This window comes from Panthera pardus, unplaced genomic scaffold (assembly GCF_024362965.1).
Source record: "Panthera pardus isolate Hobbes unplaced genomic scaffold, ASM2436296v1 HiC_scaffold_10, whole genome shotgun sequence".
Classification (NCBI taxonomy): Eukaryota; Metazoa; Chordata; class Mammalia; order Carnivora; family Felidae; genus Panthera; species Panthera pardus.
The window spans coordinates 80157631-80229719 of NW_026526655.1; the positions used below are offsets into that span (position 1 = coordinate 80157631).

General features: G+C 39.4%; 1 protein-coding gene across 1 annotated transcript; it reads left to right on the forward strand.

Moving 5' to 3' along the window:
• Positions 1 to 8654: 8654 nt before the first annotated feature.
• RND3 (Rho family GTPase 3) lies at positions 8655 to 28522 on the forward strand. Its single transcript, XM_019455912.2, has 5 exons — positions 8655 to 9045; positions 9528 to 9615; positions 21634 to 21743; positions 24912 to 25046; positions 26489 to 28522. The coding sequence occupies exons 1-5, from the start codon at positions 8896 to 8898 to the stop codon at positions 26738 to 26740; spliced, it is 735 nt and encodes a 244-aa protein (XP_019311457.1). The 5' UTR covers positions 8655 to 8895; the 3' UTR covers positions 26741 to 28522.
• Positions 28523 to 72089: the final 43567 nt, after the last annotated feature.

Here is a 72089-nt window from a genome sequence, read left to right on the forward strand (position 1 = left end):
CATGACTGAGAAAGGGTTTCATTGCAAGGAAGCGCATTTCAGTTTCTTACGGCAGCTTTTCCGCAGAGGTTTTAAGATCAGACAAGGAAGTGCAACGCATCACTGAATTGAAACTGCCTCTGTTCCAGGAGGTGAACAGAACCATTCATTTGCACTTAATTGAAACAGTAATTTTATTGGGCTTTTTAAAACAATTTAAGGACCATTTATATTTGCAAGATGTAAGCAAAATTTTGCTCTCCAAACTGTAACTTCATTGTTTTTACTCCTGTGTAATTTTAGGAAACGTAAAGATCATGCTTGTAGCCCAGATTTCCTTTGGAGGTAGGGTTTGTAGTCTAATGGTCTGTTTACGTTTTAATACAAACTGATTTTCCTCATAGTAATGAAAACCCATGGGGGCCTATGTGTGTGGGAATAGTGGATATCAGGGGCCTGGAATTATCCTAACAATTTGCCCCTCCTTTGTAAAACACTTCTGTTACACTTGCACCCAGACAGTTGGGGGTAGTACAGAATGAATTTTCATGATTAGAGTTGCTGGTCCTAGAGTCTTCTATTCATTCACCTGAGACTGTTTAAGGGCCCCATGGTAAGTTCGCTCAGCATCCTTTAAGAGGTCTTACAGACCACAAAGTGCCCCAGTGAGTTCCAGAAAACTGCAAAGTCTTCTGATAGTCTTTTCTCCAATTCTTTTGACCTGACTTTCCAGTACCTCTGACTGAGAAGCAGAGGCCAGGTCGCACTCAACAAGGCTACTGAAAATACAAACTGAGAACTCTGGGGAGAAATAAAACTATGAATTTATATATATGGAGAGCACCATTTGGGAAAAATTTCTAAGATGTATTAATTGGGCAATAGCTGTTAGCTTTTTTGGAAAATGAATCAAAGTTGAATGACTTCCATTGTACATTATAATAAATAAGCCTCTCTTTAGTATGCTAATCTTAGCCTTTCTTTCTAATTCATGCTTTTTAATAAAAATAAATACCCTTATTTTTTTCTTTCACATCATGCCAAAATCTCTGATGTACTATAAAATTTGGTTTCCAAGGTCTGTTTTAATTGTATATGAGCTGCCATAAATGCCCTGGTGCCAACATGTTAACTGCCTTAGTGACCTTGTCTAACATGAAGCTAGATTCTCTAAGTGGGACTGGATGACATGGGGGACACCTAAGAGCAGTCATTTGACTGATTCCATAGCACTGCTGGGACAATGTGGAAGCACCAGGAGGCATATTCAGAGGCTGCATGGAGGTTATAAGCCAGAACCATGCGTACTGGCATAAATCCTCAGTAAATATTTATTAAGATCAATGGCTATATACAGTGTGCTGATGGTAGCTTTTTGCTCTGAGCTAAAATTAAGAGGAATTGTATAATTGATGTATTATGACCTCCTCTTTGCTTTTAAAGCACAAGACAGGTTTTTTTCCCATATAACTTACACATCTTGCTGGTTACCAGACATTGCATCATAACACTTACACATTCATTTAACCTAAGGCCAGTCTGTAGTGGTTTGGTGACAGTAATGTGACCTACAGAAACATCTTGGATAAGGGCCAGGATCAGAATGTGGTGAGTCATCTGACCTCTACTTAGGTGGCCAGTTTTAAGGCGCTAACAGTTAGTTCATAATCACGTCCAACAACACTCAATAAGAGCTAGCATTATGAAAAGCAGTGCCTTTCAGAGAGGGTTCCTTGGAGGTTGGAGTGGAGAAGGAGGGTACAGAGGACCCTCAAGTCTAGAAGATGTTTATAGAAGACAAGATTCTTGCTGGCTGGGGATAAAAGAGTAATTTTCTTCTCCCTCATATACGTTTTCAAAAATTAGTGGTTGCAAGACCTTATCTGGACCTGCATTATCTTGGATATTCTTGAGTACCATTTTGAGCCTTTGGGCTATATTCCAGAATGCTCTTTTACCTTAAATAGGCATCCTCCAAAGGAAAGATGAGATTTTAATTTACAGCCAGATATAAAGAAAACTTAACTGAAAGCATCTTTTAGGATAACACATAAACTATTTTGACTAACTAAAAAGAAAAAATAATAATTTTGCTCCCAATTCGGCAACAAAAAAGAAGAAGGAACTGATATTGTCATATTGTCTATGGTCTTTAACAGGGAAGCCATAAGCTCTTTGGTAAGTGCTACCCTTCCAGCAGAGAATATGATCTAAAGTACTGAATCTGGTCTGCTACAGGCAAATCAGTAATGTCAAAAAAGAAATGTTCCCCCTCTAAAATCTGGTTTAGAGCAACGATTCTTAAATTTTAGGTCTGGAATCACTAGTGATCCACTAGTGATAAGTCTTGCGCATGCATCATGCATGCTTCAAGTTTAAAAATAACTCATCTAAGGCACTCAATTTTTAAATAAATATTATAGACAGAGTACAAGACCTAGACACCCCTTTGTAGGCTTACCATCAAAATTATTGCAGTTTGACTTCTAATTCTGGAGATAGTTTCCCAGAGAACATCTGTGGGCTTTTTTTCTTGGTTGGTTGGTTTTACTTATGAAAGTAGTAGCCCTCTGCCCAATCATACATGGAAAGCTACTAGTCTAAAACATAATATATGCAATTTAAGGTTAAAAGCATTAAAGTCTACTGTCTTTGTCTTTGCCTAAGTTAATGAACCCTTTCAATTCAACCTAGCCAATCATTTTCTGTTTCTTCACACTGAGCTCAGGAATAATAAAACAGTGGCTCCTGGGTGTTTTTAAGTTTGATCTAACAATCCCTGCTTTTTCTTTAAATAAATAGTAACCTCAACTTGTTTTTGAGCATTTCATCATAAGGGAAAGAATTTCCACAAAGGATTTTTCCAGAAACTTGACAGGACATCTATAACTCCATCTTTTAAGTCCTGGATTCAAATATTGAATGCTACTTGACCATGCATTGAGCCATAAGTAACTCCGGTTTGTAAATCTCATCAGATTAGCAATGTGGCTCTGGCAGTCTCTGAAAGATGGACTGATCTGTGCTCAGTAGTAATCTTTGCTTTTCTTTGACTACTCCCAGAATACTGAAAAAGGTATATGTTTTGAATGTACTATATGCTCTTAAAAGAAAACAAGTTATGAAGCACTCATTTAAAATTTTTTTCCTAAAAGTTTCCTTAAATATTTTTTCATATTGCACTGACAAACTGATATAAAGTATATACTGATGTTTAGTATATTAAGTAATCAATGAGCCTTATAATCCTGTATGTGTTGATCTTTTTGTTTCCCCTAGGAAATACTGAACAATAAAGAAATGCCATTGGGAATCAAAGACACTGAAGTTTGGAAGGGGCACTTGGGAAGAGTTATGGGTGCCCTGTAATATCCACCACCAAAATTATGTGGTCCTGGTCTCCGAAGAATGCAACAAATCCTTTGTCAAATATGCTATAAACAGAGGGAAGGATGATCAGTTGGGCAATCACTTATTATTCAACATTCATACAGCTGTGTCATTTCCTGTTGGCTAAAGGGTGAGAGCTCAGTCTACACAGCAGCAGTAAATCATATTAGCAGTCAGCATTAATGAGGAAAAACAAGACCAAATTCTGCAACTTGACTGGAGTACTCTCACCAAACAGACTACACAGCTTCCTGCAATGCCCTTGACCGGGCAATCAGCCATAATTTTAAAAGGAAATAAAGAAAAAGATTGCCTTCCAAGAGAACAAATTCTTCCCAGATAACAAGTTCAATTCACTGAATTTTGTGAACCTTCTTTCCTCAATTCCTCTTTCCAAAAAAAAAAAAAAAAAAAGCCTTATATTTTGTTGATGTTACATAAGGGCAGCTGAGTGACTGTCCCAAAGAGACAACTGTGGAAGTGGCACCCTTCAGAACAGTGTAGTACATCCTGCCCTTATTTTTATATTGAACTTCATGTTTTTGAAGCTATTGCATCCCCAGCATTTTATTAAATTCTCAAAGAGAATGCCCATGGCTCATGTCCCTATTTTCTGACATGACGTCTAGGAAGGCATCCTGCATGTTTTCTTGTTTTTTGTATCATCCCTCTGCTCCATTGATGATGCCTTTGAGAGACCTGTGCTTTTTCCTCAAGGTGGACTTGCTCCTTCAAACACTTCTGCTGGAATCTGCAGAGAGGCAGCAACCATGAATAAACAATTAGGAGCAGGCCTTCCATTATTCCACCATGAGCTGATACTCTATAAATGCCCTGAACCTGAAAAGGGGGGTGTCTGTAGTGTGTTTCTAAAGAAGAATGTTTGAAAGTACAGGGCATGTGATTTTCTAAGCAGCCTTATTTTACATCTTGAAGGAGGCAGATGTCATCATCCTCTTGCAAGGATGAAACTGAGGGAAATAATTCAGTCAATATTTGCTCAAGGTCAGACAGTGCATTAGCATAACCTGGACCAAAACCCAAATTTCCTCACTTGTTGTCCAGTGCTCACATCAAGAACACGGAGTTATTGCTTATCATTTGATGCCAACCCTAGATGGCTGTTCTCTGTCAGTTAACCTCCTCTCCAGGCCTGGAACCAACCCTGTTTGTGTCAGATAAAATGTAGTTTCTGTGGGAGGAGTGGCTTCCCCCTAGTAAATAAAGGGTTAACCACAAAGCAAAGAATTCTTTAGCTCAGACCTCTTAGGGCAATTGAATGTTGAATACACATGGTTTATTAACCAATGTATATTGAGGTGTTTGCTATTTTTTCTCTTCTCTTGAGCTTAGGGGGTTAAGTAGAGAAAGTAGAAAGTAATAGGAAGACAAACAGGAAGAATAAGAAAAAGCAGGACATTAAGTAATGTATGATCCCTAGATGGGGTTTCACATCTTCCAAATGATTGTTTTCTTAAGAAAAAGATTTTCAGGGGTGCCTGCATGGCTCAGTCGGTTGACCATCCGACTTCGGCTCAGGGCATGATCTCGCAGTTCGTGGGTTCCAGCCCCACATCAGGCTCTGTGCTGACAGCTTGGAGCCTGGAGTCTGCTTCGAATTCTATGTCTCCCTCTCTCTCTGCCCCTCCCCCACTCATGCTCTCTCTCTCTCTCTCTCTCTCTCTCTGTCAAAAATAAACATTTAAAAAAATTTTTTAAAAAAAGAAAAAACTTTCATTGCAGTCTAAAATTTTAGTCTTTTCTAGGTATCGTTTAGAGCTGAAAAACTCATTGAAGATGAGAAGTTACATCGGAGTTTCACAGTGAAGTGCCAGGTGCAGACCTAAACCTGGAGTCATTCATTCATTCATTCATTCTTTCAAATAATCATGTCATTACCATGCTTCAAGCCCTCCTATATCTGACTACATAATACCTTTAGAATAAAATCCGACTTCTATCATTACATCTCCATTCTTTTTTTTTTTAATTTTTTAATGTTTATTTTTTTAGAGTGTGTGCAAGGTAGGGAAGAGCAGAAAGAGATGGAGACACAGTATCCAAAGCAGGCTCCAGGCTCTGAGCTGTCACCACAGCTCATGAACTGAGCTGTGAGATCACGACCTGAACCGAAGTTGGACGCTCAACTGACTGAGCCACCCAGACTCCAAGGCCCAATTGTTTGTTTAGTTCTTGCCTGCTCTCCTCTGCTCTGCTACCTATTTTCTCCCTCCTTCAGGGACCCCAATCCTTCTGGCCCTCCTTCTGTTCCTCATACCCGCCCAACTCTGCCTGTGTGTGACCTGTTCACTCTCTGTTCCCTTGCCTTCCAGTAGACCGTTTCATTGCTGATTTGCTCTCATCATCGAAGACTCAACCTCCTTAGAGAGGCATTGCCAGGCCACTGGGTCTAATCCCTATCTACTATAGTTTAACATGCCGTCCTGTTTTTTCTTCAAAGAGCTTAGCACATGCATTCTTATTTATGTACTTGCTTCCTTATTTATTGTCTGTCTCTGGTTTGGAATGTGCACTCTGTAAGAGCAGCAAACAGGCCTGACTTGTTTACTGTTATTTACAGCTCCTAGAAATGTGCCTGGAATATAGCAGGTGCTTAATAAATATTTGTTGAACTAAATACTAAATGAATTTTTTTAAATATTGAATATCTATTACACACTCAGCACTAGATATCCCAAGAAGTAAAGCAAAGAGTTCTTGCTCTAATGAGATTCAGAGACTGGTAACTTCAGGCAGTTGGTTTTCTACTCTATTACACAGCCATTAAATTTCACTCCGCAACTGGCAGATTCCTGGAGATTCAGGTCACCTGATTTCCAAAAATAGTTATCCACTATGATTTTAGATTATTCACTGGTAAAGTGATTATGCCTCTCATTTTGCCTGGGATAGACCCTGTTTACAGTCTCTGTTCTGACATAATCATTAGTAGTACTCTCTTTTGCTCTCAAAAGTGCCCAGCTTATATGACAAATTACATAGCTATCCTATTCATTGTCAGCCAAAAACTAATACTTCATAATTATTGCTAGTTAGAGTGGTTTAACCACATAGACTACATCAATTCAGTAATGTGGAAGATCAAATCATAGCTCTAGAAAAGGGCAACTTCTTAAGTTAAAAATCTGAGGGAAAAAAAAAGGTGGGGGTGGATCTATTCTCCCAGTTCCAATTAGTGAGTCCACTAATGAGGACAGTATTTCCCAAGATATGTTCAATAATTCTAAGACGTGTAAATAAGAGTTACTTGCAAAATATAAAATAGATTGGAGATTCTTTACTGTGCCAGAAACTATTCTGCAAAATTCGCTTGCATTTCCTCATCATTACTATTAAGATTCCTATTTTACAGACAATGAAATTGAGGCTTAGAGAGGTTGAATAAGGTCACCCAGATACACTTCTTTGTGTCCTCCTGCCCCCAACCACAGTGCCCATTGCTTCTCAAATGAACTAGCAAATAATTTGATAAAAGTTTCCTGTACTGAAGTAGATTTGGGAAAAGCTGGGTTAAACTATGTTAAGTAGGCTACTTTTCCCTAGAACGTTTTAGAGTCTGTAACATGTCAAAGTGCTTGGCTCATCTTCAAGGATTGATATGGGCACAGTGTCTCCACTACTCACTGGGACACAGGACACTTTTTGTGAGGAGCATTAAAGTTCTGCAGAGGAAACTTTGGCCAATGCTGCTTTGGGAACCTGATTAGGGTCAGCTATCCCTTTCTCTGTGGTTTAGCCCAGCATGTATGTAAACACAGACCCACACGCTGGGTCTGAGTCACAGTCTTCCTTTGGGTTAGGGCACCATTTTCTCAGCTCTGAAAGGAAGACAAGACCATCCTTGGACCCATGAGGCTTCATGGTCTTAGCATCCAATACTTATATCCGTGCTTCTAACCCCCTTTCTGTGTGCCTTTTCATTCCCCATACTGAACACTGTGGGTTTTCACCTCACCTTCTCCTTTATAAGCCTAGAAGTCTCCATAGGGGTACCTATGAGATTTTTGGCCAGTGTCCTTACTACAATTTTTTGTGTGGGTGGCGAGGGGAGAGAGAACGTGGGGAAGGGGAAGAGAGAGCGGGAGAGAGCGCACCTTAAGCAGGCTCCACCCCCAGCCCTGAGCCCAATGTGGGGCTCAACCTCATGAGATCATGACCTGAGTGGAAATTAAGAGTCAGAGCGCTTAACCGACTGAGCCACCCAGGTGTCCCTGTCCTTACTAAAATTTAATATTTGAAATCTTTCCATTTGAAGCACAGAAGATGAAGATGAGAAAAGAAGGACCTCTTATAGGGAAAAAAGAACAAATGCAAGGCCATTTTTACTCCTCTTTCAGACTTTTGGGGTGGGTGGGGAGAAGGATGGATGTGAAGAAGAGGTGGGGAGGGAGCTGAAAGTTGTACCTGCATTTTCCAAGTAAGAATATTTGTGTTTTCTGGGTACAGCTGAAGTTGCTTTGATTCTAGGGAGGGGGAGGCTACAGATAGAGGAAATAAAGGCAGGATCAGAACCCCTCCTACCGAATCTCCTCACTGCAAGAGGGGCAAGGGCTGCCTTGTGTGCTTGGGTCCCTAGTGCATTAGGGCTGAGTCTCTAATGGTTTTTGCACTGAGTTATAAGAATCTTCTTTTCTCTGTTTCCACCTCTTCTACCCACACCCCCAGACCTTTGTGCCTTCTCCTGAGTGACTGAAACTGACAGCTTTCAGAAACCAGTGTGTTGCTGTGACCCAGACAAGCCAGTTCCCGCTTCTGAAATAGCCTGGCTTAGCTATTGTTCCATGGCCTATATACGTGATACAAACCATTTCTTTCTAAAAAAAAAAAAAAAAAAAAAAAAACCACTTAACCCTTCCCAACCCAAGATTTGCCTCTTATGTTTTTAAACTATGTTTTAACTTTGGTGAGAAATGTTTTTGCTTTCATCAATGTTCATGAGGCTTATGGAAAGCAGCCATAAGCTACTAAAACGTTTTAAAGAAATCCTACTAAAAATCAATATGCACAGATCCCCATTTCCCATCTCCTTCTGGACTTGTACCCTCCTATCCATCGGCTAAGCAACGCTGGGATCTCGAAGTTGCCATAGACTTAATAGGGAAATAGATCCCGCACGGTCACCCTAGAGGGCGCACTGTTTACATTTTCCGCCTGTAACCAGACGGCGCTTGCTCCCAGGCTCCATAAAAGGGGAGGAGGCGGATCAGTTTCCTTCTCTCATTGAGAAAGAGGATTGGAAGGCCGGGCGTATAAAGCCGCGCAGAGAGCGTGAAACAAAGCAGTCGGATCGGAATTGGACTTGGGAAGCGCGGTGTGGAGTCAGGCATAAAACTTGTTGGAGGGGAGTAACGAGCCTGCTCCTCTAGCCCCTCATCTGCGCTGCGCTTCAGGAGTTCCCACCAGCTTTGCGTTTTATTTTTATATGTTTTTTATATAGAGAGAAATATATATATTTTTTCCTCTTAAGAGACAATTCCTGTTCCAAGAGAAAATAAGGCAAGATCAATGAAGGAGAGAAGAGCCAGCCAGAAATTATCTAGTAAATCTATCATGGATCCTAATCAGAACGTGAAATGCAAGATAGTAGTGGTGGGAGACAGTCAGTGTGGGAAAACTGCGTTGCTGCATGTCTTCGCCAAAGACTGCTTCCCTGAGGTGAGTGTGGCCGGCGGAGGCTTGGAGGAGGGGGTCGGCCCTCGGGAATCCCCCAGTCTTGAGTTGGGCTTCTCCTTGCTTTTCCTCCGTCACCCGATTTTCTTTTTTTAAGCAGTCTTTCTTACAACTTTCCCCCTGGTTAGACTGCCCGGAAAGGGAAAGTGAGCTGGAAGCGTGTAGGGGACGCATCTTCACATTCTATTAGCTTCTGAAACTTGTTCAGTCATGTGTGCGGAACCCTGGGTTGGGAGGTTTGGATCCTCAGGTCTTGGAGAGCAGGGTGGTGCGGGTGGTGAGTCAGGGGTTTCGGAAGGGGTCTGCGTGGTTAGTGTGTGATCTGGTGTGTGCGACATTATATATGTTTTTTTTTTTTTTTAATTGGGGAGTGAGGAAGCGATTTTCGGAGGGTGTTCTGTGGGTGTCGTACATTTTAGATAATCTCTTTGCCCTCTTCCCTTCCTCTGTCCATTTTGTTTGTCCAGAATTACGTCCCTACAGTGTTTGAGAATTACACGGCCAGTTTTGAAATCGACACACAAAGAATAGAATTGAGCCTGTGGGACACTTCGGGTAAGAGAGTCATCGGACCGCGTGGCCTTCAGGGCGGGTTTCCAGCAGCTCCAGGGCGCGCGGCGGGTCTCGCGACCCCGCGCGTGGCTCACTCCCAAGCACACAACCGCGCACCACCAGCGCCCTCGGCGCCCCTGGGTTAACTTTGCCTCTTCCGTGGGATTCCCGCAGTCCCTGCTCGGTGAAAATTTTGTCTCTTCTGGGTGGGGGTGGGGGGCGACAATGGGTAGGGAGGAATGGCAGGGAGGGGAGAGAAGGGCGCTGTGTGCCCGCTGGGTGACCCCGCCGTGGGAACTGCTTGTAGCCAGGTGGCCGGGGAGCGGCTGGGCCCAGGGTGGGGGTGGGGGTGTTATGCCGGAGTCGCCTGTGGGCGGCCAAGGTGGACCGGTACTGGGGAGATGCGTGCGGCGCCTCAGAACTACCTGGCTCGCGACGGGCGCCCCTCCGGGATCTAACCTGATGGTTGTCGGAGAGGCTGGGAGCGCAGCGGTAGTAGTGGGAGGTGGGAGAAAATCCCTGAAGCGACGCAGTTACGTGTGTATTCAGCGCTTGGAGGGATTGTAACGTGAGCGCAAGCAACCGCGGCGCTCGTGACGCCTACTGCCAGGAATGCGCTGGTGGCGCGGGCAGCACCGGGCCCAGCGGTCGCCTGCCCTTGTCTCCCGCTGCCGGCCACCCGCGTAGCCTCGGCGCGAATCTGTAGGTCCGACACCCCCGCTAGCCCCCAGTGATCACGCCGCCGCACGCACCCCCCACCCCCGGCCCTCGCCCTTCCCTCCTGACCCCCGTTGCATCACCCTCTACCAGCCTGTAAGGCCGCGGGCAGCACAATTCGCCTTTGACCTTCCTGTCTAGTTGAATTATTGGCGTCGTGGTAAATTATTTTCAAGGGTCTGGGGTTCAAGGGCGGGTTATCGCCTCCTACGCGCCCACCCACCTACCTGGCGCGCGGTGGTAGAGAGGGCCCGGTACCCCGCGGTGGGGAGGCTCCCAGCGCGTGGCTATTAGGGGTTTGGGCTGGGTCAAGCTTGGTGAGGGCGGGAGGCTCGACCTGGAATCACCGGCTGGCACCGGTTCCCGCCCACCCCCAGCAGTGCTGGGCGGGGGTGAGAGGGAGGAGTACCGTTTCCCAGAAGGGTGACACCTCTGGAGGAGGAGGAGCCACCGGGAAGGCCGTTGACGGTCCCCGCGCTTAGTTCTGGGAGCTTGGGGAGTTGGGCTGCTGCGGGCAAACCGAGCCAAATCCCGGGTGAAACTAGCTTGGAGGCGCGCACAAGTGCCAACACGCAAGCGTTGCGGTCAGGCAGGGAGGCCCCAGAGGTGGGCCTGAGCCCAGCTGGGAGTGGCCTCGTGGAGGTGCTTCTGGACTGTGCGAGCTTCACGCAGCCCTCGGTTTTAACCTCTGGAGGCCCCGAGGGACTCAGGGGATTAAAGAACACGCGGAAGATACCAGACTGACAGGGTCGCCAGAGGCAGTCCGTGCACAAAGGCAAAGGAGAAGTCTCGCACGAGCGCCTCTCACGGCCGGTGCCAGATGCTCCTAGTGTTGCAGTGAGAAGCACTGATTCTGTTACCCCCTGGAGAGGCAGGCTCTTCCTCAAGTTTGGCCAAGGAGAGCAGAACCAGAACCTCACCCTGTACTGTATCGGGGTGTGCACACGGTCTCACAACTATGGGGAAGGTGTTGATAGAATTGCAGTGTTTTCTTATTTCAATAGCTCCTATTATCAGAATTGTTACATAGCCTAGTATTTAATGGGCTCTGATTCCCAGACATCATGATATTTGTTATACCTAGAGTGCAGTACCGCTGGTATGGTACCGGTAATTAGCATCGGTACTTACCCTCCTACAGTCTCTTTGGACCTAATGCATGATAAGAATTCTTTAGTCTTGGGGTCTGTAAATCTGATCTGGTCTTTGATAAAAACCTGTGTTTAGATCTTAGCTACTGGTTACCAGGGCTTTCTGTGTGCAAATCTCTACCTCCCTGAGCCTCATTTCATCATCTGAAAAGATACAGAGCTAGACAATGTGCAGGGTCTCTCCCAGCTGTATACTTCTTGGCCTTAGTATGCCAGACAGGCAAGTCTTTTTGTTTCCCAGGACGTTGGTTGCCTTCAGCTCTTAGTCTCAATGGATCTGGCACCCGTTGCTGGGGTTTTCACCACCTACAAAGCAAGCCAGGTTCTGAACAGAGCCACTGCTTCCTAGTGGAGTTAGGAAGGAGACTCGTTTGGGTAGGGAGGAGGCATGGCTGGGCCTACAGGAATGCGGGTTATGCCTCCCCTGTGTCACGCTCCATGAGTCACAGGACCACCAATGGAGATTTTAGATTAGGCGACCAAAGAGCTAAAGTGACTTTTTTTTTTTTTTTTTTTTTTTTTTTTTTTTTTTTAGGGAAGAAAAGGCACATTGTTTTTTCAAATGCTAGAAAACAAACAAAATGTGGTCAGTTTATAGTTGAGGCTATGCTTCACATGTGCAGATAAATAACACTTCAGATATCCTCAAATATTTAATCCAAACTCAATAGTTTGTACACCCTATGATGATGCTACACATGTAGCACGCCTTGCACACAGTAGTCACCCAGGAAAATCTGTTAAATGAACAAATGAATAATTGTATGCATAGTTTCCAAGGAGATAAGATTCCCTGACGTTCATTACCACTGAATTACCTGTGCGCAAAGAATGGCAACTTTATAAACACTGCCTTTCATCAGATTAAAGATAATCACCTGAAATGAAGTCTGTAATAAAATAATCACTTTTATTTTTATTTAACGTAACAAAAACTATGCATGTTTAACTCAAACATAAAGGTTTGAAAAAACCGTGATTAAGAAAACATCACACTGCAGAATTAGCCAGTAATGAAATCTTAGTTGAAATTTAGATTTATACAAATGGAAAAAAAAGGGACAAGGGTATTATTTAGAATCCTATTATGTCGATGTGAAGTGAAATGTTAACTAAGCATAGCCACCAAGTACTGGTTAAATTCTACGAAATAGATTATTTTCACCTAAAATGGTTTATCATTCACGAGCGAAAGGCATCTAACAAGAGCCACTTCATCAGAGGCTCATCATATCAAATTCCGAAAATTTTTCTACTTCATCTCAAGGTTTTTGTGACAAATTTCCAAACAGGATTATTTTTTGACAAATATTTGACATTTTCTTTGCCCACTAAGACATTTGTTTAGTTCAGGTTGTGAAAATAATTGCATATGCCTGATGCATTCTGATACATTTATTTTTTCCAACTGCTATCAATCAGTTTAACTCTGGAGAGAACATTCAAGCCCAAGACTCTAAAGTCCTAAATGCCAGATTTTTCCCTCCTTCTGGAACTTTGTGAAAGTTAAAGATTAATAGGAAAAATGAGGTATACCTAACTTCTGTTACGTAGAAAGCAGTTCTCTTTGCTGACTTCTGTACTTGGACAGCTTCTCATAAGGGGTCTCCTTCCCCCGCCCAGCAGTCATGGAATTATGCATAGGCAAAAGTGCCAATTTGGGTAGAGGAAAGAACATCAAATGGAATTAGAATATGTGGGACCTCTTTGCACCAAGAGAAGAGAATTCTTTCCCACTTTTTGAGGCACAGTAACTTGACAGTTCTTTCCATTCCCTCACCACCTCTCTCTCTGTCACTTTCTGTCCCTCTCCCTCCCTCCATCCCTTCCTTCTTTCTTCCTTTCCTTACCTACCATGAATAGGCTTTCTGTTAAGCCTTAGAGATGCAGTATTATTATACAGTCCTGCTCCTAAGAGTCATAGAACCCTGGTAGGGCAGGGGGTGGGGAAAAGGAAGCTCTCCCTGCCTAGTGTAGCTAATATTCAACCTATGTTGAGCTAATTTTGTCAGGTTCTTGAACTCAAGTCCACTGTTCCACCTGGTTGCAGTGTATTTCCCTTGTCAGGCATCACTAGTGCTGATACATCCTTTGGATCCTCCTCAGGTAGGAAACACTTTCCCCCTCCCACCCTCAGTGTACACCCCAATTAGAGCAACCACAAATGGCAATTTGCCAGCTGCTTGAAGTTATTCCAGCCCCCCCCCCCCCCCCCGCCTCCCAACGGCCAGGAAACAAAACCTTTTAAATAATGCCACCATAAATTCTCTAAAAGGGGGGATTTTTAAAGGTAGTCTTTGGATGCCGGTCCATCCTTAATTGATTTTAATGAGAAAAATTCCCTTTTCATTGATAAGATGAGTATTTGTGTTAATAGTTGTAGAAATGCTCTGAATGATTCTCAAATTCACTCATTGAGTTTCTGCAAAACACTGGGTAATGGTTTCAACATTTTGAAGTGGTAAGTGAGACCAAAGTAGTTCTAATATCTTGAATGTGAATGTTCTAATATCAGAATGTGCCACATTTGCCAAACACAGAGGCAGTTTGTAGCATGAAGCCAAATGCCTCCTAATAATGGAAACTCAGCCATTTGAGGATCACCATATCTTTTCCTAAGTGATTTGATTGCAGTGTAATTTCAGCACACGCAATTTAGGGAGTAATAATCGTTCATGCCAGCTTTTAACCAATGCACGTTAATGTCCACTTTATTTAAGGCATACTATTACTTATAAACTACTCAATTCAGCTGCTAAAATTCCTCTACAATAACTGTGCCATTGCCTCATGAACACTGTTTTGAATCTTGTCATGATGCAAGCTGCTTTTAGTCCATGAGTGCTAAAGTTAGCACTTCCTGTATTAGTTTTTAGCAGAGTAACAGAAAATATAGTTTTCTTTAATTTTTAGACTTATAGGACAAAGGAAGAAAGAGAAATCTTAATTACTCCTGGCCTGACTTTGAGGACATACTCCTCTACAAACACAAGTCAATGCATATTGTATTTGTACCTTATACATCACATTTGAAAAATGGTCTTTGTGGCAAGCACTGTACTGAGATACTGCTTTACAGAGAAAGAAGTGTTGCAGCAATGTTGGGGATTAGTGTGTATTTACTTCAGAAAAGCAGCTTCAAAATAAATAGTTCATTGGTCCCTTTTCTTGTGATTTGACATGTAAATTAACATAGCAAGACAAGACTTACAGAAATGATTATAAAACCAGTAAATGCTTTTTAGGGTATTCTGTGTGCAGGAATTCTGGTAGAGGCTGTGGGAGCAAGGGAGGGTATATTGCAAAGCAGTTCCTGCCTGCAAGGTAGTAATGGCCTCCTCCTTGGTACTGCAGTCCTTGTTTATAGGAGGGTGAATCTAAAGGTTTGAAAGCTGGATTCACCTCCCAGCAAAAAGATCCAAAGAGTAACTGAGGGCCATGGGGCCAGCCCAAGCCCCCTGACTCATTCTCACTCATTCTCACTGAAGCCCACCACAATTCCATCCTTATCTCTAGAAGTTGACTCAATTCTTAAGAAGTCTTTAACATCCCTCCCACTTGGAAACATGCCTACACTTAAGGGCTATCAGTGAAAACAAGATTCTGAAAGTTGAAGAATTCTCACTTAACTTGACATTGTGAGAGAAAGGGAGAGAGAGAATTTACAAAGAAGCCAAAGAAGCATGAGGACTTGTGATGTGAATATCAAGGGACAAATTGCAGAAAACCAGTTAGATCATAAGGTGGTAATGATCCCTACTAGCTTAGTGTTTCAAAACCAGGCTCAATGCAGTTTTCACACTGAAACTCTGTAAGAGATGTGGATTAAGGCAAAACAGAGAGCTCTGAATTTGTACGGTGATTTCCAATAAGCAATATATAAAACTACATTTGGAGATTTGTCCACCATGTATTTTTAAAAAAAGGGTATAAATTCTCTTTCTAAGTCCTTATCTATCTCTAGACCTATTTTTAAATCTCATTTAGTCTGGTGTGTTCCCCCCCCCCCCCCCCCAATCTTGTTTCTTGCTACGTTGCACATTTCGGTGAGATATCCAGTTTGGTTATTCTGATGCCACCTGAAATAGCCAGATATTTCCTCATTAATCCAGTTCCTGCATGTAGATATGACACCAAGGACCAGTAGTTTCTCCGATTAGCTCATTGGAGAGCTGGTGGCTATGCCTGCTGAACTGGTAGTACCTTAGCCATTTTCTGATGCCCTTTATATTTTTATTTGTTTTTTAAAAATGTTTATTCATTGAAAGAGAGAGCATGCATGCACAGGCATGAGCAGGGGAGGGGCAGAGATAGAGAGGAAAAGAGAGAATCCCAAGCAGGCTCTGCGCTGTCAGCACAGAAACCAACATGGGGCTTGATCTCACTAACTGTGAGATCATGACCCAAGCCTAAATCAAGAGTCTGACACTTAACAGACTGAGCCACCCAGGTGCCCCAGGTGCCCCTGATGCCCTTTAAACATCTTCTCAGTTACTATATATTGGCAACTTTACTCAGAGACACCCATGACAAAACAGAAATTTCATTGACATGGATGGAGGGTAAGCTGCCTCAGAAGTTTTAGCAGGTGTTGTATACATTGGTTTTGAAAAATGAGCCTGATGACATAGCATGTGGCAAGGTGGACTTGCTCATGGGCCTCTCCTCCAAGGAATCACACACTTACGTATAATATAAAACACAAAATCTTCAATCTGTTACAGAATGATAATGTAATTTTTAAAATGCCTGTCTACCCTTATCCCTCAAGTTCTGTGACCTCCCATGGTTCTACTTTACATAAAGTATTTTCATTCTTCTATTTTTTAAGTATCTCAATAAGATTAGGAGTTTAAAGTTTAAGCTAAAGCTTTATGTAAAGCTCAAAAATAGCAATCATTTCTACTTCTTTGACCTCTTCTCTAACTATGTAACTGCATTGTCCCCAGAAATTGAGAACATAGATTGCATTTTTGTAGCAACACAGAAATGCCCTCACATTTTCATAAAATCTGTTCATAATTCCTGTTAATCTGAACCTATAAAGAAATAAAGGAAATAGCCTCTCTGGGAATGTTTGCTGCATTTTTACAGGCATGGCGCTTATCCTTCAGACTCCTTGGGAAAATGAATTCAACAGAGTCTTGTACTGAGCCAGACACGAAAGTTCTGCCCAGACTCACATTCTTGAGATTATTGCTGACTTGAAGCTTTCACTCTGAGTAGAGACGGCATGAGGAAATGGAATCTGGTAATAATTGGGCAGATCATAGAGGCTCGCATGGTAGCTGCTTTCTGGTACAGATGTTCTCTTGCTAGTCACTAAAACTACCAAAAGTTAATATGTTTTCTCTGCCAAAATTATACAACATTCCAAATTTTACTGTTCTTGGTAGGGATTTCTTTTTTGGGGAAGGGGAAGCTTTTCAACTTCAGGTTCAAGGAAAAGAGTATTTCAATTATGAAATATTCAACTAGAAGGGTTTGCAGTTCTCAAGCTCCTGTAAAGCCTCAGCATTTGAACTGGTTTTGCAAAAGGTTCCATAAAGCCTCCCTTTTGGGCATGAATCTTCTGACATATACATTTAAGTATGTGCATATATGGTGTGTTCTATCTTTGTGCAAGGATGACTTAAGCAAGCAGGTATGTGTCTGCAGAATTAGTTTCTGGGTGAGGCATTTGGTGACTATTCTTGGGCTGGAAGTATTGCTGTCACCCAGAATTAATGATCCTGAAGACAAAGATGGTTAGACCTGAAGTTTCAAAAACGTTTTTGGAACTTTGCTGATGTTTGCCAAACTTGAACTCAAGAGAACCCCAAACGTGCACTTATTCCAGTTTACCCAGAGCAAAGCCCTCTGACTATATGGGGTGGGGGGTGGGGGGGCTGGGGGGGGGGAGTGGGCACATTTTACACATGTGGCATGGTTGTTTCTTTACAATATAGAGTTTCCTGGAGTTTTCCTTTTGGTGTTCTGATAGGTGATTAGAAAGGACTTTGGAATGGTGCTGTGTGCTTAAGAGTTTCATGTAGTGTAAGAGACATGCAGCATGTGGAAATTCCCATATACGTGGAGACCATTTCACATGCTGAGAACGAGTTGACAAGCAAAGCTTAGACTAACTGAATTAGGCCTGGGAACATTCCTGGATACTGGAGCACCTACCATATGAACCTCAGTACCTACCATGTAGGGTGGGTCTAGTTCAGTACTTGACTACATAATGATTGGCGCTCTTCTGTGTGCCATGTTCAGTTCTACGCTTACCCTGGAAGCTTTTCACGTGCATCTTTTAAATCTATAGACTTTGTTTGTTTGTTTGTTTTTGTTTTGTTTTGTTTTTTGCTGTTTTTTTTTTTTTTTTTTTTTTTTTTTTTTTTTTTTTTTGGCCGTTTGGCTAGCAGAATGTTTTAAGACTTTCTGGAGGGATATAGGAGTACAAGGCAGATACTGTCCATTTCATCGGCTTGCTTTCTGCTCCTCACTTTCCTGTCACTTCTGCCTTTCAATGTTGCTTGTAACTTCACAGGGGCATTCCTGGAATTCCTCTTCATTTCTCCTTGGCTGGAGAGTTATCCCCGGATGCCAGTGATTACACCCTGACTCTCCAGCTTTGCTTTTCTCACTTCCTTTGTGTAGTAGCATGGGCTTTATAGATAGGGAAGAATTCAAAGTGCTTAAACACAGAGTGAACACTGTCAAATCACACAGGAATTTTTTTTTTTTTTAACTGAAGGTCCTGCTTCGCTGATGAATTGCTAGATTTTTCCCGGTAGAACAATTCTCTTATAATCCTGTGTTGTCTTTTGTCTTTTTTTTTTTCTTTACTACAAAACAATGGAGACAGGTTTTTCTATCCAAAAAAAAGTTCTAACCTTACCCTAGCAAAAATTTAATGAAGAAATGGACTTTCTATTTTTAATGCCAAATCACTCTTGTAGTTCGTGGTTGGACAAATTACACCTCTAAGTACTAAATGTGAGGATCAGTTTTATTACCACCTTTGGACACTTGTTGATCTAAAAGTACCGTTCATTAGCAAAAGTAGTAAGACAGGATCAAAGTGTCGTTCCTAATTGGGTCTTGTTAAAGCTCTTTAAAATCACCCTTCTATTTCATCCAGCAAGGAGCTTTACTTCCCATGAAAACCTTTACACACAAATGTATTTTCATTCAAAATACTAAACCAAATAAAAACAAAAGAGGAAACAAACCTCCATAAGAATTTGTTTTCAGTTGCACACTGTTTCATTTTCAGGCCTGGCCACCGTCTATATTTTGCAGATATATGGGCATACCCACTGAGCACAGAAGGCAGCTCACTTGAAAGTAGTGAGCAAGACTGGGGCTCCTGGGTGGCTCAGTCGGTTGAGCGTCCGAGCTCAGCTCAGGTCATGATCTCACAGTCCGTGAGTTCGAGCCCCGCGGCAGGCTCTGTGCTCACAGCTCAGAGCCTGGAGCCTGCTTTGGATTCTGTGTCTCCCTCTCTCTCTGCCCTTACCCTGCTCATGCTCTGTCTCTCTGTCTCAGAAATAAATAAAAACATTAAAAAAAAAAAAAAGAAAGAAAGAAAGTAGTGAGCAAGAATCTCCAGCCTTGACTGAGGGCTGAAGACAAAGCCAGATCCTCCTTGTGTCCATAAAAATGGGTGGGGGAGGCGAACCCAGGACACAACCGGAGGAAGGAGTATTCTCTGCGGTCACCTGGTGACCTAAATGCTGAAATCATTCCTCTGGAATTTACTGGTAGTCCCGATGTTACTCTATTTTAGCACCTTTGTAATTCTCCAGTTGTCTTTCCTAAAGTTTGTATTTGGGAAAGATGGTCTTTGGGTCTTCCCATTGTTAACACAGAGAACTCTTAGTACAGGGAAATCAGTATACTCTCTGTTACATAGAATACTCTCATCCAGACATAGGTCATGTTCTGAAGGCACCTGGATATGCCTTTCATCCAATTCCAGTTGGCCTGATTGAGGCTGGAAAGTAGCCACAGTGAGATAGTTGTCTTTTGTAATGTGAGTGATTTCCAAGAAAGATCTCTGAGGCCCTGTTAGGGTCCTGGCCATCAGAATTGTCAGACAGCTGTACTCTATGAATTTGGGGTCATGTCATATCTTACTAACTTGGAAGAGCAGAGGAAGTCTTTGTGTATGTGTCTGGTATTTGTATACCACTCTGTAATCTGGAATTTTCTGACTGTGCACTTTGAAAAAGATTTCCTAACTTTATTTACAGAAGCAGCTGAGTCAAAGTCTAACTTTGAACACAGAAATGAGAGAGGTTGAGATTGAACTTCACAAAACAAATACAGAAATAACCATTATACCTAGAAACAGTGATAAGCCATCTCATTTCTGATGCCTCTCAAAAATGTTTAAATTAGTGAGTTGTTTGTGAATTATTCTCTTGACCTTAAATTTCTTCTAGTGGCTGCAAAAGCAGTCACAACTCATTTTCAGAGACAGTGCCGTTCCAGTATGCCTTAATATCCAGTATGCCTTTAAAAGGACTTGATATTTTTTAACTCTAAACCCTTTAAGCTTTTGAAAAATGCCTTTCAGTTGTCAGTCTCTGTAACACCAGAGTCCTGATTCCAGATGTGTGTAGGGAGCTACTGCAGCTTGTGAAAAATTCTGGTTTAGATTTCTTCTTGGTTCCTAGAACGTTCCCTACTTGGTTGCTTGTAGACACAGCTGTCCTGGAGTTGTCACTGTCCATCCCGAAAGCAGCTGTTGAAAAGGCCACAGAGTTCCTGGGGTTGCATAGTGAATGCCAGATGCACCCTAACCACAGTAACTTCTAGGTCTCAAGAGCAGCCTCCTGAAGAATGTTGTTTTGATAGAATTGTAAAAGATTATTTTAAAAGCTTCTTTATAGTCTTTCTCTCCTCCTGACTTTGACTACCGAGGTTTTGATTTATCAGGGGACAATATGTCATGTTTTTCTGCTAGAAACGGAGAGTGATGTCAAAATGAAATTGGGTTTCAAAAAAACTTTGGTAGCTTAGATTTTCTTCTTCTCCTCTGGAGTCAGATACCTATATATGTAAAATGATTTTTCACGCTATGCTTGTAAAATGGTAGTATACTGAAAATGATTTTAAAAAATAAATAACATTGGCAAGCTGTATTTAATTTTATAGTCACACCATTGTACAATAATTGACTTCATGTAATTGTTCATCCTTTGGGATTCTAAAAGAAATAGAAATTCTTCTAAACAATGAGACATTTCTGTGGTTAAATTAATTGGCTGGCAACTTGAATCTTTTGGGTGCCCTGGATTTAACTCAGGCCGAGACCCCTGCATCATGCCTCAGTGTCACTCTCAGAGATGGAACTGTGTAGAAAAGTGACATGGCCAATATGGCATTTCTTACATTCTTCGGTTGTAACAGAAAGAGAGTCCACATAGGGTTTGGGGATAAGTTCAAGTAAGCAAGCGCACAAATCAGTGGCTCATCCAAACGTGTAACTGAGATAGGGTGACTCTGTGCTTACTGCAGTTCTCTTTTCGGAGCTGGCCCTTCCCTCCCTCCCCCACTCATCCCATCCGATTACCAGAGAGATCTTGAGGTCTTGTCTCTTTCCCAAGAAGTAGCTCCATTTACGGTGCTTGCTACCACTCAGCTTGTAATAGCAACAATACAACCATAACCATAGTTGAGACTTATCAGTCCCTTACTAAATCCCAGTCATTGCCCGGGTTCATTTAATCCCAGGTGTAGGTATTGTTGTCATCTTCATTTTAGGATGAAGAATCAGAGACACAGAGCCCTAAATGTGCCTTGCCCCCCTCCTTCAGTGATGGAGGTAGATTTGCACCCCAGGCCACCTGACTCCTCATGCTTCTACTCTACACTTCACCCAGGTGCCTTCGGGGACCCTGCACCATACAGATTTCAGCCTAAAGTCCTTGCTCCTCCCCTTGAATTTAAGACAGATGCCAATGAGGCCGCCTTATCTTCTGGTAGAAATGAATATACTACCACTGGGCTGTTGCTTGTTTGCATTCTTCTCTAAGAATTTGAGAAGGTGGGAATAGAGCCATGTGATATTCAGGGGGTTTAACTCAAAAGGGTAGAGTTAGTAGATGACAAATAAATAGGATTTTTATCTGAAAATGTGTGTTTCTTTGTTTCTTCTCAGGTTCTCCTTACTATGACAACGTTCGGCCTCTCTCTTACCCAGATTCAGATGCCGTGCTGATTTGCTTTGACATCAGTAGACCAGAGACTCTGGACAGTGTGCTAAAAAAGGCAAGTGCTGGAGACAATGGCACAGTTCGGTGCTGGCCCATCTGTAAAACAGAGACGGGGGTTGGCTGGGGGAGCTCAAACACTCCAGTTAATACTTTGCTGTATATTTTGTAATTAAAATGCTGTAAACAACACTCTCATACTACAGCAACGTTTCTACACACATATGTCAAAGTTTTGACCATGAACCTGCTTAAAATTTTCTTTCATTTTTAGAAAGTACGTGCCCTTTAAAGAGCTTCTGTCTTTACCTTTTGGGCGAAAATGGTGCAGCCAAAAATATTAATATTCAATTACTCTCAAGCATGTGTTTCTTTTTCCATCCTTCATTTCTCCTATAGATTGTGCCTTAGTTTACAGGTTTACATTTGACCTCAGTTCATATATTGAAATAAATGTAATAATAGCTGTTTTGGTGAAGAAGCTGTGCTTTGGTTATGATGTTATTTATTAGAAATAGTACTGTTAAAGGAGGAGTGGAGGTGTGTTTTCAGACATTAGATAAGGTGAAGAGTGATCAGATAGATATCAGAGAGTGATAAAAACAGTAGTTTTAAACATGCTATAAAGAACACATTTGGTTTCTGGAGGTTCATAGGTTCTGTAGGTGGAGAAGGGACCTGAGCAAGCTCGGGCTGGAACCAGGGGGAGGTCAGGAGGAAGGGAGCCTGTTGTAGGATGGATCGTAAGTCCTAGGGAGGCCAATGGGGGAGAGGAGTGTTTCTGGGCTGCCACCAACCTAGGACTAAGCCCCTGGCTGGTCACAGAAGGCGTACGCTTGTCCATGGATGAGCATGTATTTGCCACTCTCTGTTTTCTCAGTCCTGGTCTGAGTGCTGGGAGGTTTCAGAGTCAGAGCCTTCTGTAGATCACCTGCCTCTTCTCCATGCACTAAGGCTACGACAAAGGCCGTGGTTGAGAGCAAGGTAATGTGTTTGTATTTTGTGTGTTTTTATTAGTTTACATTCCCCTATTATGTTTGACTGCTCATCTTGGATGTCATTACGAAATGAGGATTTGAAGGTGATTTATTCCCCTCCTCACCTCGGTCTCTTTACCAAACATGACAAACACAGTTAGTTAGCTCAATGAAATAAGAATTTCTTGAAAGATCAAAGGCTCTTTTTACTCCTTTCAATTTTGAGTAATGTGTTATCTAACACAAATAATGCTAATGTTTGTCAGATTCAGGCAGAAATGCACCTTTCCTATCTTCAGTGCTTGTAAACAATTGCTAGACATGCAGAAGGAAACCAAAGTCATTACACCGCTGAAGAGCAACATAACGACATGTCTACTGCTTGTCTGTAGATCAAAGAGATTGCTTATTTACTGGAGGTTTTACTTGATGTAGTATCAGGTTGTGCATAATTTATGATCAAAAGCCTTGCTCTTATTTTATTTTGCTTTTGTCTTCTAAGATCTAATGAATAGTGACTTTGGCCTTAGAGATATTAATGAATGTGTTTTACATTTGTGTGAAGTTTAAGGCTCATGATAACCCGTGCAGTGGTTTGTCTTGATTAATTGAGTCTTTAAGTCCTCGAATATCAAAGAGTTTAGAGTGTCATAAAGCAGGATAGATCTTTTTTTCTTTTTCAATTCATCTTGCAGTTCGAACTCCAGTGTCATCTAGCAAATGGTAGATGCTTCTAAATAACTCTGGAAGGAAGGGAGGAGAGAAGGAGGGATTTGGTAGAAAAATTAGGCTCTTGTGGAAAGCATGTTTGTACCTTTTTGTCTGCCCAAAGTACACCTCTAGATCTGGAGATGTCCCCTTTAGTGGTCTTTTAAATGACTCTGGCAGGATGTCCCTCTTATCTAGTATTATATACATGACTTTGTCAACCCTGCTCTTGGGTGGATTCCACAGCTATGTCTTTCTTTCTCTCTTTCTTTTTAATGTTTATTTATTTGTGTTTGTGTGTGAAAGAGAGAGAGAGAGAGAGGGAGGCAGGGCGTGCGTGGAGGAGGAGCAGAGAGAGAGGGAGACACAGAATCTGAAGCAGGCTCCAGGCTCTGAGCTGTCAGCACAGACCCCGACTCAGGCCTCAAACCCATGAACCGTGAGATAGTGACCTAAGCCGAAGTCGGATGCTTAACCGACTGAGCCACCCAGGCACCCCCACAGCTATGTCTTAATCATCTTTGTAACGACCACAGTACTTAGTAGATCACTTAATGTGTACTTGTGTGTGTGGGCTGGGAGAGCCAGCCTGGTTCCTGATCTTGGCTTTCCATTCCCCCATCCCCAGGAGCCAGAGCTCTCCTGGGAACACTCTGAATCCCTGTCTCCCATCATGATGGTCATCTGAAGCTTGAGGAAATGAAACCACAGAAAGTCAGCTGTTCACTCTTTAAGAGGACAACTGGAATTCCCTCCTAGGCATTTCTGGAGGCTCTAATAAGTCTTGTCAGGTCACGAAAACAGCTAGCCAAATTGGACTAAATTGAAATATGAAACAACTTATGCAATTTAAAACTAACTCAAGGGCATATCAGCTATAGGACCAGAGGCCTTCCCGATAGCCTAGAGGTGGGCCTTTGTAAACTTCATGATCTGTGTTGATTCAGTCACTTGAATGGAAGTTCCTTAAAGGCAGGCCATTCTGTTTATTAACACTGTCTCCAGTCCCTGAAATCTCACTGGAAATGTTGGCACATGGTGGCTGTTCAGCCTTTCTTGGTGGGATTTGTGGATGCATACCTGTGCTTGTGTTGGCTCTGCCTTGTTCTCAACCTTCCAGGCTGGGAAGTACCAGCTCAACATATCTGAGGATACAGTCATGTGTTAGAATATATAATTATTCCTAAGGCACTTTTATCCTTCAGAGATACCCCAATAATTAAGAAATTATTGGAGCTACCTTCTGACATCACCCAACAAGTTTCTTGCTTAGGGATAGGTAGTGAGTCACAGAGAGGGAGAAGAGATAATAACATACATAAGTGTTCCTTAATGAATCCACTTTAAAAAGTAGTAAAACTTAATAATCTACTCGAAAGATACAGGCAAGTTTGCTTCTTCATCTGAAGTGACATTTTCTTTCAAATGTTCTTTTTGAGTCTCCATTTCCGACGTCCGCCAGTGGAGGAATTGTTTGCTGATATATAGATGCCAGCACTATGCTAATTTTTCATCTTACTTCTCTCTTCCCACACCCTCAGTGGAAAGGTGAAATCCAGGAGTTTTGCCCCAACACCAAAATGCTGCTGGTTGGCTGCAAATCTGACCTTCGGACAGATGTTAGTACATTAGTAGAGCTCTCGAATCACAGACAGACACCAGTGTCATATGATCAGGTATGTATGTTGTCAGTGTATAAATGTGGATTTCAAAAAGGATGACGAAAGTGGACCATCACTCATTATAAATAAAGGAAAAAGTAGCTGCTTTTCTAAAGGCTCCACCAGTAGTCAGCTCCAGGTTAAAAACCCTTGAGTAAGGTGCGTTCTGAGTCCCATGTGTCCGGGTGGACCATCTGAAAACACAGAGGAAAGAGCTGGCGTTCTTTGTCCTCATGCCTCCTACAGCGAGCATCTAAGCCCCTCATGACAGCTGATAGCTCAGACTGTGAAGACCGCAAAGTGATCTGGGGCAGGGTTCAGCTGAGATTTTGATGGTACCTTGATGCTGGACCCTCTCAAAAAGCGTTCCAATATTTGTTTAGTAGTTTACTTTATGAGGATTAGATAAGGATATGTGTGTGCATCAATAAGATGAGTTTGGAAAACATCTTTTAAAATGAGAAATGCTCTGTCATTCAGTAGGGTAATCACATGATATTTGGTTACTGAGTATATAAACAGTGGATCATATTCTACCCTTTGTATACCTCTGCAGCTCTTCCTGGGTTTAAAGTTAGATGGATCTAAGAGAAAATGTGGTCAAATCAGTAATACTCTGTGAGAGAGGTCATCTTACTTTACACTCAGCAGAACAATAAAATACTTAAGAAGGACATTGCCAGTAAAGTAGAACACTGCATAAAACTGTCTTTTAGAGATTCATCATTTCTGTGGGCATCTCCCCCAAGTATCTAGAAAGAATTTGTTTCAGAACTTCATTCTCTGAAAACTTAACAACCAGATTCTAAAGAGAGTTCATGTTGAAATAGCTAGAATTTTCCTTAGTGTTCATCATTTTAAATACTGTAGTCATGTTTGCCTTACACGTGCAATTAATAAAAATCTAGTTACTTAAAGAAGTCATTTTGATGCACACATGCTTATTACTGTGTTCCCTGGTTGTCTGTCCGGTCCATGTTTAGAAATTCTGTATTTTGTGTTTCCCAAAGTTATAGGTCTCATAACAGTGTTATTCATTTCCTCAGTTTATTTTGGCCCTGAGACATAATCACATACATTTCAAATTTGATTCTAAATTCCACCCCTTACCCTTGTTTTTTATGCAGCCTATTGACTAGTTTTGAGCACCATTTAGACTCAAGAAAAATCAGGCTTTCACACCTCTGGGAAGTCAAGCATTGTCTACTGAGTGATGATAACTGAACATTTTAAGACCGAGTCTTGGCTGCAAATATTTATGAAATAATACGTTATAATTTATTACAAAAGAATGCATTTTAAAAACTGGAGGATTTTTTTTGCAGCAACACTTGGAAAACACAGCTCACATATTTGAAATGTTTTGCAATGCATTATTATTCTGTGGTATTAGGAAGACACTTTATAACTTTCCCAAGGACTTATTGCTGATTGCAATCCATTCTTTTGCTTCTCAGGGGGCAAATATGGCCAAACAGATTGGAGCAGCCACTTACATTGAATGCTCAGCTTTACAGTCAGAAAATAGTGTCAGAGACATTTTTCACGTTGCCACCTTGGCATGTGTAAACAAGACAAATAAAAACGTTAAGCGGAACAAATCACAGAGGGCCACAAAGCGGATCTCACACATGCCCAGCAGACCAGAACTCTCTGCAGTTGCTACGGACTTACGAAAAGACAAAGCGAAGAGTTGCACTGTGATGTGAATCTCTGTCTCTTTAATGAGGACAAGGAAGTCTAGTGTAAAAAACACAAACAACAAAACAGAAAGGTGAAGTCTGAATGAAGCGCACAGCCAAAGTCACGTATTCTGGAGGCTTAGGAGGTGTTTGGAAAGATGCTCATCTTTTTGGAATCCTGTCCTTAGGTTCGGCATGTAGAACAGGCAGTTCAGTGAATACGTTGAAGAGTGTTGAAGTGTGACTTGAAAAATATGCCAAAAAAGAGAGATTCAAATGGGCTAGAAGTAGATAAAGAGGAACGAGAGGACCTCCAAGAAGAAGAATCACGTTCTGAATGGTGCTTGCGTTTTTGTTTTCTTTGTTACAATCTCTTCATGGATCTCTACTTTGATTTAATTTTTAAATGTTTTAATCTCCTTTACAAAAAGTATATATTAATATACCGTCCTCACTGGGGAACTGGCACTGTGACCTTAGCGTTTAGTTTTCTAGAGGATGTGATCTAATTTCCTCCTAGCTCATCATTAAAATGGAAATTGTATCAGGACCCATGGGATATCCAGAGGAAAAGTTTGTAAGGCTTTGAAATCTTGCCTTCCTGAAGATAGCTGAGCGAGATGGTTCTAAAGAAAGGCTTTTGGAGTCTGGCAAGATATGCAGACCAGCACTACAAAGATCAAATAGATCAAATAGAAAAAAGGTGTCCGTTTTTATGCAGTCTGATGGTTCTGTTCATCATTGTGATTGTCATTAAAAAGTGGTAAATTGCTCAATGTAATATTTTTGTGCGCTGTTTAGAAAAGAGGGTGTGTGATTTCTTTTGCCATCATTGATGAAAGTGCAAAGTCAAATGAGAGGTGTCTTGGTTTGACGTCATAAAATGATCCAAGGGGGGAAAATATCTAAAATGTAGGTACTCTTTTCCCCTGAAGAGATAATGAAGGAATAGTAGCAGAAAGCACAGTTTGTGAGTAAAGCTGTCTGGAATTAAGTTACCAAAAGTACAAAGCAAAAGGCCTATTATTTTGGGATGAAGCTCCAAAGTTGACAGCATCTGATATCTCTTGGTTTATTTCACTTTCTTTAAAAGAACATCTCTAAGAGAAGGACCTTCTTACCTAAGCTTTAGAGAATCCTTAGAAGAAAAGTGTGATGTCACTCCTGACACTACACTAGGGCAATTCCATAGAGCGATTGCTTACCCAGATTCCTCACGTAACCAGATTCAGCCAAGGCCGGTGTTCAATACTTGATTGCTGTTGTTCCGTAAAATAATCAGCATTGAAAATAGTTTACAGATATTTTTTGACCAGTTCCTTTTAGAACTTCTTTCAGAGGAGAAACCAGATCTGACCTGTTTATTGTTGGCGCTTGTTGAAAACGAGCTTTCTTTTCCAGTGATAAAGCTTCATTTTTGAAGTGTTGAAGCTGTGCTCCCATTAAATTGTAGCAGAAGAGGAGATTAAGGTAATTACAACATTCAGTCCTTTGTCTTACAAGCACTTTGTTTTGTCTCTGCAAGAAAATACCATTCCAGTCATTTCCCACGAAATACAGACGTTTTACCAACATAATATGCTTTGATTGATGCAGCGTTATGCTTTGGGCAGTATTACAAAATAGCTGGCAAGTGCTTTCTGTATTTAAATATTGTAAAAAGAAAATAAGTTATAACTGTTATAAAGCAGAACTTGCGTTGCATTTTTTTAAATGTTGAAGTCACTTTGTATGTTTGTTTGGTCAATGTTTCCGCAGTATTTATTAAAACATACTTTTGTTTTTCTTTCAAATAAAAAAGTAACCATGTCTTTGTCTAAATATGATTTGTCCTTTATTATCTACTTCCTGGTTTAGCTGTTTGGTTTTGTTCTTTAATGGAGATGATGAGAGCATCCAGCCTCACGTTTTCTAAACTAGTAAGCTTTGGAAGTTTTTGATTCTTCCTGGTGGTGGAAGTTTCTTGGGCAAAAGCTAAATCTGCGTAGGTAAGAGGTTTTTCATAACAATTTCAAATCACAAGAAGAAAATGGAGTATTACCAGACTAAGCGGTTCGATCATAGAAAAAGAGCTACGATACTGCATAAGATTAAAAAACATGGAAAAAAATTTTAAATGATAAAAGATATGGAAATGCCTTGAACTCTTTAGTAATGAGACAGTGTGAGGTAGTCTCAGGTCACACGTTTAATTCTGCTTATGAGCTGTGTTTGCTTTCTTGCCCTTTGTCCCCCAACCCATCCCTCACTTCCAGCCTCAGTCCCTAACCCAGCCATCCACCTTGGATTGCATGTTTTTGTTCAGAGGTCAGTAGGGTAGATGACCCAGGACCTAGCTATTAACAACAATTACAGGGAAGGGGGGGAAAGAGGACAAGAAAAACAGCCCTTGTTGATGGCAGCATCTCTAAATAACACAGGGAGACAATATGAGCTTCTCCAGGGACTTGAAAGATGTAAGCATGGAATAGCATGGAACCAAGAGTGGCCTGGGTCCCCATAAATCTAGTTGGTTCAAAGTCTTTAGCTAAAACTCTCTACATAAACATCCAAAGATATTCCATGTAGGACTTCAAAACTCAGCTTTCTGTACAGCTGAGTCACTTCATATGAAAACTGCATCCTTGTGGCTTTTTAAAAAATGGCTTTAGCAATCTTTGGGGTATAGTTCCTTGGAAATAATTCTCAGAAGCACCAACCAAGGGGAAAACCAGAGGGGCTGGCATGAATGAATGAATGAAAGAGCATTGACATAATAGGATAGCCTTAGAAAAAAGATTTAAAAAGAATTACCAAAAATGTAACTCATTCTTGTCAGTAAGCAGTAAAGGAAATAAAAGTACTTTCCTAATCCTTGGTGTTGAGCAACTTCTAGGCTTAATATCTAAATCAGGCTTGTGAGAAACTTGTTTCTCAACATCGACTGGCACAGAAAAAAAAAAAGAAAGGAAGAAAGAAAGAAAGAAAGAAAAAGAAAAAAAACAGCTAAGGTTCTGCTGACCTTGGCAGTATTTTATAGATTGTACTGTAATATTTCCCTCTAGTGAATTGTTCTTTTCCAGCGGCTTTAATTTGTTAAACCAAAAAGAAAAAAACTTTGTCTTCAGCCCTGGGCATGTATGCCTTCCTTTTCTCCTCTGACTTCTTGCTTCAGCAAACATTTATTCTAAGCATTCTGTGAACATTCCTTTCTATTGATTAATGATCATGATTAATGCCTCTTTAAATACTAAAAGGTGATTTTCAAACTTTGAGTAAGACTTTAATTGTGTCTCTCTCACTTCTATTAATCTTTTCTAGGAATAGTTGCTTGGAAGATTCTGGTCTTTTAGAAAATGTGCCTCAAATGCAAATTTAGAAATAACCCAGGGAAGTATTTTTTATTAAAAGGAATAAAAAAAAAAAAAAAAAGCCTCATTTCCTTAAGACTCCTGAAACTCTGAGAGCTTCACATTCTCTTTTGGATGGATTATTTTGACATTAGTATTCTGTTTTAAATCTGCCAGTTTTTACTGATGTCATTCTTTCATTGACCACACATTTTTGAGTACCAACTATGTGCCTGGCACTTTCCTAGACTTGGAACATAATCACTGCTAGAAAAATCTTTGTCCCGGAGAGTTTACAATCTAGTAGAGGGAGACAGTCACCATGCAAGATGTCTGGGTGTGATTGCTATGGACATTAACTGAGCCATAGATGCTGCGTCGGTGGTAAACATTCCAACATGCAGCCAGGTACACCAAGGCAATAGCCACATGTGTTCCACCACATTTCTAAAGCTACGATAAAGATGGTGCAAAAGGAATTTTCAAGAGTGTCCTAACAGCTGGCGTCCGTGTATGGGGATCGTATAAGAGCAATGTGAATGATGGTTGCCAGTCATCATTCTAGTGTTTATACAATACCTCGGATTTCTGTGGCTGCTTAGATGTCCTTTGGGGGAAAACATCCTTCCCATACTGAACATGAACGATCCTTAATCTGCTTGTTATAAAATGTGCGGAAATTTGTACTTTCCTTCTGTAAAGTCTTCATTTGTTGAACATACTGGAAAAGTGAAAAGGAAATAAAGTTTGAAATAAATGAAATAAAAGTCATAAATAATAAAATGAAGTGACCTTTCAAAGGATTACAGAATTAACTCGGGGAATTTATAATAGCACTCTGGGTGAAGATGAAGAACCCATTATTCACCTAATGTTGAAAATATGTGTTTGGTGGGAGTTTAAAAAATCTTTTTAAAAGTATTGACTAACAGTGAATTCTAAAACTCTTTGTCTCTGACCCCCTTGGGAACACAGGAAACAAATTCCAATGAACCCAAAAATGAAAACTCAGGATTGGCAAAGCCAATTCACTATTTTGGATTTTTTTTTTTTTTTTCAGATTTTCTTTTGAAGGGAATCATTAATGCCTTTCTTCCATGAATAGTGAAATACTGACAGTGGGCCTTTATTTTAAAACAAATTTTTAAAAGGAATTCCACAGTGGAAATGAAAACTAGGTCAGTGTATGGTCAACCCTGTCAAAGTAATAGTTACTGCTGAAATTGTACATATTCTAAATGGTTTATATAATTACTCATTCCCCATCACAAATATATTCAATAAGTTAAGTACCATCAAGTTCCTCTTTGTCAGATAAGGAACCAGATATTTTCTTCAGGATCACATGGAAAACCCAAGATTAGAACTCAGGGAGGGCAGTCTGGCCCTGCAGTTCCACTCTATTCACCATACTATCTTGCCATAGACAAAAATTTCATGTGTATAGTGTGTGTCCCAAGTGCACGAAAACTGAACATCATGGCCATGCATCTGCTTGCTGAGCTACAGTGTGAATACATCCACCCTGATCTCCCCAGGTCTGTACCCATACTAGTCTTTTCCATAATCCTAGCTACTTCCCAACTCTCCTCACACTCTTGTTCCCTCTTTCACTTCTGCCTTTATTTCTATGCATGTTTTCCCTGCTTCTTGGGTGGTGAGAGCATTTCCAGGAGACAATGAAAGGACCTGTCCGAGTCTGCTGAGGTTGTCATAACAAAATACCACAGACTGGGTGGCCTACGTATATTTATTTGTCACAGTTCTGGAAAATGGAAGTCCAAGATCAAGGTTCCAGCCCATTGTGTTCCTGGTGAGACCTCTCTTCCTGGATTATAAATGGCCACCTGCTCACTGTGTGCTCACATGGCCTTTCCTTGGTGCGTGTAGAGATCGAGAGAGAGTGAGAGAGAGAGAGAGAGAATCTTCCTCTTCTTAAAAAGCCACCAATCCTATTGGATTAGGACTCCAACAATTATGACTTCCTTTAAACTTAATTACCTCCTAAAAGACTTATCTCCAAATATAGTCACTTTGGGGGTTAGGGCATCAAGGTATGAATTTGGGGGACACAATTCAGTCCATAGCAGGACCCACGGTTGGCTGACACATAAGGCCTTTCAAAATCCCAGGAAGCCAATTAGAGGAGGAAGCTACTCTTATTCACTTTGGTTTCCCAAGAGTACATCCCCAGTAAATTTCTGTTTAAGGATGTCGAAGAGTAGCTAGAACTTACTTTCCTTCACCAGGAGCTGACATAGTTCTAGAGAACAGAGATGGACAGAGAAAACTTGACCCAATTCAAATAATGCAGTGACTTCCATTTGACTGGTCATCACCAAGGTGATTTAGCTAACCGTAAAAGAGCTGGGAGAGAAAATGCTACATTCACCTCTTATTGGGATCGTGTGGTAGGGTTTCCTATTTTTTAAGTGCCATTGTACCCTTCTGGAAAAGAAATTTGTCATACTCCTCTTGTTTGCGTAGGTCCCAACTTTCTCAGGCTCTGCCTTTTCTCCACTCGTGGTCCAACTGGACTAAGTAATCATTTCTAATCATTTGCTCATTTTTCTTCTAACATATCCTGTGGCAAGAAAGCCAAACGCAATCAGGCAATATGACATTTATAAATCGTGTTAACATCCTCAAAAAGTCTCAAAAGATCTGGACTTCCTTGGCCACTTTGTATCCAGATTTTCCCCAATCTGTGAGTGTGGACCTCTTTCTCTGACAGCCATACATCCAGGGTGTCTTGGAATGCCCTTGACTCTTAGCTCTGCAAGGAAGGGACTATATTTTATTTACCAATGTATATCCATCATTTGTAACAGTAGATAGCAGGCTAATTAATTAATTAATTAATTCACAACCTGAAGTACCAAATGAAAGGGTGCTCTTTGGGTTGCTAAGGTCTGACTCAAATCATTTCTAACAGTCTGAATGAATCAGAGTTCTTAAGATTGTCTCAGCCCTGAAGAAGCTTGCTGGATCTGGAATTACCCTAATAGGACAAGATTACACAGGAAATCTTTGTGTATCTGTGGCCATCTGGAATATATTCACCCCACCTTTACCCACTCCCCACATTTTCCCCTTCTCCACTGCACACATCTCTACTGCCAGGAAAATATCAATGTATGAGAATGTTACAGAACATTCTCATTTCATTTAGTTATAATGCACAGCTCATGTATTATAATAATATTATTGCAATATAATATGATATTATTACTCAAGAATCTTCCCAATATTCCAGCCTTCTACATAAATAGTGTAGAAGTGGAGTATGTGACAAATTGCTGGGGAGGGAGACTTATTCATTCCTTATGTCTCCAGGACGCAGTTGATGACTTGTTAAGAACTTTAGGTTGCCTTCAGCTCCAAGCACATAGTTCCTTCTCCCTTTTCTTACCACCTGGTCATACTTAGCTATATGAATTCCTTCTCTGCTTTTTCCTTCTCTGCACATACTATCTGTGAACATGACTCTTCCTACAAAACTGTGGCATAAGAAATAAATACAAGCAAGCAAACATAAGGTATTGTATAGGCTGAAGAATGGCTCCCGTGCATGACTGCTTCCTAATCCTCATTAACTGCGAATGTCACCCTACGTGGCAAAAGGGATTTTGCATATGTGATCAAGTTAAAGATCTTGAGATGGAGACACCATTCTGGATTATCCAGCGAGGCCCAGTGTAATCATAAATCCTTATAAGAGGGACACAGAAGGACTCAGAGTCAGACAGGGGCAATGTGATGACAGAGGCTCTGCAGAGGGACAGAGAGAAAAAGAGTTGAAGATGCTAAGCAGCTGGCTTTAAATACAGAGGCAGGGGACCAACAGCCAAAGGATATAGCTGGCCTCTAGAAGTTGGAAAGGTCAAGGAAAAGAATTCTCCCCTGCAGCCTCCAGAAGGAATGTACCTCTGAAGAGCCATTTTAGAGTTCTGACCTCAAGAACTCTACTATAATAAATTTGTGTGGTTTCAAGCCACTGAATCTGTGGCGATTTGTTAAAGGAGCCATAGGAAGCTAATACAGGTATGTTAAACAAAACTCTCCTCTTCCTTCACCCCTTACTCTTGGCTCCTTTATGTTATGAGGTAACAGGCTTTGCTCATGGAATTGCTACCACAGACCCAAGCCACTCGTTTCACTAAATGTCTGCCTCCCATTCCTGATGAGTGTCAGGAATCTTATCTCCAGAGTTCCTAGGCTACGGTCTCACCCACTGGCATGTTATGTGGATAGTCTCAGCAAACAGTCCTTCTACTGTCTCCTGAGCTCTTTTGGGGTTAATAATATTTATAGATCTGATCCCAGAAGACACAGAGTATTTGAGGGAAAATAGTGTTCTAGGATAAAACGCATCTACAAAAATTGTCATTCAATATTTACTGTGGGCATTTGGAGAAGTGAAGGGCTTAGCTCCACACTCAAATAATGTAGATGGAGTTTACCCAAGACATACATAGATATTTAAATCATGATAGATATCACGAGGCAGTGAATGACCAGGAGCAAAATGGACAATCAGAGGAAAAAAGTATTGTGGCTGAAGGAGTTTTAGATGTTTATTTAGAAGTCTAGAAATTTTATAGGAGAAAGGGATATCAAAGTTATCTATTCGGGATTTTATTCACCTTTACTTTTTTTTTTTTTTAATTTTTTTTTTCAACGTTTTTTATTTATTTTTGGGACAGAGAGAGACAGAGCATGAACGGGGGAGGGGCAGAGAGAGAGGGAGACACAGAGTCGGAAACAGGCTCCAGGCTCCGAGCCATCAGCCCAGAGCCCGACGCGGGGCTCGAACTCACGGACCGCGAGATCGTGACCTGGCTGAAGTCGGACGCTTAACCGACTGCGCCACCCAGGCGCCCCTCACCTTTACTTTTTAAGTTATTTTTCTTTAAAAATAACTTGATGATAATTCATTTTTTAAAAAAAAAACATGCATACATGCATTTACTCATGTAAACATGTCATTTTACACCTAATTTTCAGAAGTTCGCAGGATTGCTTTCATACTCATCCATAAATCTATGCTCTCCAGGCTAGAAATTCCTGGGTCCAACTTCTCTATTATGCAAAGAGAATGGAAGCCCAGTCACATTTGGGGACTGCCGAAGGTCGCTAGAAGTAAGCTAACAGCACAGACTAAACATAGGCCTTTGAATTCCCAAGTCGCCATTTTCCCCAATCTGGACCAATGAGCAGCCTATCGCATGGGGAGGCACTGTCACTGTGCATTTGCCATTTCATGGGAATAGAATACGTGGTTTATTCCAAATCTGGACGTGGCCCTACAGCAAAATGCAACAAAACTTTTCTGAGAGTGAAGAATAATATAACAGAAATTGTTGTTCGGGCGATGTCTTATGCTTTTGGGGACACAGTCATTACCATAGTCAACAAATGCTTTTTGAGTACTTTCTGTGTGTCAGACACTATGTTTTGTATTTTTTTTCCTTCAGACACTGTGCTCTGTGATAAATCAGACCCTGCCCTTATACTTACAGATGCCAGTCTAACAGTGAGAAAGACAAATATAAGTAAAATCAGAATTCAGAGTGATAAGTAACATCAGAGTGATAAGAACATAGTGTAAATAGTTCTCTCCTTTCTCAGTTATTATTATTGTTTTTGGTGTATTCTGCTCCTGTATATCTCCAAAACAGATTCTTGGAAGAATTAGAAAACAAAACAAAACAAAATAAGATCAGATCACAAATTGCAGTTATCCCCACCCCCTACTTGATAATTCTATTGAGGACAATGACTAGTCTAATTCTATCAATGAAAAAAAAAAAGTGATGTTTGTCCTTCAAATGCAAGCTCATAATTTTCCTGGGATTAAAGAGAAAAGGCACAGGTGTTCTCCTGATCCCATATACAGAAGCAGGAGGGTATTACTTTCCATAATCAATAATAAAAGGAGTGACATGATTTCTTAATAAAGACACAAGCACCATAACATGAGTGTGTCTTGCTGGAGAAAGGGCACTGATCTAGAAGGTAAGACCAATTAACTTCAAGAGCAAAGCGGCAGTAACAGCTGAGCTGTCCTAAAGAACAGAATTCAGCAATTCAAATCCGAAACCTTAATTCCTTAACGAGAGACGGTGTGAGTGGTGTCTTTCCTTCTCATACCAAGCCATTTTTTAATTTGTGAGACTTTCACACTGCTTACCCAGGATCTGTTAAACCCACCTTAGGCAGGACTGAGTCATCCTCTCTGCAGCTTTAGATAAAAGATGGTGGGAAATCCCCTTAATGCTGACTTAATTATAAAGAAATGGGTGTCTGGAGAAAAAGGAACAGATTGCTTCTATTTTTAAAGAGTCATCTAGATTTATGGAAATAAACCTTCCAGCTGCATAAGGCTGGGTGGGTTGGCAAAGCATGGCCCTGAAATGAAGCTGTCAGCCAAGAGAGACCAAAACTTTGTCAGGTTTTATATCATGGCTACTTTTTGTCACTCTCTGATGTCCTGCTGGGGAGAGAAGAAAATATGTTTCCAGATAGAATACTTGCTAAATTCCTTGGCATCTCTTGACATCACACAAAAGAAAAATTAGGTTGGATTTCCAGTTCCCTAGTGACACAAAACAGGTTGAGGAAAGGTGGAGAAATGATGATAGTCTGTGGGAGAACACAGGCAGAACAGTAAATAAGCTTTTTTTTTTTTTACCGTTTATTCATTTTTTGATAGAGACAGAGTGAGTGGGGCAGGGGCAGAGAGAAAGGAAGACAGAATCTGAAGCAAGCTCCAGGCTCTGAACTGACAGCACAGAGCCCGACACGGGGCTTGAACTCACAAACCGCTAGATCATGACCTGAGCTGAAGTCAGATGCTTAATCTGACTGAGCCATCCGGGGGGCCCCAGTAAATGATAAGCTTTTAAGCAGCAGACCCCAGATCTCTGCATTTTTTGTACGCTGTTACTCCTTTAAAGGCTGCCCAAAATTAGATGGTGAGAAAATGTTTCTGGTGATAATTTAAATATGGATCTATTGTAATCAAACTACCTTAGAATTATCAATGGGACTGTTTCTCATAAAATTGGGATAGGAGACAGTATCATTTCAATTCACTTTTTATTGCTGTTATTTCTAGTTTAATGGAGAGCAAAGGAAGTCATAAGAAAGGAAGGGATGGATAAAATACAACCTGCTACCTTTCCTTGTGAAACAACAGAAATTGACTTAAAACGATGGCTTCCCATTACTTTTACAGTCACGTGCTACCGTCTTTACATAGTTTATAAGGTACAGCCCCCTCTCTTTCTTGTTTGCCAGTTGAACCTGATCTTTTACCACCTTTTCCTACTTCCCGGTCACTAGTTTGCCCTCCTCTGTGGTCTGCTCCAACCTTAAGGAGCTCCTTTAAGTTCTCTTAAATCTATAACTCTTACAGTCCGTGGACCACTAGTCCCCCCCACATCAGTCATAATCTGATCCCAGAGTTTATAGGGATTGCCTATAAGGGAATTATTTATATAATACTATATATAGGATGTAAGCCTGTTTCTCCTCCCAAATAAAAGAGTAAAATACGAACATATATTCTTCTGCATTCCTTGGTTTGCATGAAAACTAGAAAAAAAGGCCACTGTCATTGTATTCTCTGTCACATATGCTATTCCATTGGCCAGAAACACTCTTCTTTCTTCCCATAGTTGGCCTTGGTTCCGGTAAACTCATTCTGTTCCTTCAAATCTCAACTCAGGTAACACTGATCTAGGTGTATTCCCATTGACCTTACAAGTTGGAGTACATGTTCCTGTTATCTGGATCTAAGGGACTTCCCATATCAAAGGATGTATCACAGTATGACGGGACATATCTGCTTTTTTCACCATTACAATCAAACCTCTGACCTGGTTCTGGCCCACACTACGCTTTCAATAAACATGTGTTAATTGAACAATCAGCAAAGTGAATATTCATTTTTCATTTTCCCTGCCAATACTAGCCTACTCCTGCAGAAAGGAAGAGAGCAAACTAGGGCTGGATTCATCTGTAGCTAACAGATTGAAACTCAGCAAGAACATGTGCCAAGTAGAGCTGGGGAAGAGGGATGGAAAACCATAAAAATATAAGACATAATTAACACTATTCGAGAAAATAATAAAAGGACCTAGGACATTTTTAATGCGACTCCAAGTGAATACATGAGAAGGTAAGCAATTATATTTAAGAAAACATATTCAGTCTTAGAGTGAGGAGTAACAATATGGAAGAAAGTCTTCAGGAAACCTGGACCTAACCTTCCACTAAATTTTCAGAGGGACTTATTCAATGCCAATTGTGACACTGGAATCAGGCCTCCAACACAAAAGAGGGATCAGAAGGGTCTGGAATAGACCTCATTATAAAACAAATTTCAGAAACTATGAGAATATTTTAAATATTCTCTAAATATAACCTCATTACTGCTTTCAAGCAATTCATGTTATTTCAAGAAAAGAAAATGAAGTAACAAGACTTGCTTTTCAAAGGTGGCTCATGGAATTCAGCTTTATTGCTCTGTTGTCATCATTCAACTATGAGAGAGCATGGTCGACATTTTCATTTTTGCTTAGGAAATAAATAGAAGCTAACAGAAAACGCAATTAGAATACAATTTGCTTTGAAGAAGAACTTTCCAATAAGAAGCACTAAGTATTAGAAAGGACATTGAAGGAAGCCCTGAAGTCTTAGAACAGACTTCCACCTGTCTGGAGGTGAGATTGATGATGCTTTCCCAAAGCAAGATCACTTCGGGCTTATCATCATGATTAATGTTATCATAAGCTCATCATATACACATACCTCAATGTGGTAAATAAGCATGGAGACACAGGTTCAAATCCTGGCTCTTCCACTTTCTCCATTGCTAGATATAGCTGAAGCTTAATTCTTCCTTCTACAACATGGATACAATAATATCTACAGCATAGGTTTGCTATGAACATTTCTTTCCTCCCCTCCTTTCCTCCCTCCCTTCCTGTTCCTGTCTTCCTTCCTCTTTTATTTTATTATGAAAAGAACACTTAAGATCAGATCTACTCTCTTAACAATTTTTAAGTGTAATAATAGTATTTTGACTATGATTGGTACAATGTTGTACAGTAGATGTCTAAAGCTCATTCATCTACTTCCTTTAGATCTTAGCATGATTAGCATCAGCCTGGGAAACTCTTCTCATCCCATCTAATGGTGTCACTTTCTTCATCAGACAGTCTCATGGCACTGTGTGGCCCTCCTTCTCAGCACCATCACAGCTACAACCTTATATTTGCATCTGTGATTCTTTGATTAATGTGTGTCTCTGGCACCTAGTCTAGTACCTGGAACTCAGTAAGAGCTCAATAATTTAGATTGATGAATGAATAATTGAAGGAATGAATATATACCTGAATAAGAATTAAGATTAATAAAAAAGATAAAGAGACATGAAATGGCCCATCCCTAGCTCGGCACCTTGCTTCTTAGGTGATACCATATCCTTCACTAGTAAAATTTCCCATTGTTCTCATAGGAAAATATCAAGACATTTTGGGTTCATTTCTTTGTTTGCCTGCTTCTTCAGAAATGCATGTAACTTCTATAGCTACCAATAAGCTAATCCAGGAGATATTTGGGAATGTTCAGGAGCTGGAAGAATTCATAGTGAAGTTTCTTCTGTTAGTTCCTCAACAAGATTTATCTTTGTTTGTCCTCCAATCCCTGCCTATAACCCCGCAACCCTGCAGACAAACAAGCCTCAAACAAGTCTATCCGAAACCACAAGGACCACATCCTGAAATAACAGTTAATTACACAGTAGTGACTTTTTTTCTGGCTCACTGATCTATAATTTTTTCATTCTCCCTGCTTTTTTCTCACTGCCTCATGGTTCTTGTGCTTTTAACCCAATGAAGCTGCTTGTGTTACCATGTATCACTCACCATAGTTTTACTTCCCCTGATAATATAGTCAGAGAACCTCAGTGTGCTGCCCAGGCTAAATAAAGATCGTGGGCTCCTTTTTACAAAATTAAATAAATTTTTTAAAAAGTTTTAAATAAAAATGGAACCAGACTCTTAAGAATGTAGTTCTTTAAATCAGAATTCATTAGTAAGGCCTCCCAAAATTTGCCATGTGTATTGCTGTGATAAAGATCACTAAATTGTAAGATCTGTGAGTCTAGGTCATCTATCCCAGCACCTAACACAGTATGTTGTGTATAATGATTATCCAAGAAATATTTGTTAAACAAACAATGAAAAATTATTATACACTGAAAACAAGGGCCTTCTTTATACAAGGTATATTCTAACAACAAAATACACTCAGATAGAATTAAAAAGGGACCTGCTTATGCCCTATATGAATTAGAAGCATCAAATTTCATTATAGTATAGTGTAGTATAGTATTTTAGAGATGGAAGGGAATCCTGAATCTCTTCGTGTTGACCAAACTAAAGAGTAGCACGGAGAGGCAAAAAATATACTTCTCTCAAGAGTATAAACAATGTAGGTAGCAGCTTTCAAGGGTTTTAAATTATTATTAAAATTAGTGAAGCCATTACAAAAATTAAAGCCTAGATAGAGTACTGACTGATATCACCTGATGAGAGAGGACCAAGGCATATTCTTCTTTTCATCCCTCCTTGGCATCTTTCATACATGTTCAGTAAATATTGGTTTACTTGTTGCTTAAACAAATAATGTGCAGGAATTTCCCTGTGCTGATTTACCCACGGTTTTCTCTCGTACCTTCTTGATCCTTCCACTTTTATGAGCAGCACGATTTGGTGAAAACCATTAGCGAACTTTCCCCCTTTAAAGGAAGGGTTCCATATGGGCTTGTTATAGTTCCATATGGTTTTGTTATAGCCAAATCTTCCATAGTGTTGATGCTTGCTCACATGTTAACATAAAATACCACCAGAAAAAGTCCCCTTACTTCTTTTCAGATGTCCAGATTTCTGTATAAAACTAGACAGTGAAACTAGCTCAGATGTAATATTTGCATGCAACTTGGGTTCTTTTCTCCGTATTAAACTGGCAGGTCTATCTCTTGATTTTGATGACCCTGAAAATTCCTTTGTGTTAACAACATATACTTTATTTAAATCTTCTCTTTACAGAAGAGTTTGATCAAATTAGCATATGCCTTAAAAATAGCTTTCTTAGGGGCGCCTGGGTAGATCAGTTGGTTAAGCATCCGGCTTAGGCTCAGGTCATGATCTCGTGATTCGTGAGTTTGAGCCCTGCATTGGGCTCTGTGCTGACAGCTCAGAGCCCGGAGCCTGCTTCAGATTCTGTGTCTCCCTCTGTCACTCTGCCCCTTCTCTACTCATGCTCTCTCTCTCTCTCTGTCTCTCTCTCTCTGTCTCTCTTTCTCAAAAATAAATAAATATTAAAAAAAAAATTAAATCGCCTTTTTAGATTAGGTTTTTTCTAGGTGTCATTCAATTTTAGAAGACCTAGTTATATATCTATATAAGAGACTTCAGGTTAACACAGTTTTGAAACTTGATGATAATCAGTTTAAGATTTAAAGAGCCCAAGGACTTTGGAAAAAATAAGTTTGGGGCTTTCACTAGATGGCTGCTTATGTAGTAATTGTGATATGTGAACTTTTAAGATATGGACACCCCAGCCCAACCCCTATAAGCTTGCTCTGTAGGCAGGTGCTCTAGAAACAAAGTAATTCTATATGGAATCCGTGAATGTATTCCTGTTTTAGGAAAATAAGACATAGACATAAAACAGAATCCTCTCTACCACTAGCTCCAGTCACCCTTGCTTCCACTCAACCTCACCTCACCCAGATTTCAGCTTTGCTTTTTTCCCTCTTTTACTTTGCTCATTCACTGGTCTTAATATCCATATCCTTCACTTTTTATTACTTTTATTTACCCATTAAATTTTGGCACTTGGCAGTGAATCAGAAACCAGATGACAGAACCATTTACTGTTGGTACAAAGGTCCTGTAGAAAATGTCCACACCATTATCCCTTAAGCCTCCTTCATCACCATCACCACCACCACAATCATCATCCAGCTACAATGACTTAACTGCTTCTATAAGTTCATCTCTATACCTAGGTCCCCTTTCTGTTTTCCTTTCCCCGGAAGAGCTTTTCTTAATTTTCCCCCAGATACAAAGATTAAAATTAAAGTAAAAAACAGGAGAAGAATAATGAAACTAGATTTATGGAAGTTCATTCTCTAAATCTAAATTCTTTCGTGAAGCCTTTTAAAATAATATTTGTTTATTCATTTATATCTTGCCATATTCCAAGAAGGATTAGAGGTGACTTGTAAAGCATATACAAAGCAAGATAATGAAGCAAATACACACAAAAAAAATGAGGAAAGAAAAATAATTTGGATCAAGACCTGTATCACATAGATCTGCAATTGCTTTAAAATGAACCACAACTTTGGCTATGATTTTCCTAGGAAAATCCTGAGGAAAGCCTTCAAATAGCGATAGGCCACAAAGGCCATTTTAAAAAAAGTACAGTTTTAACTGCAGTCCTAATTTCAGTAGATAGATTTTGAATAAATATCTCTATAATTGAGAGAAAAAGAAAAGAAACAGCAACAATTCAAACTTCCATAAACATTTTGTCTTTAGATACATAATTGCTCCAAAATCCTTTCTCCCCCCAAAAGATCTTTTAAAATGTACAAAATTCCATTGAACATATTGACTGTCATCTTGTCAACTTTTAGAGGGTGACATTACATATCTGGAAATGTGTGTCATGTAAGCTGTAGTTTCTGTCCTGTAGAATATCTCTGTCTAATTGGGAAGACAGATGTGTACACATAATCCCAGCAGAGCAAGAACATCTTAAGAGACAGAGTCACTCAGTGTGGTGGATACACATTAGATTGTAAAAATGGTAGACAGGGGTTCAAATCTTGGCTTACCCACTTCTCCCTAGCTAGATGTATCTGAGACTCAATTCCCTTTTCTAAGATGTGGCTATAATAATACTTATGACAGCTTTGCTATGAATATATGCACTTCTTTTTAAATCGTGGCATAATTAACACTATCCCAAGAAAGCTCTTCTCAGTGCATCCCACAGTGTCACTTTCCCTTTCTGCAACATGTGCCACTCTCCCAAAGCTGTAACCTTGTAATTATGTCTGTAATTTTTTTTTTATTAATCTGTGTCCCCAGTACCTAGACCAGGACTGGAATCTATTGGAACCTATTGGATACTCAATAAATTTAGATTGATAGATGAATAATTGAAGGGATGAAAATAGGCATGAATAAAGGTTAAGAGATATAACAAGGTGCATACTTAGCTCGATGCATGCAAAGCCTTTAAAAAATTATACCTTGAGAGACGCCTGGGTGGCTCAGTCGGTCAGGTCATGATCCCACAGTTTGTGAGTTTGAGCCCCGCATCGGGCTCTGTGTTAGAAGCTAGAAGCTCGAAGCTCAGAGCCTGGAGCCTGCTTCAGATTCTGTGTCTCCCTCTCTGTCTGCCCCTCCCCTGCTCACACTCTGTCTCTCTCTCTCTCAAAAATAAATGAACATTAAAAAAAAATATTTTTTAAATTACACTTTGAATCATAGTTAATGATTATTATTTATTCCAAAATCTCAGTTATAGTAGCGAGAAGAGGCTTTTCCTCTTGGATCCTTTAATACAATAGTATATATAAACTGATCTGTTTACTCCCCATGTGTTGAATAAATGGCACAAAATAGGAATACCTTAAAAATATTTAAAATATTTTAAAAATATTTTTTTAATGTTTTAAAAAGTTTAAAGGAATCCCTACCTGATTAAAGCAGTTTTAATTTTGTGGTGATTAAAGGAAATGCCAAAGTGCATAAGGCAAAAATCTCTTCATGCTTTACACTTATAGATAATTATCTTTTTAATATCTGACCTAACCTGTAAGTTTAATGAGTACAGGAACTTTGATTTTTTTTTTTTTATTCCTTGATCCTAACACAGTGCCTCTCACAGTGTATATACTCAGTAAATATTTATTTAATGAAAGAATATATGATTGAATAAAGGAAGGATAAAATAAATGAAAATGGATGTGAGGACTCAAGCAATATTCCATTATGTCCTGAGGAGAAAGTTTATCTGACCAATAGAGTCTCAGAATTGCCCATTTATTTTAATTTTAATTTTTTAAATTTAAATCCAAGTTACCTAACATACAGTGTAATAATGGTTTCAAGAGTAGAATTTAGTGATGCATCACTTACATATAAGAGCCAGTGCTGGTTACAGCAAATGCCCTCCTTAATGTCCATCACCCATTTAGCCCATCCCCCACCCAACACGTCGCCAGCAACCCTCAGTTAGCTGTATTTAAGATTCTTTTACGGTTTGTCTCCTTCTCTTTTTTTTATTTTTCCTTCCCTTCTCCTAGTTCATCTGTTTTGTTTCTTAAATTCCACATATATTTGACATCATACGATATTTATCTTTCCCTGACTGACTTACTTCACTTATCATAATACACTCTAGTTCCATTCACATTGTTGTGAATGGCAAGATTTCATTCTTTTTGACTGCCAATAATATTCCATTATATATATATATATATATATAATATGTCAGTAATTAATATATATAATTAATATATATTATATATATAATTGAGAGAAACACATCTCTCAATTATATATATAATTAATATATATGCATATGTTGGTATATATATGTTGGTATATATATATATGCTGATGCATATGTGTGTGTGTGTGTGTGTGTGTGTGTGTGTGTGTATGCCACATATTCTTTATCTGTTCATCAGTCAGTGGAAATTTTGCCCATGTATTTTTTGAAAATCAGCACCTTCAGTCACTATTTTGAATTTTGTAAGCTATTAAACTTTGGTTGTTACCTGGAGTCAATGTCATCCATACAAAAGGCCACCAATAACACACCTATAGCAAACAAAGTTGGATTTATTTCTCATTGCAATTAGATAATCAGGGGCTATCTCAATGAGAAAGAGTTAGGAATGACTTATTGTAGGATCTGATCTTATATTAGGTGATTTGGGGAAGGATTCAAGGAAGAGAAAGTTCACAGTGGACTGAGTGCTGTCGGGAAATGGAGTTAATTCTATAGCTGAATACTTAATGAATTTTAAGTAGACAAAAAAGAATAGGACACTAAAGCTGTCATTGGTAAATATGAGACAATGATTCATATTATCTGGACAGGGGGCTATTTGGTTCATGTTTTGTTATGTTCAGACATTGTTACAAAGTAGTCTCATTTTTGCCTTTGTCTGTCATGATCCCCGAGTACCCTCGTCTGGTGTGGATGTTCTGTGAAATTGTTATGTTTAAAAGAAACACCAAGAACTAGCTGTGATTGCCAGCTGGCTCCTGGATGTGAGGGACTACTTTTCTCTTTCTACTGGGAAAGTGGCATAAACAAAACAAAACAAAACAAAAAAACCTGTAACCATCTATATTTGATTTAGGTTGAATCATTTTCTTAGTTTTCTAGCAAAGTCTTCTAAGCAAAATATAGTCAAAGATGGTTGCTTTCACAGGGAAAGATGAAGGTTAAATTTTGAACTGGAAAGACAGAAAGGATTATCTCATTAGAGCAAACTCACAACGTTGGGGTGTTTAAAGACACATGAAACATGAGAAGAAGGAAAATTGATCATAAATTTTACTTACTTTGTGTTTTGAGTTGTTGAGACCGAATTTTAGAAATAAGATTTTGTAAAATAAGGACAAAGAACATCAGAATATTGTTTTTTACTAAACTTACAAATAGGATTTTTGTAAAATTATGGGAAAAAGGAAGTCAGAATTTGTTTTTACAAAGTTATGGAACACAATTGCTAAAATACGTATGAAAGTAGTGTAAATGACAAAATAGGACTCCATCTTCTAAACAAAATGCTCCAATCAATCTGAGATTCATACTTAGCATTTGTCACTTTAATTTTAAAATAACGTTTTAAAGATAATTATATTTGTGAGTGATCCATATTGTTCTCTGATTAGGTAAATAATCAATAGAACTGAAAACCGAACTTTATTTTTAGATTGAAATACTCAAGTATATTTAAAATCTTTCTTGGGCACCTGGGTGGCTCCGTCGGTTAAACCTACGACTTCAGCTCAGGTCATGATCTCACGGTTCATGGGTTCGAGCCCCGCATTGGGCTCTGTGCTGATAGCTCAGGGCCTGGAGCCTGCTTTGCATTCTGTGTCTTCCTCTCTCTCTGCCCCTCCCCTGCTCATGCTCTGTCTCTGTTCTCTGTCTCTGTCTCTTAAAAACAAATAAAACATGAAAAAAATTTTAAAAAATCTTTCTTTGTAAAAGATCAATCAAGTAACCCAAAGATTGTATCTCAGTGTATCTTTACATATTTTTTCATCATCCATTATATGCTGTCAGTGATAGTAACTGTTTTTGGCTAGTTCCCAGGACCTTTTACAGGCTTTCATCTTCAGAAACTCAATTGCTTCCTGTATGGGTAAACTCCGGAACAGAAAACCTGCTCTTCCACTGATTTGGAGGCAAAGCTTGCAGCATAGCTTATGCATGCTTTTTTGCTTACAGACATGATTATCCTGCAGCCTCTCCTACATGAAAGCTCCTGACTCCCCCAGCATCCTCATTAAAGTACATATTGCCAGACAGAGCTCTAAGTATACAATTAGTTTTATTTTAGTCTCTGAAGTTTCTTTCACTCATATGTGTGGTCCTCTCCTTTCCACAATTTAATACGTTTATATTTTGTCACTTGAGGGAAAACACACACACATGTATACCCACATTCAGCGTACACTCCTGAGGTTGATCTCTTGCAAAGACTCAAGAATCATGCCATTAGGGGCGCCTGGGTGGCTCAGTTGGTTAAGCGTCTGACTTTGGCTCAGGTCGTGATCTCATGATTTGTAGGTTCAAACCTTGCATCAGGCTCTGTGCTGACAGCTCAGAGCCTGGAGCCTGCTCTGGATTCTGTGTCTCCCTCTCTCTTTGTGCCTCCCCTGCTTGCACTCTGTCTCTCTGTCTCTGTCTCTCTCTCTGTCTCACTCTCCCTCTCAAAATGAATAAACTTTACAAAACTTTTTAAAAAAGGAAGCATGCCATTAAAAATGGAACACTGCTCAGAGGCATCTATGAGCTTTCATCTACACAGCCATAATGAAGCAGAGATTTGTTAATTTTCTGGTTAAGTAAAACTTCTCAAGTTGGTTCTCCATATTAGGTTACAGTAATTAGACAATGGGCAAAACTTTACTTCACCATGTGTTAGGTTGGTCTGTTAGGTTTAGCACATACACACTGTTGCTTCCCAAATTTCTTCTATCATCCGTTTGTTTTGGTAGAACACTAAGCATGCCCCGTTTAGAGTTGAGATCATTGCCACATAACTTAAATAAAATTCTGCTGTAAAAACAATTTATTTCCCTGTTATTTTTTGTACCTGTATAATTCGCATTCAATCAATTCTCTGGCTCATTTAAATTATTGACTCTGTTTAAAATACAACTGATAGTGCAAGATATTAGTTTGGTAAAGACTAATTAAACAGTTCAACAGTTTCTTCAATAGTAATTTTTAATAATTCCAGGTAATTTAAATCATAAGTCACCTTACAAATCTGTGCATATAAAAAAGACACGAAATTTAAAAGTCAGACTCAAAAAGTCAAAGGCAAATGTTGATGTGGATACTCTGGCAAACAAATTATTATTTATTGAGCTGCTTCATGTTTAATATTACTCCCAATTGCTTCCCATTTTTTATTATGTAATTAATGTCTTTTTGTTGGAACTTCAAATGAGCCAAAACAATGTTAGACACTTCAAAATAAAAACATGGATTAAAAAATATAGATGATATTAATAGCTGAAGTTAGAGACCATTTTTTTTTACCTGTTTTTCTTTTCTTTCAGTTATGCTGCAAAAACTTGTGCAAACTGAAGGGGATAAAAAGGAAAAAAAATCCTTACTTGTTCAAGTGTTTCCAAAGCAAATATAATCTTTGCTTTTATAATTTCTGCTGAGAAGTATGGGGCTCATATGGGCAGTATTAAAGAGAAATAGGCAGCCAGGTCGAGTTTGAAGCTTGGCTTCAGACTGTCTAAAAATGTATTTCACTGAAACACATTAGTAGTGTCCCTTCCTCTAATAACACAGTATATGTTTCCTACTGGATACTTCTTCTTTTTCCTCAGGATAAAACATCTCCGAAAATTCTAAATTATTATGTTGGCTTTTATAAATTAGGCTTTTCAGCCTCAATCTAAAAAGCCTAGAAAATAACTCCAAAACTCATGTTAATGAAAGCAATTCTGCAGTGTTCAGAAATGTTAGTTCGGGGACACCTGAGTGGCTCAGTCAGTTGAGCATCCTACTCTTGGCTTCTGCTCAGTCATGATCGCACAGTTTGGTTCATGAGACAGCCCAGAGCCTGCTTGGGATTCTCTCTCTCTCCTTCTCTCTCTGCCCCTTCCCCATTCCCTCTCTCTTTCTCTCTCTCTGTCTCAAAAATAAATAAACATTAAAAAAAAAAAAAAAGGAAAAGAAATGATGGTTCAGAATCACAGCTTATTGGTGGTCTGGTATTCCAAGAAGGTCTAAAAATCATTCCCAAACTTCTCACTGCCTTTTTCATAAAGTACCTGGGAAGACAGAGAAGAGAAACCGAAAACTTGCAACATTAAACACCATAACTGACAACTGACTCACTACTAAGAGCTTAGATAATTGACACTAATTATAAGGGAGTCAGATTGAGGGAAAACCTCCTCAGGCTGCCACTCACAGCAAGAATGGCAAACAGTTACGTGATATTTACTATAGGCCTGGGATTGTTCTCAGACTTTTCTTGTTCCCATCATGTACTCTTCACAACAAACCTATGAGTTCAGTTACCATTATTTTCTCTGTTTTTCAGTTGAGAAAAACAGAAGCACAGAGAAGTGAAGTGACTCACATAAAGGCAGTAAATGGTGGTGTTGACAGTTAAGCCTAGAACACCTATACTCTTAGTCATTATAGCACATTACTTCTTGGTATATCACAGTTCTGTTTCATGAAAAAGGGAGTCACCCTTCACAATGGTTTTAATGTATTTTCATTACTATATGACTTTGACCAGTAAGAGTGAAGAACTGTACTGCCATGATTCTCCACCCCTGGGTGCTTTTCCAGCGTGCATCATCCCCACCATCAGCGTCTTTCTGCATGTTGTAAATCACATACACTACAGGAAAAAAACTGGAAGAAGGGGGGGGGGGGGGAGTTCTGAGCTGGGTCAAGTGTGACTGCAAAGCTTTCATTTCAGTCAGGATATTTACAGAGAAAAAAACTGAATCCTGCAATGAGAGAGGGAAAGCCACTGTAAAAAGAAAGGAAGTGTAACAAGAAGATCCAGAAAAAGATCTTGTCTTTGAAAATGGTCGTCTATAGCCTTAGGGAAAAATTTCAGTAAACATCTGGCAACCTTAAAAAATAGCAAGAAAAACATGTCTGCTGCAAAGCAAGAACTGACAATTATTTATAAAAAAAAAAAAGGTTGAGATAAAAAAGCATCTAAATGAAGCACAAAAGAAACTGGATATGTAAGCAATGCAAGTATACTATTCATAATGTATGTTATTAAGTATATCTATTTATATATCTACACATACACATGCATATATAGTGGAATTAGTACCTCAACTGAAGATGTTAAAAAGCCATTACCACAGAAAAAAACTAAGAAATTTTCATAGAACAAAGAAGAAAACAACAATATGAGGAAAATTGGTATGGGTAGGGTTAAGGGAAACCAATAAAGATTGATGAAGCATCTAGAACTAACAATAATGTAGATCAGTTACCACCTCCAGGTCAGAAGGGGGTGAGCGAGCAGCAAGTAATGAACCCTAGAGAAGGCAATAGAAGAAGAAGCTGTTACTGAGGCACAGCCCAGCCTTGATCCAGCAGGGAGGGAGCTGAGGGAATAAATATCCAACTTTCTTGCCCTCCGATGTTCTGAAAATGTCTCTTATTGGCCAGAGACAACTGGGAGGCAGAAGGCCAGGAAAACCTATTACTCCACCTTAAAGGTCAGACTCTTGGAACATAGAACACAGTGGAGAAGGATGGAGAATAGATCTGTGAGAAAAATGGAGAATATCCAAACCCAATGAAATACACAGAAGGGGTAAGGGGCGGAAAACTAGCATTTGTGTAACTATGTGGCAAAAACGACACAAGAACGAAAACAAAAACACCCACAAATGGAAGAGGAAAAACAAAGATATCATAGAAGAAAATTTTCCTTAGGAGGCTGTACGTTGAAAGTGATCACCATGCTGTAGGACTACTAGTGACAAAGACTCACACCTAAATGCCTCTTGGCCAAAGTATAGAGCAAAACCATACAAGGTTCAAGAAAGACAGTTTACTTACAAATGAAACAGAAAATTGAGTTATAGCTACAAGGTTTTAAAAGGAAACAATTTCAAGTTAAGAATCCCATACTCAGTCAACTTGTTTTTTTATGTGTAAAGAAATCAGAAATACATACATATGACTAGGCATGGAAAATATAACACCTATATATTTCTCTTAAAAAACTAGTCTTAAATACATACTATGAGAAAGAAAATAAAATGAGCAGCTGGATAGAGTATGTTATAAAGTCACGCTGGTTGACAACATAAAAGAATTTTTAAACACACACATATACAGACAAAGGTTTAGCTACAAAACAAAATACATACATGTATTGAAAATATTTTCAAAGTATGTGAAGAAATTGTAAGATAAATATTAAATCCATAATACCACTAATATAGATTGTAAATCTAATAACACTATTATAGATTCTAAACCTAAGCTTATATAAATAAAGAGGAAAAAAGGACAGGAACAGTGTGCTAAAGTTCTTAACTCACATATGGAAATATATTCTTCACTTCGACATTAAGAAGTAATAGTAATATCATCACCTTTTACTGAATGCTTACTAAATGCCAGGAACTGCTCTGAATAATTTACCTGAATTTATTCATTTCAAACTTAAAATAACTCCATTACATTGATTTCATTATTATATTGATTTTACAGATGAGAGCCGTGAAGTTAGATTACTTGCCCAAAGTGAACCAGCTAGTTTTTGAGTTTGTCTTTGTAGTCACCAATTCATCCTTATTGCATACATTTAACAATAGGAAATTGATTAAATAAATCACAAAATATCTAAAAAATATAATATCTTCCCCCAAAATGTTATAAAATTTGCTGATGTGTAATGATACATGTTTTCAGTCACATGTGAAGATATTTACCTTGTATTACATAGTAGACATCCATGAAGGTTGGAATCCACTTCTTCCAAACTCCTGTTCATGTTGATATTTTTTGATTTCTTCTCCCAAGTCACAAATGTTCTTAATGGCATCTAGAATGCTGAATTCTTCCCAGAAGGTTTTCAATTTACTTGGCCCAGAGGAATCACTATCTGTGGTGGCTATAGCCTTACAAAATATATTTCTTTAATAATAAGACTTGAAAGTAGAAATTACCACATGACCCATGTGCTGCAGAAAGTTGTGTTAGCAGTCATGAAAACAATATTAATTTTGTTGTACATCTCCATTAGAGCTTGTGTGTGACCATTGTCAATGAGCAGTAATATTTTGAAAGGAATCATTTTTTTTCTCAATAGTGGGCCTAAAATATTCGGTAAACCATGTTGCAAAACAGCTGCGCTGTCATCCAGGTTTTATTCTTCCATTTTTAACGCACAGGCAGAGTAGAGTTAGCATAAATCTTAAGGGCCCTATTGATTTTCAGAATGATAAGTGAGCACTGGCTTGAACTTAAAGTCACCAACTGCGTTAGCCCTTAACAAGAGACTCAGCTTGGGAGTGCCTGGGTGGCTCAGTAGGTTAAGTGTCCGACTTCAGCTCCAGTCATCATCTCCTGGTTTGTGGGTTTGAGTCCTGCATCGGGCTCTGTGCTGACACCTCAGAGCTTGAAACTTGCTTCGGATTCTTTGTCTCTCTCTCTCCCCCTCCCCCGTTCATGCTTGCTCCCTCTCTTTCTCTCTCAAAAATAAATAAACATTAAAAAAAATTAAAAAGAGAGTCCCACTTGTCCTTTGAAGTTTTGAAGCCAAGCTCTGATTTCTCTCTAGCTGAGAAAGTGCTAGATGGTATGTTCTTCCAACATAAGGTTGTTTCATTTACACTGAACACCTGTTGTTTATTATGGCCACCTTCTTTGGCGATCATAGCTGGATCTGCATAACTTGTTGCAGCTTCTACCTCAGCAACCTGCTGCTTCATTTTGAACTTGTATGTTATGCAAGTGGCTGCTTTCTTTAAACCTCATGAACCCATCTCTACTGGCTTCAAACTTTTCTTCTACTGCTTCTCAGCCTTCATAGAACTGAAGAGAGTTGGGGCCTTGCTCTGGATTCAGCTTTGGCCTAAGGGAATGTAGTGGCTGGTTTGATCTACTAACCAGAACACTTAAACTTTCTCCATATCAACAATAAGGGTGTTTTGCTTTCTTATCATTGGTGTGTTCACCGGAGTAACACTTTTGAAGAACTTACCTTTGTATTCACAGCTTGGCTAACTGGTGTAAGAGGTCTAGTTTTTGGCCTATCTTGGCTTTCAACATGGCTTCTTCACTAGGCTTAATCATCTCTAGTTTTTGATTTAAAGTGAGAGAAATGTGACTTTCCCTTTCACTTGAACACTGAAAGGGACCATTGTGGGGTTATTAATTGGCCTAATTTCAATATGGTTGTGTTTCAGGGAATAGGGAGACCAAGGAGAGGGAGAGAGATGGGGAAATGCCCAGTCAGAAGAACACTCAGAATACACACGTTTATAAATTAAATCCACTGTCTTATATGGGTATGGTTCATGGGGCCCCCAAACAACAACAACAGAACACCAAAGACCGCTTATCACAGATCACCATGACAAATATAATAATAATGAAATTTTCTTTGAAATACTGTGAGAATTACAAAAAGTGACACAAAGACATAAAGTTAGAGAAGGCTGTGGATAAAATGACAATGATAGACTTGCTTGATGGAGCACTGCCACAAAACTTCAGTTTGTAAAACAAAAAAAACAAAAAAACCCCAGTATCTGTAAAGCAGAATAAAGCACATTCACTAAAGCAAGCCTGTATACCTCACAGAGTTGTCTAGAGTGTCAACTGATTACACCAGATAAACCATATTTCAGTATATCAACCTTTCAGTTAAAAGAGCCAATAAACTTTTCTCTTTTAAGCCAGATGGCATCAGGTGTCCTATCATTTGTGACTGAAGGAGTCTTAATGATTACATATTTTTAAGGAAAATGAGATTCCAAACTACATGATATTTAAAAGACCAATACATGGATACATATACACATAGTGACTAAAGTCAATGGTTGTTATTAGTCATCGTTAATAGTAGTTAAATTTGGACAGTAAGACAAATGACATTAAAATCTTGTATTTCTAATGTGTCCTTCAACAAATACGTTTTTTATTGTGTAATGAAGGAAAAAGAAATATGACTCTGGAAACAACAGTAAGATACTTTTAGATATCATTTCTTTAAAACAGGTTTTTTACACTATTTGTAGATCAGGCAGTTTGAGGATCTTTTCTCTCATGAAGGTATAAATATTTACTGACTGGATGCATATAAGGCCTTATGAATAAAGAAAGGGGAATCTGAAAGTATCTGGATGGATGATGACCTATCTCCTTTATAGAGATGGGTAGAAGGAGATCCTACAGTTAAGACTAGACTTTCTCTTAAGATGCAAGTCTTACCAGTTTTAGCACATGAATGAAGGGTAATTTCTCCAAATTCTATAATATATAGCCATATACAAGTCATTACCAATCAACCACAACTGCCTTAAGCAAAAATGTCCTAATGCTTCCGTTTATTGTCTAGATTAAACAACCAACAGTCATCTGGCCAAGTACATTCCCAAGAAAATGGAAGAAATGTATTTTTTTTTCGGTAGAAAATATTTATTGTTTCTATTTTTCTTGGTACTTTCCAATATCATAAAAAATCAACCATGTTAAAAACAAGTCATTGTACCTGTGTGCCGAGTGCTTTATGTACATTATTTCAGCCCTTTAAAAAAAATTTTTTTTTAATGTTTATTTATTTTTGACAGAGACAGAGACAAAATGCGAGTGGGTTAGGGGCAGAGAGAGAGGGAGACACAGAAGCAGAAGCAGGCTCCAGATTCTGAGCTGTCAGTACATAGCCTGACGCGGGGCTCGAACTCAACGAGCTGTGAGATCATAACCTGAGCCGAAGTAGGACGCTCAACCGATTGAGCCACCCAGGGGCCCCTGCTTCAGCCCTTTAATAGGTTTCAAATGGGGAAAGCCAAAGAAGAAACAATGACGGGGAGACTCAAAGAAGAGAAATACCTCGTGCAAAGTTATTCATCTAATATGTTGGGAACTTGGTATTTAACTCAAAACCCACTTGATTCCCAAGCAGTTTCAGGACTACACTATCCTGCCTCTTCTCAGGCCATGTGAGCTTATGCTCTGCATTAAAAAAATGCTAGAATGCACAGTTGTAAGGGAATGAGAAATGATTGAAGTTATTTGATTTTTGCAATTTCTTCCCCTAAACCGGGTGGAGCTCAAACTCCCTTACCATCAGCAGGGATCACAGGCGGGACTGCAGCTCAAGGATCTGCGGCTCTAATGAGTCAGATGTCTGAGGTTGTGAGGCTGACACCAGGGCGATTTCCGGAGTTTCACTTCGTCCTCTCCATGACTACAAGAAATCAGAAAAACCAATAGACCAATAGGGATGCTGGCACAGAACTATGCTGAAGTTGCATGAGTAGTCATAATTTTTGTTCTATAAATAGTAAAATGAGAGAATGCTGATTTGTAATTAGATCTTATATTTCCTATTCCATGCTGGAAAATGAGAAAATAGGTTATTTCCTCTCTCATATCAAGGTAATCTTATTTTCTCTCATCTTAAATTATGTTTAAATACTACAAGGCAGTAGTTAAACTTACTCTAAGTTAATTTTCTGTCGTTGTGAATTGCTTCTTGCATATACAAAATAAATACTAAAATCCATAAGTAAACCAATAAATGTCATATTCATCTTACACTCTGAATTGGGGTAAAGTAGTTATTTTAGAATGATGAGAGAGGCATAATCATGGACATTTTTTATTTACAAAAGATGGACAGAGAAGAGATGGGTCAGAGCACTCATGCTCAACTGCATGATTTTAGAACAAAGCCATAATTAAAGTTAGGAAGGAGAGCCTGGAATCTAAAGTAATTGCTTATATTTAAAAAACAAACAAACAAACCCCAAACAGTAAGACTATGTCAGAGGTTAAAGGGTTAGATGATATCATTTTTAAAATATTTATTTATTTACTTATTTACTTGCTTATTTATTTACTTATTTATCTATTTATTATTTTAAAAGGGTTTGCCTTCCCTGTAAAGGGATTATTTAGTTTGGATGCTGGGCTGCGGGTGTCTCTTTTCTGAAGCGTCAAGTTTCTCTTTCCAGATGGTTTCTCCTCCCCTAACTCAAAAACAAAAAATTGCTAACAAAAAAATTGCTTTTATGGCTATTGATTTTGATTAATGGATACTGTCATGGAAAAACATTTTCTTTTTCTTGAGAAGAACACAGACCATTGTGATAGGGGAAAAGTTTAGGTTTAAAACCTTCATCTACTATTAACCAATTAGATTATAAAAAGGACCATGTCTAAGAGTTCTTTCCATGGTTTGAAAGGATTCAGCCTCAATGGTAAAATCTTAATTAAAAAAAATCTTTTTATTTCTTATCCATTCTATGGCTAGAATACTATGGCTGGTGAAGAGAAAGCTTGTGACTCAATGTCTAATTTCGATTCAGGAATATAATTAATGTTTCCAGGGTCCGTCTCTTGCCTGGTGGATGCCCCCATGGGCTTCCAAAGGCTAAGCATAGGGAACTAAGCAGGGGAAAATCATGTCTGCAAGCCAGCTGGGCTTCCCCCTGTTACCCCTCTCTGGCTTGGCTAACCCCACTGCATCCCCGACCCCCGCTGGTATCTGCTATCAAGCAGAGCCAGAGGAAATTGATGGAGACAGTGCCAATATCTGTGCCCCTGAGGGTTCCTCCTTTGCCAACATTAGCTGTAAAGAAGCTGTCTCATTCACAGTTAAAGCTATTGATTTTTTCCCTCCCTCAGGCCAGCCCTGCATTATGCTCTTTCCAGGCTCTGAAGGGCTGTGTCTTTCACCAATATGTTTCTTTTAGAACATTCATTTACAGAATCAAAGAAGATCTCCCTTGGGTATTCTGTTATCTTGCCAGTCCTGACCTGAAATACAGCTGGAAAATGCAGGCAGCTTTGTAAATAACAAATCTGACCTTCATTACTTAGCACTTCTTTGCACGCTTCTTGTTCAAAAAGACTCTCAGAAAATCAGGAGATTGTGTTCATTCATTGGCCGCTTCTTCTCTGGGTACCTGTGTTTAAATCCCCTTCTGGTTGTGTGAAAATGATATTAATGGTTTCTATTTTCTCCTTGGTGGATATACTTTGTAATTGGTGGTATCTGTCTTGAATAATCTATTCATTCATTCATTTAATCCATATTTGCTTATTCAGGCAATTGATTCATTCATGCAACTCATTCATTCATTCATTCATTCACTCAATACTTAACTTATTATCTACTTACCAACTTCATGCCAGACTTTGCTAGGTGATGAAGCTTTTGTCTGGAACAAAGCAGACCTCATCCTTGTCCTCATGATGCTAACAGAGTAGTAAAGCAGATAGTATATGAAGAAACGTGCTATGTGATATCAGGAAGACCAGAGTGTTTTAAAAACATTGTAGCAATTTAGGTAGGGGAATCTGCAGAAGTGACATTGAAGGTGATACAACTAGGTGCTGGGGTACTTGATCTCCACATGTCTTCTCTGTGACGACTAATTGCAGAGAATAATGGGCACTGCACTGCAGGCAGGAGATGAATAAGAAGATTATTGCTCAAATGCAGGGGAGAAATAACCTACCTGGCACAGGAAGGACTTTTGGGAGTAATTGATGTTTTCCTTGTCTCATTTTGTTAGCATAGAACAATATTATACACACACACACACACACACACACATATATATATATATATATGTTTATTTATTTATTTTTGAGAGAGACAGAGACAGCATGAATGGGGGAGGGGCAGAGAGATAGAGAGAGAGAGAGAGAGAGAGAGAGAGAGAGAGAGAGAGAGAGAGAGAATCCCAAGCAGGCTCCATGCTGCCAGTGCAGAGCCTGATGTGGGACTCAACCCCATGTAGTTGTGAGATCATGACCTGAGTCAAAACCAAGAGTCAGACGCTTAACCCACTGAGCCACACGGGTGCTCCTCAAATATTATATTTTTATTTGGAAGGATAGCACATTCCTTTATTTCAAAAGAACTGAAGTTTCTGCTTAATCTTTAAAATCAAAATAATATAGGGGTGCCTGGGTGGTTCTGTCGGTTAAGCATCCGACTTCAGCTCAGGTCATGATCAGGTTTGGTCTGTGAGTTCGAGCCCCATGTTGGACTCTGTGCTGAAAGCTCAGAGCCTGGAGCCTGCTTCAGATTCTGTGTCTCCTCTCTCTGCCCGTACTCAGCTCATCCTCTGTCTCTCTCCCCAAAATAAATAAACATTAAAAAAATCAAAATAATATAGAGTAGGCAACAGAGTAAAATATAAATGACAAAGAGATAATATCCCATTCACTGACAAACTCTTTGCCAGTCTCCTGTTAGCAGTGAGGGTTAGTTTTCTTTCCTTACCTATTTCCTTGCATGCCTGTGTATGTGCATGAATGAATGCGTGTGTGTATGTGTGTAGATACATTCACGCATATATTACATAAAAGGAATTAATACTATTTATCTTATCATAAAATTACTTTTTAATTAATATAGATGTCTTTTCATATTAGCACACATAGATAAACCTTATTTTTAATGGTTGAATAATATTGCATAAAATAGAGATCAAATTGCAATCATATTTTAATAATTCCACGGTATTCCTACTTTTTTTCATAGTTTTGGTGTTTTACATTCAATTTTTTTAATTCATCCAAAAATACCTTTGTAAATTAAAGTGAGATTTGCTTATTTAAATTTATTTTCCCTCAAAGCATTCTGTTTTCCCAACCCTATTTATTGAATACTTCATCTTTTTCTTACCATGATTATGTACACATTCCCTCATAGACATTAATGTCCTTTGGAATCTATTTTCTATTCCACTGGTATATTTATCTACTATTATGGCTGCTGCACCACACTGTTTTATTAAAGTTGTATAGTGCTTTGACATTCTATAAGCAAGAGAACTCAAGAGCAGTGGTTAGGATAGTAATCACTGGAGCCAGACCAAATATCTCTCCAAATTCTGGAGTATAATAATGTATTTACTCTCAATACCGTTCAAGATCAGTATATTCTTATACCTGTATGGTACTATCATCAGTATACTGTAGTTCAGACAATGGTTAAAAATTGATTTTGTGTTGCTCTCAGTGACAGATGTGTAGTAAACTATTTTTAAGAAAAAAATATTGAAATTCTTTAAAGCACTATTCTTTTAAAAATTATCTACTTTCTTGTAAATAATCGACTTGGACATAATGGCGCCTTTAATAAAGTTGTAAATAAAGATGTCTTAGATCACTTGGTGACTGTCCATAGCCACTGTGAAATAGCTCTACTGACCAAGTCCTTGGGTACTTAATGCAAATATCTTGAAGCGTGTTTTATAGTTTTCAGCATAGACCAAGGGCAGTTCTTGAAGAAAGGGAGGAAGAGCAGGAACAAAACACATATTTTTGACTCCTACAAGAACAATAATACCTGCTATAGCCCTAAGTTGCCAGACAGAGGCTGGAGTAGAGAAAGTAGGGTCCACCTGGAAAAATTACAGCTGACCCTGGGACCAATAGTTACACTCAGAATCAGTCCACTAGGAAAAACACCATGAACAAAACCTCTTGAATAAACTGAAAGGAAAACATTCATGAATATTGATATTGTGTTGCTGGAAATAGTTAGAAGGGAAAATATGGCAAAACTTGAGGCACTGATTCTGATTCTGATTCTACAAGGGAAGTCTGATCAAGGGACTGTATGTGCATAATGGCAGGTGGCAGGGGGATATCTGGAGGTATAATTTGAGCTGATAAGAGGAGACTGTTGGTGCAAAATAACCAGAAAGTCAAATCTAGTTACTGTTTGGGGCAACTTGAACTGAGAAACCCAAGAGAAGGATTTTTAAGACTAAAACACTGAACTCACAAAATGGTCCTAGTAGTTCAGCAATATACTATTTAACAAGCAAGATCCCCATTTATACTAAAAATAGTAGGCACCCATCAACATAACACTACCCAATTTATTGGACACTGAATATCTTTTAAACAGTACCTAGAACCAAGTTAATTTGCACAGCGGGATGCAAAAGAAAGTTTTATAAGCATATCCACAGACTCCATTCCCCTCTTCTCTCTCCATCTCCTTCTCCCCATCCTTCCCTCCCTCTATCTCCTCTGTCTCTGTCTCTGTCTTTTTGTCTCTCTGTCTGTCTCTCACATACACAAACACACACTCGCACACAGCCTATTGAGAGATTGCTATCAATTCTGGTAGTGTTAACTAGAGAAATAAGGAGGCATGGACTGGTTACTACTCTCCCTGTCTCCTTTGCTTTAGTCACACAGCCAAATCCTGTGAAAATATTCTTCTATCAAGTTTCCTCCAGCTGTTTTCCCCCCATTGCTGCTGTCTCCATCTCTGTCTAGGCCTCGATGATGGCAACACTGGACTAATTACTTTCTCTATCAAGCCTTTCCTCTTGTAATCCATCAACAGATGGATTTATCTTCTCCACAAACAGATTTATCTTCTTACATTGCACTCATCATCTTTAAAACCTTTAATGCTTTCTGGGGCGCCTGGGTGGCTCAGTCAGTTAGGTGTCTGACTTCTGCTCAGGTCATGATCTCGTGGTCTGTCTCTCTCTGTCTCTCAAAAATGAATAAATGTTAAAAAAGAATTTAAAAAAACACCTTTAATTGTTTCTAATTTTCTATAGAACAAAGACCAAATTCTTTGTCTTGGCCTTCCACAATTGGTTTCCCAACCACCACTCCAAGCTTGTATCACTGAGTACCATACATCACAGCACCTAGTGAAGCAAGCTACTCTACTCACTGCTCCCTGCTCACTCCTTGTCTACTCTTGCATTTGTGTTGGCATGTATGTGATGCCACAAAATCTGCCCCCTTCTTTTTATTTTCTTAATTTTTTATTATGTAAAAAATTTTTTTAAATGTTTATTTATTTTTGAGAGACAGAGAAAGAGCACAAGTGGGGTAGGGGTAGACAGAGAGCAGGAGACACAGAATCCGAAGCAGGGTCCAGGCTCTCGGCTATCAGCACAGAGCCCAATGCAGAGCTCGAACTCACCAACTGCAAGATCATGACCTGAGCCGAAGTCAAACACTTAACTGACTGAGCCATCCAGGTGCCCTCTTTTTATTTTTTTATTATTTTTTAAAGTTCATTTATTTATCTTGAGAGAGAGAGAGAGGGTGCAAGAGAGGAGGGGCAGAGAAAGAGAGAGAGAGAGTGAGAATCCCAAGCAGACTCCGTGCTGCCAGCACAGAGCCCAACATGGAGCTCAGTCTCACAGTGAGATTATGACCTGAGCCAAAATCAAGAGTAAGATGCTTAACTGAGCTACCCAGGTGCCCCATCCCACCCTTTAAAAAAAATCTAAATCCTTTCCTCAAGGTCCAATTCATATTCCTGCCACCTTCCATAATTTCTCCAGTATCAACAACCACTCCTTCTGAACTGTTTTAATAATGATTAATCAAGTTGCTGGATAATACTAATTCTTGGGATGTTTTTAAATGTTGAGAGGTGGAAAGGGGCAGTGACTATGACCTTTCAAATTGCAAGCGGTTTTCTGTCTCTATAGGTAAAGACTCCAGCTGATTTTTGTGGAATATAGTCTTGGTGTGACAATCATTAGTTTTAGTCAAATATTCCAGATCTGTCTTCTGGGCACACTGTGGGACTAGACATCTCTCCTTTCTTGAAGTTAGGTGTGGGCACGTGATTTGCTTTGCCCAGTGAATTGTGAATTTAAGTGATAGGTGACCCTTAGTTTTAATCATTAAATCAATGTACAATTTTCAAAATTCTTTCCCTTTACCTCAGCAACGAGCAATATACTTAGTAGCAGTTGCAACTTCAATCTGATTTTAGAGTATAATATAAAGGAGAGTCCCTCAAATCACCAAATCACCTCTCCTTGGTGGGCCAGAGCCCATAAACTCGTGATTAACACAGAGCAAACCCATGATTAATAGATAGCATGAGCATGAAATTAATCTTTGATTTTTTTCCAGTTTATTTATTTTGAGAGAGAGAGAGAGAGAGAGAGAGAGAAGGTGCACTCAAGCAAGGGAGGGGGAGGGACAGAGGGTGAGACAGAATGCCAAACAGGCTTCTTGCTGTCAGCACTGAGCCCAACTCAGGGCTTGAACTCACAAACCCCAAGATAATGACCTGACCCAAAATCAAGAGTCTGATGCTCCACCAACTGAGCCACCTAGGTGCCCCTTAATCTTTAATTTTTAAGCCAGGAAGATTTAGAGGATTTTTGTTACTACTGCGTTACTGCTACCCTATCCTGAATGATATACTTCCTCTAAGAAAATCTTCAAAATTCACCTTTAATTCCACAAATAAAGTGGTTGTCCATCCATTATTTGGAGGGAAACTATGAAAACATTATTTACTTAAACGCAGGCATTAAATTACTGATAGTTGAGCTGAACGGTTTCATTGAGAGTTTATAGCAGAAGACCAAGACTAGAAGGCATTGAAGAAGACATTTCAGGGGGCGCCTGGGTGGCTCAGTTGGTTAAGCGGTCCGACTTCAGCTCCTGTCATGATCTCGTGGTCTGTGAGTTCAGGCCCCACGTTGGGCTCTGTGCTGCCAGCTCAGAGCCTGGAGCCTGCTTCAGATTCTGTGTCTCCCCCTCTCTCTGCCCCTCCCCTGCTCATGCTCTGTCTCTCTCTCTCTGTCTCAAAAATAAATAAAAGCATTAAAAAATTTTTTTTTAAAAAAAAGAAGGCATTTCAGGACTCTGGAATTGTACAGTGATGCTCTTAAAATCAACAAAACAATGTGGCACATTATTGGGAAAGAGAAGCAGTTTTCATCATTTCCATAGCAATTAAAACTACTGTGGGGGCCCCTGAATGGCTCATTTGGTTAAGTGGATGACCAACTTTGGCTCAGGCCATGATCCCACAGTTTGTGGGTTCGAGCCCTGCATCGGGCTCTGTGCTGACAGCTCAGATCCTGGATCCTGCTTCAGATTCTGTCTCTCTCTCTCTCTCTGCCCTTCTGCTGCTCACACTCTGTTTCTCTCTCTCTCTCTCAAAAATAAATAAACATTAAAAAAATAAGATCCAAAAATCAAAAACCAAAAACGCTATTGTGGCTTCCCGAGGAGGGACTTTTGGAACGTCAATAATACTGGCTATCCCATGAAGAGAATCAGCAGTGGGCTACTCAAGAGGCCCTTTTGGACACTTTGGAGAACAGTGACATTAGCAGAGGGAATTGTAGTCCCAGAAGAAAATCAGAGCAGTTACTGGCTGAAGGTAAAAACTCATCCTAGCAGACAAATTCTTTTGTGAGCACAGGAGAAGTAATCCTTGGAGAATACCAGAAATAACTGGAGGATAATATGGGATTAGGAGTTTGAGTCAATGTCATTTGGACCATACAGGAAAGTTGACCTCATTTACTACCAGATGATCTATGTTAGTTATATCACATGAGTATTATTTGTAAAGCTTATCATTTTTATTTGTTGGCTTATAATTATAGGTTTTCACTTGATACAAAAATCTCATCTTCACAAATGTATCATTAGCTCCTTGAAAGCAAGGACAATTTTTAACATAATAGGTGATTTATCAGTATTGATAATAAAGTTGTGGAAGAAGTTTATTTTGAGGAAAAAGATTATTTTATTTACATTTTGGGTGGAATTGAATGTATCTCTGGAGGTGGTGAGTGGGAAGCTAGAGCCCGGGTTTGAGGACTCGGCGGAAGATGCCCAGAGTGAAGAGAACAGAGAAATTTTCGATGTGATCTCTAGTGAGGAGCTTGATGTCTGTAGTGAAGACGAGCCCAGTGAGGTAAATCAAGAATGCGAATTTCAATAACAAAAAATTTGGAGATAGTTTTGTCCAGTGGCTTCAAAACGGACCTGGAGAGCCCCTGCTGTAATTTCAACAAGATGTCAGATGCTTTATAGATTTCCATGCAAGCGATTCCACTTTTGTTCACTGTTAGTGGTCTCTCCAGTTGAATTCATTTGAAGAATCAGCCTGCTGCTAAGGTGAGATGGGCATAGACCTATGACTAGATTTATATAGTTTAACTCCCTTATTTTATGCAGGCCAAAATAGGTCAAGAGATGTTAAATGGTTACCCAAGGACACGTATCTGGTGAGTACAAAGGCCAAGGAATCAGATCTCCTGTTACCCCAGTTGCCTTTCACAGTTGTTCTTGCTGATTTTTATTCCTTATTTTTAACACGCATTACTTATTTATGAATGTCCCCTGAACGTCCCGTTTTACATACGTCTGCTTTAGCCGGACACTTTTCTAAAAAGTCTTTCAGAGATGGATGAAGTAGAGTAATGAGAAAGAAAGGATCCTGGTGTGGTTGGAAAAGTCTAGAGTCTTAGAATCCTACCCTAGATTTGGAAGTAGCTTGATTTGTCCTTTGTATAATATGTCAGTTCTCTTCATGGGAACTCTACTGAGAAAAAAATCTTGCCTATGAAGGATGACTGGGAAAACCAACCTTCCATCTTGAACAATTGAGACTGTTTTCTAATTTGGTCTTTCGCTGAACTTCATTTAATGACACTCTAACCATTTTCCTGAGAATATAGATACATACGCCAGGGGCCATACTTATGTTGAGCTTGCCCTTGATGGAATTTAAACGTTTTTTAAATTAGTTACTATCATTCACAAATCAAATGTGGTGCTGAATAGAAGCTGCCCTCTTTCTACAGGAAATTAGCTCTGCAGTTTTCCACAGTCCTAACCCTCCCCTGTCCAAACGCATTGCCTTACATCTCATTTAATGATAACCTTTCTGAACACAAGGCATTCAAAATGGGCTCTCTGTGCTACACCATAAACATACTAATGTTGTTGTGTTTGCCATTGAAACTCCATGGACTTAAGCACATGTTCACACTTTTAATTTCTTAATTGAGTATATTAAGTACCTGAAGAATGAAACCAGCCACTTTCAAATTCCAGTTTTGTGGTTTATCAGGAATGAAGGGGAGAAATCAGGTCCAGTGGAATACAAAAAGAGGAAGAAGTGTGTGAATTGTGAGGTTCAGGAGCAGTATGAAAAAAAAGAGTTCCAACGAAATGTATGTATATAGGAAGCAACCTGAAATGGGAATTGTTTTTGTAGTGGGGAGGCGGCTTATTTACATTATCCAAGAGACAGAGTTGGATACAGCCCTCTCAATTGTAAAGTGAAGGACAGTCGTTGTGTGGGCTCTAAGAAGAATGTCCAGCTCTTGAGCCATGTCCAGACAGGGAGCCCTGCCTCGTTGGTGGCAGCAGCATCTTCAAGGGCAGATGGACGCTGCCTCTGTCAAGCCAGCTCTCTCACCTTATGGCAGCTCTCTAGGATGCAGTCTGGAAACACCATATGGGATATAGCCTTTCCCACATAATCCCATGAAAACTGTTTTACAGTAACACGTTATGAATATTTCATTTTTCTTCACAGATCCACTTCTAAGGTGTGGAATATTCCTTTTCTTCTTAATTTTTTCTCTTTCTTGGACCGTGGTTAAAGTGGTTTTCACTTCGCTAAATGGATGTTTCTTTATCAAATTTAGGATGTTTGTAGAGGGTTTGAAATTATTTACCATTGTGGTAATAAATAGGAATATGCTGACCTTTCTTACTATGCATATGCAATAGCAAACAACAAAGTAGATACTAATACATAAAACAATTGGTTTGACCTTTCTTTCTTTCTGTCTTTCTTTCTTTCTTTCCTCTCTCCCTTCCTTCCTTCCTTCCTTCCATTCTCTCTCTTTCTTTTCTTTCTTTCTTTCTTTCTTTCTTTCTTTCTTTCTTTCTTTCTCTTTCTTTCTTTCTTGGCCAGAATTGGTATATTTTTAAAAGTAAAGTTGTTTAAATTAATTTGGTGTTCTGGTTTCCTGGAAATGTGGTCTCTCTCTCTGACCCAGCTTAAAGGGATCATCTTCAAAGCTTCTTTTCCATCCTATGATTTAATTTGTAAAATATTAAGCATCAGTCATTTGAGTTTATGTGTGGTTTTAAAATCCACCTTTGTGGCTATTGCTTTGTCTCTTGATATTACAAGAATCATTCCATCCTCCTCGAGTGAGTGATAGCAGCTGGTTGACAGGACAGGGCATGCTGCAGACTGCGCCCCAAAAAGGGAGGGAAATACCATATCTAATTAAAGCAGCAGGGAACGTTTTTAGCAAGGCAAATTGTAATCCTTATTTGGAAACCAGCCAGGGCATTAGGGTTAACAACCCTGTTTGTGAAAAATAATAATAAAAAATATATGCCCACCATGGTTTTATAGATCACAGTGTCTGGGATGTCCAGGTTTACCTCTCATTTAATAAGCTTTCTTACATTCAATATCCCTAACACCTGCTGAACAATATGGCAACAATTTGGCAGCTACAGAAAGATGATGTTTGTTTCAAAACTAGTCAAGTACCTTATTTGTCCTAGATATTTTAACAAGAATTCTAACTACAATCTAAAGGGGAAAATCAGTTGGGCTTTTAAAGTAACATGGCCTAAAACAATTAAAAACAAGTTTCTTTTTAATGGACCCTTTCTTACTAGGTCAGAAGGCACAGGAATCAGTTCAGCTTCACCACTTTCTAGCCATGTGACATCCAGTGAGCCACTTGGCCCATTTCTCTGTAAAATGAGGGTCACGATATTCATCTATTACCTTCTTTGAATAATAGTGGGGATCAGGTCCAGTGCCATCAAGCTTGTGAATACATATGACAAGCTGAAAGCAGCTTACTAATGCAAACTATTGTTGTTATTCTCTTACCAGTTTATGCAGTAGCCATTTATATGGTAACGTTGGCAAGCATTAGGTGGAAGGGCTTACCTATGAATGGTAGGAAAATTTCTCAAGAACAGGTTTTATCAGTCAACCTAAACCTTCGATTTCATTCAATCCATCTGAAAGTACTCTGGGTATAGCCTATAGGTGATTTATTAGTTACGTATTAAATTGAATCTGTTTCAAAAGAGGAATCATATGGGATAGTTGGGAACTCAACAGGTTGAAACAACTGTTAATGGGGCAGACCACATGGAATCATAGGTGAAAATTTGGAGAAATCAAAACACATAGGAAGAGTGTTTCAAGCTTCAACCAAGGGTTGAGTAAGCAAGTTCAAGCTGCAGCCTCTAAAATTCAGGCAAAATTACAAAAATGAACTACGGGCTATTATTTCCATGTTTGGAAATACCTAATACCCAGCCATTTCAGGCTGTGTCATAGTTGGCATAGGATCCATCCCAGAATTACCGTCTCATTTCTAGGGAGGTAAATTCTAGCTACAAGATGCTTCTCAAAATAAGAAAGATTCTGAAGCTAGTGGTAAAAACACTGTTTATACCTACATTTATACATTTATATTTTTTATATTACATTTTTTATTTTTTTATATTACATATTTTATTTTTTATATTACATTTATATTTATATTTATAGTATACATTTATACTACTTCTGGCTATATTAAAACAATACCTAAGAATACCTGCCACAGGTAAAAAAATACTTATTAGCTGTTCCACGTCTTTGTATTTTAGAATTCTTTGGATACTGACTTTGAGTTTTAGACAAAGAACTTCTTTACTTTAATTCAAACTTCATTTATAACTGCAAAGATTTTGATCCAAATGCCTATTTGCTATTTGGAAACAGCCATCTACACAGTAATTAGGATAGAAAGAATGTTGGATCTATTATGATGCTGTTATTGTTAAATTAATGTGTTGTGTTGGGAGAAAACTAAAAAAACCCAGAACCTCGGGAGTAACATGTTGGCCAGTTGAATTTAGGTGGTTTATCAAGAAGAGGTGCTTTTCTTTAGTGATTAGGTGGTGACCTGTGACCCCCATGAATCATTTTCATTCAACAGAAGTCACAGTCCAGATGTGAGAGCATGGTGAGAACGAGGGCCAGGGGACTTGACCAAATACAGTCCAGAGTTTGCATATCTTTCCCTTTACTCCCATTCTCTGTTCTCCACCTAAAGTCTACAGCATTGGTGTTTTGACTGTGAATTGTCCTTCACAAGTACACCTGGAAGGCTCTGATCTTCTTTAGGGTCAGTGTCATTGACTATTTCTAGCAAACTCTCGGGCAGAAGGCTCATCTGGTATCAGTGTCATTCATGTGCAAAGTAGAAACTGAACTGAACACATTATCTTTGAGCTGAAATTGGTCTCTCCAACAGTACCAGCCTCTTTACAGGGTGGCATGCACTTGAAGGTTGGTTATTAGTTCCAAATGCTGCAGAAGCATCTGCTCTCGACTAGCTAGAAATCATGTTTAATAACAAGAAAATCTACTCCAGCCAAATCCCTGTTGGGAGGGCTCTCGCATGAACAAAAGGCCCCCACTTCCCCTGATTTCCATAACAGATGTAGTATCTGATGCATGACAGCTCAGCGCAGCCCCGCGCCATTATTCTCCTACATATCCATCTGCAAGAAACTGTGCTTTCATTTTATTAATTGCTCTGGTGGGCTACACGTTATTTTTTGTTGCCCAGAGAGTATTCTGTTTGTGCTTCATGCTACACTGGTCACAATAATAGTTATTTTTCTTAATGTTAAAGGTTATTAGCTTTCTTCCTTTACTTTGCTATGCATCTTCCATACCCAATAAACTATTAATGCCTCCCTGGGGGGTTGACAGTTTCACTTAAGTTGGTGTGGTCTGGTCCTCCCATCCCTGGTGCTGCTTCTTTGTCTTCTTATTGAACATTCTTGGGACAAGCCAGTTAGGGGGAAAGTCATTAGCAGGATCCTAAAGGCAGAATGCAATTCCTAATGACTTAAGAAAAACAAAAACAAAAACAAAAACAAAAACAAAAAACCAGAGCGTTAATTTTGACATTTGTGAATCAGCAGCCACTTTAAAATCACCTTACACACACACACAACCACAGATAAAAGTATTTGCTACTTTGGAAAGACAAATGCTCTTAATTTGTAATTAGTCCTGTGTCAATGTTCTTCTTTGATGGAACTTTAGGTAAATAGTGAGGTTTGCTGCCTAATGTCAGCAGCCAGCCAGCTCCAACACAGGCTAGTCATCATGCCATGTCACTTCATCACAGACTGCACCCTAAAAGCTGCTGCATTGATGGGGCACAGGGAAGGAGGGAGAAATTGGTCAAGTGATCAGAGATGAAAAGAGTAAAGAAAAGATAGAACAAAAAGGAGAAATCCTAAGTGTAAAATTGTAATAATATATAATCTCCACATTTTCCTTTCTGGTAGAAAGTTGGTTGATTTATTATTTTTTTTAAATAAAGCTTTAATGTTTTAAAATGATGTTTAGAATTTAAAACATCATAACTTGAAAGAAGGATGTTGAATCTGATACTGAGTTGAAAATAGCACAAGTGAAGCTTCTGCTCACAGTGTTAAAAGAAGTATAGGTACGACTACAGCTGACCAAGGGCAAAGCCACCACAACATGTATATGTGAAATTGCCAAGGTCAAGCACATTTACATATAATTTGCATGTTTGTGTTAGCTGGTCATATAGAACTTAAACAAGGAACAGCAGGATAAATGAACTGTCTCTATTACCAGAATCTCCTGAGTGGACCATCAAAACATCAGAGCAAAACTGAAATATCCCAGACGGTATTTGATAGCATAAGTGAAAGATATATAGAGAAAAAAATGTGTTTATATTAACCCATTTCTTTTATGGTGCTAAATATTCTTGCCTACTGACTCTAAAAAAGAAAAAGAAAAAAACAATCAAAACAAAGACAGCAGCAAAAGCCATAACACATTTACCTAAAAGTACCATGTCACTAGAGATTTCTCGAGATCTTTATTTCTTTTTGGACCTGATACATGCTTACAAACCCACTGATGAATCTTGTTTTTTACAAAATGTAATGGTGCACCTGGGTGGCTCAGTCATTTAAGCATCCAACTTCTGCTCAGGTCATGATCTCATGGTTTGTGGGTTCAAGCCCTACATTGGACTCTATGCTGACAGCTCAGAGCCTGGAGCCTGCTTCGGATTCTGTGTCCCTGTCTCTCTGCCCCTCTCCCACTGGACTCTGTCTATCTCTCTCTCAAAAATAAATAAACATTAAAAAAAACTTTAAAGATGTAATTATAATAATGATCCTTCTATCACCCATGTTACAGGCTAATGCTTTTGTTTTAGACATTTTTGCATAGGGTTATGTTTTGAAGGACCTAACTTGAAACAAGTCTGCATGAGTGAAAACCATAAAATATGAAAGCATGCTATGACCATATACAGTACTTCGCTTTTTGTTGAGTATGTCTTGAAAGGTGCCCCCAAATGCTAATACCAAAAGAGAACATATTTATTATAGTCTGACAAATATTATTTAATACAAACTCAATAAATTAATTTTTTAAAATAGGCTTTCTTTTGTATTGCATTAGATAACTCACGAGAAGGAAAGATGTGATTTATAGCTGGTAAGGAGAAGACTGTCAGTGCTCTGCATCCTGTCCCTGACTTTACCCCCGTACATTTCTCAACTCAGCTTCTTAATGAGGAGGGCAATTTATCCCTCAGCCCCGGTCACGAAAGCTGGAGTCGCAGCTGGCAGCCATGAGTACTAATCGAAATAGCCCTTTGTGGGATTTTACTTCTTGAAGTCTATGATGGTCGCATGGACTTCTATTATTTTTCTTCTGCTTTCCAGTCTAACTTTACCTGCTGCACACAATAAGGCTAATCCTCAGTGAGCATTCTAGTCCAGAAAGAGACATTACGGAGACTTTTACTCCTTCCATACCTTTCACTGATGAGGATAAAGAGTGCCAAAGCATTCATTACATAGATTGTTTAGAGACAATATGAGTCTAAGATTCTGTTACTGGTTAGAAAAAAAAATTATGATAATCTAATTCCCAGGATAATAAATATGCTACCATACATGTATAAGCTTTTCAAAAACATTCAACACACTCCCATGTAGTATGTTTAATATTCTTATCACTGCAAACTTTCAAAGAGATTTGGTGGGCATTATTATCTCAATTGGCCATGATAAAGATAGAGGAAGTGTGTTGGGGCAATTAGCAGAAATTCAGGCACAATGGAAGAGTGAGAAAGAGGTGGCAAGAAGTCTATATAAACATACTCTGGAAAGCACTTACTCCCTCCTCACTATGTGCCAGACACCATGGCTGTAAAGATGAAAGGCATAGTTCTCATTCTTCAGGATCTGGTGGTCTAACTGGGCAGTGGGGTGTGAAAGGCAATACTCACAGCATAGCTATATAGGATGCTTTGGGAGCAGAGGGAGGGAACGGAAATATGTGCCTGCAAAAAACAAACCAACTTGGAGAGGACAGGATCATTTCTTCCTGGGCTCTTACAGGTGAATTTGAGTTTGGTTTCCCCAGCTAGGCAGAGATAAGGGCATTCGTCATGAGGAACATCACATACAGAAGTGCGTATTGGGGCTCAGGAGGTGATGGGCACCTCACGAAGGGGTTCATGGGGGTGTTTCCAAAAATGCCTTTGACTGCTCTCTGCTCTGCACTTTTTATCGTAGATAATGGATAGTTACCGAGAAATGCTTGGTAACATGTACATTAGAGGAAGTATAGTGAGAACACATCAATAAATAGACCCAGTAAGTTGGAGGAAATAGAAGAACTAAAACAGTGTAATGATATAAAGAATGGGGTCATTTGCACAAAACCCTTGCCAGCAGCAATGGTATAGGTGTATCCTCTGAGGAAAAGTGATCCACAAGACCAGTAGCATTTCATTAAGCTTGGGTTAGTTTATGACACACTCCCAGATTCATCTTTGTTTGTTTGGTTTTTTTCTTTCCCTTCCCCTCTAACACAAGGAGTGTCTAAACTTGTGGCTAATGATGATCTATGTCTTGTTCCAAAAAGACCTGAATAACAAGTAGCTGGCTTTGGGGCCAATAGCAGTGCTTTGCTCCGGGAGGGAGAGGAGGTGAATAAGAGCGAATCAGCAGCCCGCTGAAAAGGCTGAAGAAAGAGAATGAGTTTGCAATATTCAGATGCACAGGGAAGAAGTTTCTCCCTTGCTTTTCAAAGTAGTACGAGCTCCTACTTACCCACCCGCGCTTCCCCCTCACCACTGGAAAATCCTGGCTTGATAATGCTCCGCCACTTTTCAAAGGCAGCATAAGACTAGTTCACTTCTGTCAGGTTCTCCCAAACTCACAAAGATCTTTGGAATGAAAATGAAAACTGCATCTCATTAAGTGGATATAAGGCAATTCAAACAGTCAGAAGAAGGAAACTGGGACAGGCACTACATAAATTAATATTATGAAAGGAGGAAATTTCCCTGTTCCGCTGTTAAACAGCATTGTGGATTTGCATAGAAAATCCGGTGTTGGAGTCTTTTAAGTTTTAGCAGCACTGTTTCTTCTCTACACCATTGTCTTTTTACTAGAAAAGGAGGCGAGAAAAACCTGAGGAGGCCATTTTGGGGGTGCCTAGAGGTGGGGTGTGCTTGAAAAGGAAACGTAAAAGGGCTTAACTCCATTCATTTGGCCCTTTCATTTTGCTCTAAATGAAACACAGCGTTGATGCCAGTGCCCAGGCCAGGGGAGCTGGCAGA

Excerpts from the sequence above, each read along its gene's own strand:
- RND3 (XM_019455912.2), top strand. The coding sequence starts at position 8,896 with ATGAAGGAGAGAAGAGCCAGCCAGAAATTATCTAGTAAATCTATCATG. Across the intron at positions 9,046-9,527 it reads CCAAAGACTGCTTCCCTGAG|AATTACGTCCCTACAGTGTT; the intron begins GTGAGTGTGGCC and ends TTGTTTGTCCAG. Across the intron at positions 9,616-21,633 it reads GAGCCTGTGGGACACTTCGG|GTTCTCCTTACTATGACAAC; the intron begins GTAAGAGAGTCA and ends GTTTCTTCTCAG.